Source organism: Gopherus evgoodei, chromosome 14 (genome assembly GCF_007399415.2).
Source record: "Gopherus evgoodei ecotype Sinaloan lineage chromosome 14, rGopEvg1_v1.p, whole genome shotgun sequence".
NCBI classification, from domain to species: Eukaryota; Metazoa; Chordata; order Testudines; family Testudinidae; genus Gopherus; species Gopherus evgoodei.
The window spans coordinates 11736233-11797180 of NC_044335.1; the positions used below are offsets into that span (position 1 = coordinate 11736233).

The 60948-nt window shown below is 43.3% G+C and overlaps 1 protein-coding gene across 2 annotated transcripts; it reads left to right on the plus strand.

Moving 5' to 3' along the window:
• The first annotated feature begins 32310 nt into the window (after window positions 1-32310).
• Window positions 32311-59830, plus strand: APCDD1L (APC down-regulated 1 like). Of its 2 annotated transcripts, XM_030533716.1 has the most exons (5): window positions 32311-32458; window positions 32963-33161; window positions 51540-51714; window positions 53985-54543; window positions 57931-59830. In XM_030533716.1, exons 2-5 carry the CDS (start codon window positions 33122-33124, stop codon window positions 58693-58695), a joined length of 1539 nt encoding a protein of 512 aa, XP_030389576.1. In that variant the 5' UTR covers window positions 32311-32458; window positions 32963-33121; the 3' UTR covers window positions 58696-59830. The 2 variants fall into 2 exon arrangements, with proteins under 2 accessions (XP_030389576.1, XP_030389575.1); XM_030533715.1 differs by lacking the exon at window positions 32311-32458 and having other exon boundaries at window positions 32785-33161.
• Window positions 59831-60948: the final 1118 nt, after the last annotated feature.

Below are 60948 nucleotides of genomic sequence, written 5' to 3' on the forward strand. Positions count from 1 at the left end.
TTCATGGTGAAGTGACTTTAAAGATCACGAGGACAAAGAAGATCCACAGAGCCACAGTGGAGTTCATGTCAAATCGTTTGCCTCACAGAGCTTGTCAGCTGCAAACCTTTTTTTAGCTTTCAAGCAGAATGGGTTAATATGACTCAGTGTGGAGCTGCTGCCCCACCCTAAATACTGTATTAAAATATTGTTACCAGTGAGTCATCCCAGTTCCCTCTGGGTGATGCACTTACAGTAAAGCACAGCCTGCTCAGCTGACGGTAAATGAAGTCCCTATCCAGTGATAACGTGGCCAGGATTCTGTTATGGGAGAATGTGGTGCAGATACTTACATTTGGCCCTGGCCTTGCAGCATATAGGCAAGTCTCTATGCCTCAAGAGTGACGTTGTCGTATGTGTTGACTTTGTCAGATCACCATCAGCTGATGCATCTTCTAAACCAGTGGTTCCCAAACTTGTTCCGCCACTTGTGCAGGGAAAGCCCCTGGCGGGCTGGGCCGGTTTGTTTGCCTGCTGCGTCTGCAGGTTTGGCCGATTGCTGCTCCCAGTGGCCGCAATTCGCTGCTCCAGGCCAATGGGAGCTGCTGGAAGCGGCGCGGGCCAAGGGACGTACTGGCTACCGCTTCCAGCAGCTCCCATTGGCCAGGAGCAGCAAATTGTGGCCACTGGCAGCTGCGATCGGCTGAACATGAGGACGTGACAGGTAAACAAGCTGGCCTGGCCCACCAGGAGCTTTCCCTGCACAAGCAGCAGAACAAGTTTGGGAACCACTATTCTAAACAGTAGGAGCAAACAGGGCCGGCTCCAGGGTTTTTGCTGCCCCAAGCAGCAAAAATAAAAAAACAAACACCGCGATTGAGATCTGCAGCTCTACTGCTGCCGCTTCAGTCTTCGGCAGCAATTTGGCGGCTGGTCCTTTGCTCCGAGAGGGAGTGAGGGACCCGCCGCCAAAGACCTGGGCATGCTGCCCCTCACCGTTGGCCGCCCTAAGCAGCTGCTTGCTGGGCTGGTGCCTGGAGCCAGCCCTGGGAGCGAGGGACAAGCCAAGGTTTCCCTACCTTTTCCACACCATGACTCCATGTTACAACAGACAAAAAGTGAGGGTTGGACCCTCCACATTGTGGACTCTTAAGCCCTTCATTTCATATACAGCAGTTAGCAGGTACGGGATAGTTGCAACCTCCTCTGGGCCTATTTGTGACCCCATGGCCTTCAAACCCCCAGGCTGTGGACTCATACAATGAACAATTCACTTCACATACAGCAATAAGCAGGTACAGTCTCCAAAACCTCTACAGCTGCTCATAGTGAAATACAGAAGCTACTTACAGTGTGGGTTATCACAGCAGCTCCCAGTCCTCAGGTAAGTGTGAAAATTCCTGTTCTTTTTCCCCTTTAAATTATTTTGGCAGATATTACTTGGCTGAAAGTTTGTATTAACTGAGGGACATCTTCTGTCCCCTTATATCTTGAGACAACTTTGCTAATGGTGTGAACTTAGCACATATCTGGGTTCTGTTCATATCTATTGTTCGGTTTATCTGAAGCAAGCAATCATCTTTTATTTGGAATCAGGCTGTGCTGTGTTTCACCAAGGCCACCCAGGAGAATCTCTATTCACCTCTTTTTACTGGCAATGTCAACAAAACTCTTTTCCCAACCTCCTTTGCTATCATCAGTTTCCAGTCTCTTTCTGACAGTTAACGAAGCACATAAGTGCTGTGTCGACTCAGGTATCTTACTGGGGCATCAAAATTCATCCCTAAAACGAACAGAAATGACTTGACATAGTTCAGGCTCTTGCTGTTTGTGCACTTGGATGCCACTAACATGCATCATTTCTGGCTCTTTTCTTGATTTAGCTTTGTGCTGTCAGGCTGTTCATTAAGTGTGGGAAGAGAGATGAGCTGAGGAGACCAATGTCAGAGATAAAACCAGCTACACAGGCAATTTGTGAAGGCTCTCACCGACTGTTAAGATAAAATTAGGAGGAGGGTTCCTCAAAGAGAATTTAGAGCTTGTGAAAGAGGACTGACTGATAAACCGCCCATGTTTGCCACAGAATGATCTCCTCACCCTGTGCCTCAACTCTGACCTGTTGGATCACCTCTAGGTTGAGAGCAGTTCAGACTGCCTGGCTCATGAGGCCCATGACCTCTCTGCTGAGACTGCCAACAAAGCCAGAGTGCATTGCATACTGAGAAGAAAGTGCTCTCTTTGTGTATGTACAGTGTGACTAAGCTGACATTACTCAGAGAGAAGAAGCACCAACTAGCGGGAATGAGAGATTCTTTGGTCTGCTCGAAAAAACAAAACCAAATCCTTGTTATTCAATAGAAAATTGGGTGTGTGGGGGAGTTTATTACATTTATATATATATATATATATATATATATATATATATATATATATATATATATATATATATATATATATATATATATATATATATAAACATCTACTTTCATTGGAGAATTTCAACTTTTCAGCAAAAAATTGAAAACTGAAAAGTTTCCAGTTTTCTGCCTCCGCATTTTTGTGGTGTTTTTGACAAAACTGAAAATCTTCCACAGCAAATTTTCATGAGAACTATTTTTTTTTAATTTCATTGAAATTGTCCACAGGGAAAAAACCAACCAAAGAAAAATATTTCCTGACCAGTTCAAGAACCCCTATTTGCCAAGGCCTGAAGCCAAGCCCTGCAGTAGGATCAATGGGGAGCTCCACAACCCCAAGAGGAGTGATTGCAAATATTGTGTACTTGAGCAAAGTGGTTGCTGTGCCACCTTTGAAGAAGGTGCAGTGTACACTGTCTTCCATGCCTAGCCAGATCTGCTGGTAGATGAGGAGAGATGCCTTGGACTCACCATCTCTATTGCTTCTCCAGCCCCTTTGCAGAGGCTAGTTTCAACAATGGTATTAACTATAGTTGGCCAGGAACTTTCTGACAAAACATTTTTTCATTGGAAAATGCCAGTCTGTTAAAACAAACTGTTCATGGAAAAGGGTCAGTTTTCACGAATTGTTCAACTCAAAAAAATGTTTCAAAATGGTCAACATTTTTCACCTTTTTTTAAACAAAAAATCCTGGTTTTCTGGTTTGAAATGACTTTTGGGTTTCCAAATTTAAGATACTTATAGCACAAAAATTATCTTTTGAAATGAAAAATGGTTGGAAACAAAACAAAATATTTCAAAATTATTGAAACAAAACATTTCATTTGCGACAAACTGAATTTTATTTTGTTTTCTCATCTTCATTTTTCCAAAATTTTGACTTTTCATTTTGATTTAGGCTGGGAAGTTTTTTCAATATCTTAAAAATGTTTGTGGAACAGGAAACCCATGTCCCACGCAGCTCTGTTAACCCCGTGAAGTTCATGTCTCTCATTGTGCCTGGCCAAGCTATACTGTAATTACGCTAAGAAAAAAATAGCACAGTGAACTTTTCATCTGAGGATCTCAGTGAGAAGTACACATATGAAGGAATTAAATCCTGCATCTCCTCCTCCTGGCAAGTAGGTGGTATCTCCATTTTACAGCCAGGAAACAGATTATGTGATTGACCCAAGTCACACAGCACCTTCAGGGACAGAGCTGGAATAGAACTCGTGATTCCTGACTCTCACGTCACCTGCTCTAACCATGAAACTACACTTCCCCTTAGCAGCCAGAGACTACAGCCGGGAAAGGAAATTTGACATAAGAAGCTACTGCAGTGGGAAACGTACTGACTTTCCTGGCACAGCTTTCAGTGGCAATGCCATTCACTTGTCTTATACAACATGCTTTGCCCATGGAAGAGCTACTGCAACAATACCTTTTGCAAGGTTTGTCACCTTCTGTTTACAGACCAAATACTGTTCTTGATTTGCAGGTTCAAGGAGGCATTTTGTAGAATATCCTGATGCATTAGATGGCCATCCCACTGCACAAAAGAAAACAAATCCTGCGAACGACTATGATAAAGTAACTGCTTATTCTCTCAGGACACCACATAAATCTCAGCATTCCCTGCTGACCACTGAGAAAGCATGTGTCTGACTGTAATTTAGTCCTGGAACACTTTTGGGACTAAAGGGAGTGATGCCACTTTATGGTTTTCACAGACTAAAATCTATTAGAGCCTCTAACCTGTAAACCTTTCACATGTGGCACACCCATTGAAGTCAATAGGAGCTTGGAACACAAAGACATGCAAGTTCAAGGCTAAAATGGTTTTTGTTCCATCCCAGGCCAAGTTTTAACAGGGAAGTTATGCCGTCACAAAGAGAAATCAAGTTTATCATTTGATCTGTTAAACAAAGTGGTATGATGTGACCGACTGTCGAGGAATTTAGATGAGGTGCCCAGAGAGACAGCTCTTTTATGGGATATATATTCACAGTATTTTGGGAAATCATAGTTGATGCAGGAAGAATTTGATATATTTGGAGGACAAATAATTTTGTAAAAAGCAACAAAGAGTCCTGTGGCACCTTTTAGACTAACAGACTTATTGGAGCATAAGCTTTCGTTGGTGAATACCCACTTCATCGAATGCATTCACCCACGAAAGCTTATGCTCCAATAAGTCTGTTAGTCTATAAGGTGCCACAGGACTCTTTGTCGCTTTTTACAGATCGAGACTAACCTGGCTACCCTTTTGATACTCAAATAATTTTGTAGTGGCTGAAGGACAAGGCATTTACAGTGACAGGAAGACACAGACTTTAAAGAAAGACCTGTTGTTGCTAAGCTTTGGGGGAGGGGGTGGTGGAAATGAATGATTATATGGACTCTTTGAAATTGACAGTACTTATTGTACTGTTTGTTTTATTGCATTTAAACTGGGAAAAATCATCATAAACTGCACTTGCACGTCAGTTCCACAGCACTGTCAACACAGCACACCATGTGAACTTCATCATCAGGAAGCTTTTGAGGATCATTCATCCACTAGCCAGACTTTTCGTGGAACTCTTTGACTATAACGGGGTGTCTTTGGGACTTCTAACCCCAGGCATGTCAAGCTGAAAACATAGCTAACAAAGGCCAGATGGTTTGCGGCTGCTTCTCACTCCCCTAATATTGATCGGAATATTCTGGAGGGAGTGGATTTTGTCTAAGTCTTTGCCTTGCTCACAACATGACGCTAACCACATTTCAGCCTTTTGCAGTGTTTGGTGCTAAATGGATTCAAATGTTTCCTGGATCTCTAGCAAATGAATGAAGTGCAGGTTGAAAAAAAAATCAAGTCTTATTAGAGAAGGTTTTACTCTTCATGAAGTGTCTAAAGTGCCTTGTTTCTGACAGCTGGACAATCCTTCATTACTGAATTCCTCTGGAAAGTTTCTGAATCGTTCATTATAAAAGTGCATTCATCTCTGCCAAAACGCATGGAAACTAATCTTGGGCCAAATTCTGGTCCCATTGAAGTCCATGGGAGTTTGCCATTGATCTCAGTGGGATCAAGATTTGGCACAAAATGATCGGAACTGGTGGGCAAGATACTGTAATCTAGGGACAAATGATTTGCACATCCCAATGCTATTTTTACCATTTAAGCTGCACTACACAACATTACAGATGACTCATATATATTACCGTCTGGGCTCCCTACAGCTAGACCTAGTAAAAAAGGACTGGTTAAGTTACAAAAAGAATCCTGCAGCATGCTGTGAATACCAGAGATCTTTGTTTAGGAGCTGTCTTCTGTTGGTAAATGCCTGTGGTTAGTAATCTCACCTTCACTGTGTAGTTTTAAAGAGGAGCTGCCTTCATTTTGCAGCCAGCTCAGTTTAAAGCTGCAGAGAGAAGCAATTAAATTTGATAGAACTTGCAGTTTCTGATTGAAGATTTATGCTACATACTGCAGGCTGTCTTGTGACATTGGGACCTGCGCATATATTTTGTTAGAAGGAGCTGATTTATTTTCTCCAAGCATCTTTGCTAGAGTCATATTTTCCTGGACTCCACATGTCTTTGGCTGAAATCAGACACGTTGTCCTCTCATGTTATGTTCTGCAGTATTGTTGGCTCTGCAGACTATATATGTTGAAATGCAGTGGTTGGAACATATGACATTTATCTCTATGTACCTGCCAATCATTTTGTTACTTTGCAGCCATCTGGTCTATGAAGAGACCTTCAGAAATGATGTTGAGAAATGTAACAGTCATTCAGCCTAAGAAGCTAATTCTGTAAGACACTTGCAGCACATTTATCGCATTTCAGTGGAAGATTAACACACAAACACTGCACTTCACTGTCTTTTCCTCTCTAATTCATACAGATCAATGAGGGCTGTGTTTTCACAAAAGGCCTCTTTGAGTTTGATTCTGCATGGTGCTGCGTGCCAGCAACCTTCATTAACTTCAGTTGAGGATGCTCAGCACCCTGCAGGAGAACTCAGCACCTTATCAGTTTGAGCCCTATAGTTGCACATTCATGTTCTGCATGCACGGTCTGCTGGGAGTCTATTCTATCTGAGCACATAGACACTTAACTATCGAGTTTGGTAGTGCACATTGCTCTAGAGATGCCTGCTTTGTAAAGCCCAGATCCTGACTTCAACTTTTCCAAATTTTAGAGGTGCTGCTTGCAAGGTTTGAGATAGAACTTTTGCCTGTAGTTCTTGCATGAAAAAAATTACACATGCAGATTCAGAGTCCATGTTCAGAAGACTTAAAGAAATGTGACCCTGAATACTTAGCAACCCTTCCATAGCCAAAGAAGTGGAGATATTAAGAGTTCACCCCTGCTTCTAGCCCTCTGCTGGAGTTGCAAATGTCGGCTTTTTATTCACAGAGGTGATACACTGTGGTTAGATATTCTCTCTGCAAGAACTATGCTCTCTATCTTCAGCTGGATCACTCAGTAGATTAAGGTTAACTGCTGCTTGGAGGGATTTTTATAGGAAGTCTGCTCTGTCTTTTTGGAAATGAAGGAGGTTTAGAATTGCTACATTTCCTTGTTGGTTGCATATTTATAAAGGACAGCAGGTCCCTTGCAGTCGCAGGAACACGGGTGGTGGCAGTCACATGTTTGCTCTTTCCCTTGTACTCCCAGATTCACTAGATCCCTGGGATCTCCTGGCTCACTCTTGCTTTGTGTTCATGGAATACACAGATTCCTTTTCTTTGTAACTAAGGAAGCCGAAAAGTGCAGGGAGTGCTGGCCACTAAATTGTAAGAACTTTCAGTTGTGCATTATGTAATGTCACTTTTTTAAAAGAGAATCCTGCTGCCTGTAATTAGACCCCCATAACTTATCCTGTAACTGATACTATGTCAGCTTTTACCTCTTTAATTGGATAATTATCGAGTAGCGCTGCTGCTTTGGGTAACGTTTCATCATCAGAATCCATTTTTATTTACAAAATTACATACACACTTTCTTGGAGGATCAATTTTTAGATCATAAAATTCTAGAGCTTAGTGGTGGTTGTAATTTGAGAGCGCCTGGGTGAACATTCTCCCCTTTCCAAGTTTTTCCTACTGTACACCACCCTTTAGAATGTTATTCGAAGGCACACAGCTTAAAATGGTTTAAGATCACAAATAGCGTTCAAAGCAACGCCCATTGAAGTCAAAGGCAATTCTTTCAATTTACTTCAACGGGAGTTGGATCAGGTCCTTTCTGCAGCCTACGAGAGCAATAATAAACGCTCTAGTTGATTGAAAGCACTTTTCTTGATCACTTAAATTCCCTACAGTTCTTGTCCCTGCCCCTCCCTTTTCCTCTTAATAAATAGGCTTCTTTTCATGGGTACATTGGGATATAGAAAGTCTTTATGTCTGCAGCTTTCAAACCTCTCCATCTCACGATCTTTAGGGACATCTATGAGCCGCCATGAAAAATTCCCATCATCTCTGCCTCTGCTGGCTTTGTCCCCGAAGACATGGATATAACAGTAATGTCTGGGCTTCAAGCAACAATTGAGGCGCCTTTGAAAATGTTTTCTTTGGTCCAAACTGCTTAAGGGTTTTCTGAATCTTTGTTATTACTTTCTCTGTGTGTGTATCAAAGCGCATGCACATGTACATCAGGGTGAGAGCAAGGAGTCACCAGGGGAACTGTCCATAATCTTGGCTATTTGTTGCTTTTAGTACAAATTTATCACTGATATTTTGTTATGTCAGGAAGCTGGAAAGTACAGTTTCAAGCTGCTCAGTTGGACTTAAACTACAGGCATGTGGTACATTCAAAGCAATGATCAGAAAAGCCCTCATTCTGTACACTAGTTTCCTTGCATGCTGAGATATTGAACCAGCTGGATTCAATATTATTTTTGGGTTGGGTTCATCTATCCTATCAGATATAGTAGAACAAAATAACTGATTCCAATGATATAAATATAGCAAACCACAAGATGTGCTTAGAGCCTGAGCTGGTTTTTATCTGGTCCCTTTATGCCACTGGTCTGTAACCAGTAGGATAAAGTAATTCACCCCTGCTCGGTTTCTGTCTCAAGCGGATCTTAGATATGCAGTCACTGTTTACTTGAAATGTTTGTAACATTTAGCTAGTTATAGCCTGAAGAATAGAAGCACTTGGATCTCAGAGCCTTGGTATGGAAAAAAACACTCTAGTCACACATTTTATCTTGTGTCCCTAGGGACTGTGCAACCACTGGGCATCCAAGGGTGTGTAGGTCGGTGGGGGAGTGAAAGTGAAAGTTCCACCACCACCATTGCTGTAGCATTTGGGGACTGAAGATTTAAGGGGAGGGGGAAACGACTTTCCTTTTTTTTCCATTTAAAAGAGAAAAAACAGATTGTTTAACTCAACATGAAGTTTTTCTTCATGACCAGCATCTTTGAGGTGAAAACCGTTAACAACTGAAGGGCTAGATTGTGCAATCCTCACTCGTGTTGGTGAGCCCGGACTCCTAGGAGCAGTCCCCAATGGGTGTGTCTACTTCTGTGAGTAAATGCCCTGTGCAAAAGTTGCACAGTGTAGCTCAGAATGTTTAGGCATGCAACTGAGTGCCCATGTTGCTTGTATGCTTACTGTGATTTTGTGCTCAGACTGGGTAATTGTGCACGCAGGTGACCAGAAGCGGCTATTTCCACATGTATTAATTATTATTATTATAATCTATCATGTTTATTACTGTAGTGCTTAGGGGCCAGCTGAGGATGGGGCCCAGTTGTGCTAGGTACTACACAAACAGAATAAGAGAACAAAGGGATATAATATAATTTGCATGCTCATTAGAACTGCACACAGAGACTAGGAACAGAATTGTGCTTGCAGGATTGTTCATCTAGTCAAAAGTGACTAAAAATTTGGGGTGCCATTGTGAAGGAGGCTGATCCCCAGAAAGAAATGAAACCCTTCATTCTGAAAATCAAGCTTCCTTGAGGTGCCTCAAGTTGGGGTACCCAAAAATTGAATCACTTTTGAAAAGGTGGCTTTTAAATTCCTCTCCCCACAAACCAAACACCAACAAAAATATTTCCCTTTCTTTGTCTCCTGCACTCCTGCATCCTCTTCATAGCACTGAGGCTTTTTATTTTTTTCATGTGATTTATCAAAGTAATACCAGCAAAGCATCTTTTTATTGATGACCCTGATTCTGTAGGTGTGAAGTGCTGGGTTGTGTAAGTGCTCAGATATCCTTGGACAGATAAACGCTCACAAATCCAAGTCACTTAGGATGAGCTCTTCTGCTGTCATTGCCATGCTGCCACCCACAAGTCCTAGATAATTTTAGCTGATGTGATCAGATTTAGATAAAGAGATAAATGGTGTCAAATGTTTGAAGAAAGGGATTTTTCTTGCAACAAAACTATAGGAAAGAAGGGGAAAGTCGGTAGATCTAAGAGGCCTTCACGTTTCCCCTGTGATTTGCATTGTATTTTGGTTTCCAAATATACAATTGTCATTGTCTGTGAAGTCAAAATGTGACTGATTAGTTTTTTCTATTCGTTGCTGTACACTGTTTTCACAAAATTATTCCCACCCACCTTGCACTGAAATTGTGATAAAAATATTTCTTGTAGGTTTTAATGGTGATTTAGGTTTACCAGGACAATAGCAGACAATTATCCCTTCTTAGGGAGACCTGTGATTACTGTATTAATACTACAGGGGATATCTCAGCTCAGTCCCTGACACTGACTGTCAAAATAAGCATGTGCCCCTACACTTTGTTTTATATATAGTCTGAACAGCTAGGTAGTGAGAAGGAATTCCCTTATCTGATCTGCGGCTGTTGCACTTGGGGTAGTTTTGCGAAGGAAAATTCATGAAAAACACATACAGCGAGAGAACTAGGGACACATGGCTGAGCGTATGGTGAAAGACTGGGGTGCTAGCTGGTTGTGGATCAGGCCTCTTGCTGCTAAACAGGCCACTCCAAACAAAACACCACATTAGGACAAAAAGTAAAATGGACAATCAAAATTGCAAGCTCTCTAAGATCTGATTCCATTTAGAGAGTTTGGTTAGCAACTCTATAATACAGATTTATTAGAGCAATAGAAGTTTCACAGCTGGCTCTTCTCCTAAAACCTCTGTGCCTTGTAGTTACTCCACAGAACTGAGACACAAGACTCCTACGGTTCTGTTTTCTACTTTGCCACTGACTCACAGAGTGACCTTGGGTGAGTCCCTTAACCTTTCCATGGCACCAAAAAACTTCCCTATCACATAGGGATGTTGTGGGTTTTCATTATGACTGAGGGCTTGCTAAGTGCTTTGAGATCCACAGATGAAAGGCTTATTTATTATCTGAGGCACAGTACTTTCTTCCCAACCTCTCAGTTTACCAAAGACTCTATGAAATTTTTACTCCTTATAACATTAATCTCAAGAGGAGAAGCCATGTAGACTGAGAACCAACAAAATGTTTGCATGAACCCTTCTGCAAACCGAACAGCTGAGCCTCTCCAGCCCTAGTTAGATTGAGGCTTGAGTCTTGGGTAGTTCTTTTGGTAGTGTGATAGGTAAAAACAAGTGGGAGACAGTGGGACTATTTTATCCCACTGATTGCTGGCACTTGGTTATTAGCTACCAGGAAACGATAATGCTTAAAAAACATGCACATTTTATTAATTTTACCCCGAGAGTCATTATCGGGTTTGCCAATAGATCTGAGTCTAAGAAGCTGGGCATAAGCAATGGAATTATGGCAGGCTTTGAGCCCGAAGGCATCACACTGAAGACGTCTGCTTCTGAGTAGCTAATAGCGGTAGCAACTCTTGAAACTTATCAGGGGCTGTAATAATAATGTCTAGTAATGGCGTGCTGTGTTCTGGCATTCCAGATGAGAAAGAAAAGGATGTGACTGCATATTTCCTGCCCTAAAAAAGCCAGGGCACAGAGTTTTAATTCATTCTATATCCTCTCTAACTATGTCTACTGCCTAGTAACCCCAGGATGCTGGCAGATTCACTGATCTGACTGCAAATTGCTAATGCATTTTCCATCAAAGGCTGGCAGCTCCTGACTGGCAGTGCTGAATGGTTGACAGTTATGCTAGTGCAAGTGGAGACCGTTACTGGATTTCTTGCTGTTTGTCACTGAGACATTAGCCTACTAGGCGCCTCCTGGTACCTTTTCAAATATGTTAGGGTTTATTAAAAAAGGCATTGCCTAGATTTTAAAATCCATTGTAAATACAGCACAAATTGACTTTAGTTGCATTTTCCTGGTGGTGTCTGAGTATCTGATCTATTTCATACTTTGAGGTGGTTGGCCACAGCAGCAATTCTGATCATGAGGAGTAAAAGATTTTGCAGTCCCAACTGTGTCGTATTATGACATGATCTGCATGTTGTTTAGTGAATCTAATTTATACACAGATGATATTTACTAAGGGAAATGGTCAATTCCTACTTGTGCATGCCCTGCGAGAAGTCATTTAGCATGCCAATGTGTGTGTGTTTTGGGTGGGCTGGTGAGAGATCTTCCCTTATCCAGGATAATCTGACGTCCTGATTATATTGTCTAGGTATTTTTTATTATGAAATTGTTGACAACAATTACTAAAACAATGTTTCCAAAATGGAAACTGTCTATTAATTGGGGCAGGTCCTTGAATGTCTTGCAGCCACTTTGCACTGCAACACTGGTGTACTTTGGCTGTGAAATCTGAGCATATGGCCAAGGACAGATTACCCCAGTGTAAGGATATGTCTAAGATAAGGTCTTCTAAATCAAACACCTTCCTTGTTGTTCGCACAGCAGAGAAGTGAGAGTGTGGTTCAGTTGGGACACAACTCTGCTAAGCTGATCTTGGGAAGGTGCTCAACCTTTTGTGAGCCAAGGTAATTTAAAGCAGCCTTCAGGCTGCTCTACTATCACACGTGATCAGGTGTGTGTGCACAGAGCTGCACTGGGATGATGGCACTGCATGAAGCAGTTATATACCAGCTTTGCCCCTAGCTTCCCCTCTGTGCATTTTGGGAGTACGTGAGAATCTGGCCCCATATATCTCAATAAAAAACATGAGTGCCCGTTCAGGTGGTGGTTTCTTTGTGATGACACAGCAATTCAATGGAACAGGCAACCAACCCACAATCAGCTTGAATATCAGCTGGTAATGACTAACCTGGATTGAACTTGAACGGCTGACCCAGGGAGAAAAATGTGACCTCTTATTACCAATCCCCTTAGCTATCCAGTTATCCCAGCCCAATTCTTCATCTGAGGTTATTAATAAAATTCCTCATTATGTTTGGCACTGAATGGACTTTATGTATTAGTCAATCATGACTATTTTTGTTTTAGTTTCATGTATACTTATGCTTCGTGTGTTCTCTAATAGTCAATTCAGTTTTATCATTTTTAATATCTGGTTGTAAATTGGAGTCCACCATTCAGCAAAGTGCTGCTATTGCACTGAGTTAGTTGGTCCACTATAATGTAGATGTAGCAAGTATTTGATTTTTATTTATATCTAACTTCTCGGATAATTACATTTATATTTTCTCTTCCTACATTTTTATTTGTGTTACTAAATTTTCCTGGGTAATACACTAATGGTAAAAAGACCATATACTCAATTGTTAGTGCCCTAATTAAAATATTTATCAATGCTAACTAGAGATAAGTACAAATATCTTTTAAGGTCATTACAAAAATAAAGCCCCTGTATAGCTTTTAGATAATTGTTTTTTAAACCAGCACAAAAGTAATTCCCAGGCGATGGTTTAATAAGATATTTCAGTCAAGCTCAGAACAATCTGGGAAAGTTTTCAAAGTAGAAAATGCATGAAAGTTCCCAATTAACAGGCAGGAACAGGAATTTTCAGATTAATTTCAGTTTCTTACTTATCTTGGCACTCCATTAAAATAACTACATTTGCTTTGGTAGAGGAGAGATTGATTAGACAGGAATAATCTGGTTGTTAAATGTTGAACATTGTATCACCCTACTTAACAGATTTTTGGTCCATGGTGGGGCAGAGAGTTGATAGCCTATCCTGAAGGATAAAGCTGAAAAGTCGTTTATATGTAGAGGCTTCAAGTTTTAGTGGAGCATGTCAAAAACAGGGGAGTGGGGGGAGCTTCTGGCTGGCTTTAGTTTTCCTGGGGTGGAACATCTTTTCCCTGCCATGCTGACCCAAGCATATTCACCTTCCACGTGATAACACTTTACAGATAGAATGTTCAAAAGAGCATAAGGAGTCCAGGAATCTAAGTCCCATTAAAGTTCAATGGCAGTTGGGCTCCTAGCTCTCAATAGCCTTCTTAGAGGATCTCAAGCTTAAAAGTTGCATCGGAAGTTAAAAATGAAGAGATAAGAACATAAGACTGGCCACACTGGGTCAGACCAATAGTCTGTCTAGCCCAATATCCTGTCTTCTGACAGTAGCCAATGTCAGATGCTTCTGGGGAAATGAACAGAACAGAGCAATTATCTAGTGATCCATCCCCTGTCATCCAGGCTCAGTCATTCTGGCAATCAAAGGCTTAGCTAGGGGCACACAGGGCATGGGGTTATGTCCCTGAGCATCTTGGCTAATAGCCATTGATGGACCCATCCTCCCTGAACTTACCTAATTCTTGTTTTAACGCAGTTATAATTTTTGCCTTCACAACATTCTCTGGCTACGAGTCCCACAGGCTGTGTGTTGTGTAAAGAAATACTTCCTAAGGTTTGTTTAAAACCTGCTGCCTATTAATTTCATTGGGTGACCTGTTGGTTCTTGTGTTATGTGAAGGGGTAAATAACACTTTATTCACTTTCCCCACACCATTCATGATATATTAACTTCTACAACTTCTGAACCTTGAGTGGGTTTGTTAATCAACTCCAAGCCTAAACCCTGATCCTGCGAACTCTTACATACACATTTAATTTCTGCATCTCAGTAGTCCCATGGGACCTTTTGTGTGTCTAAAGTTCAACACTCTCATACGTGTCAGCAGTAGTGACAACCCCAGAGTTCAAGGCTAAAATGATTACATGATGTGTAAATGTGCCGAGTCATTAGACTGTTCACTCAATCAAGGATTCTTGCATATTTGGGCTAGTTGGCTGAGATTTTCTAAGCCATATACAAAGCCCATCTGTGCAAGAATCCCTGACTGAATGAACCATCTGTAATGACCCAATCAGAATGTTTACTGATCACAAAACTGTAAGGAAAAGATGTATAAATCATCTGTCATTCTCAAGCTGGTGATGAGACACAAAATAGAGCAGGTCTCTCAAAAGCAAATGTAGGAGGATTCTCCCTGCACTCCTTTCTCAGGCAAACTTCCCATTGCTATTCATATGATGGCATTGCTCCCTAAATCCATACATTTTTAACCCTTGTTCAGTTTTGAATGGGATATTCTTCCCCCAATTTTCCACTGGATTCCCATTACAGACTAGTCTGAAATGTTTCCAGTGCTCAAACACCACAAATGAATTTGCTTGGCTGTGAGGAAGACGTTTCTGTCAAAAGCTAATTTATGCTACCATTTTTCCAACTGTTAATGGGCAGATTATATAATAGAGACATTTTCCTTTTATTTTTTTTGCAGCTTATTAAAAAAAAACTTTTATGATCTTTTATGATTGTACTGATGAAAACATCACTCCAGAATAGTGTAGTCTTCACAGCCATGTCTTTTGCCTTGCAGATTAAAGCCATTTTTAAGTGAAGGGATTGAAAAGTAATGTTGAAACCCATAAATATTTTGCCTGTAATTTACAGAGTTTAAGGCTTGTTTAAAAAATTATTTTGCATAAACACAATTTACTCTCAAACTGGAACATTGTATAAATGTTTCAGAACAGCGCAGGTCCTGAAATGTATTAGTATAAACTCTTAGTGTCTGTCTACACTGCAGTTAGAAACCTATGGCTGGCCAGTGACAGCTGACTTGGGCTAAGGGGCTTAGGCTAAGGGATTGTTTAATTGAGGTATAGATATTTGGGCTTGGGCTGCAGCCTGAGCTCTTGGACCCTCCCCCTTCACAGAGTCCTAAATCCCAGGCCCCAGCCTAAGCTCGAACATCTGTACTGCAATTAAACAGCTCCTTAGCTCTAGCCCCATGAGCCCAAGTCAGCAGGTATGGGTCAGCCAGGGGTTTTTAACAGCAGTGTAGATGTACCCCAGAAGCACAAGTGCACAATCCTGTATTTCTTACTCAGATGACTAGCCCTATTGCAAAATTAGGAGCCAAGGCCAAAATTTTCAATGCTAGCCACTGATTTGAGGTTTCTCAACTTCCAGGTGCCTAACTTGCAACTACAGCTAGCAGTGAGTTTCTCAGCCCAGGGGGACAGATTTTTGCTAGCATGCTAAAAACAGCAGCATAGACATTGTGTCACCGGTGGCAGCATGGGCTAGCCACCTGGGTACAAGCCACACTGTGCCATGCTGCCATTTTTAGTGGGTTAGCTCAAGCAGAGCTAGTGCATATCTGTCCACCCGGGCTGGGAGGCACAGCCCCCAGCTGCAGTGTGGACATATTCTTAAAGCCCCAGCTGTCAAAAGGGAATGCTTAGCATTTTGGAACATGAGAAGGGGCATGTCAAAATGGAGACACCCAAAATCAATGGTCCCTTTTGAAAACTTGCCTGTAGATTTATAATGGAATTTCTGATACAAGCTGTAGCGCAAATCCTGCTCCAATTTTTATAACTGACCTCAAAGGTGCCAGACTGGTCCATTTACTATCTCAGGGTGACTGTCACAAGTATGATAATACAAATCAACTGCTGATGGACTTTATACCTGCAGAAGGCTGTGATGGCCCATTGTACCCATGGCAATTTCTTGTTACTTTTCAATCTCTTTTTAAACAAAGGCATAGTTCTCAAAAAGCCATCTCAGAGAGGGAGAGTAATATTTTCCCAACAATTATTGCAATCAGCTTGGCTATACGTGTGAAGGCAAGAGCCCTTCACATGTACAGCAACAATATATACCAAACTTACTGACCCTCCAAGCTGCATACAACAATCTTCAGAAGTTCAAAAGCCGGCGCGTATCTGCTAGGGCTTTGGGCTTCAGCCCCACTCCTGCCGAAGCCCCAGGCTTGAACAAGTGCACCCTGCAGGGCTGAAGCCCCAAGATTCCTCCTCCCCACTGGACAGAAGTCTCTAACCTACTACCCCACTGCAAGGCAGAGGTCCCAACATCCCCCCAAGTCTGGTGGGTGAAGAATGGGCTCTGTGAGCCGTACTTTAACTGTAAAAGAACTGCATGTGGCTCGTGCCACCTCTGATATATACAATATTAATAATCTTGACAAACATTTTATTTAAAAAAATGGTGTTTGAAAAAACCCTTGCTTTGAAAATTCAGTAGGAAATGCCACACAATTATTTTCATTTTCTTATTGCTTGTGAGATGAGTTGAAATTAATTGTTTTAGACTAATTCACATAGTAGCAATTACGTTTACTCTCCTGTGACAATACACAGCAAATTAAAATGCTCAGCTATTAGGTAATTTCTCCTTGATTAAAGTGTAGGAGTGACCAGAAAGTCATGGTCAACAGACTAATCAAGCAATGTGAGACTGAAAACCTGTGTTTGATGTTCCAGAAATGCATGTGGCTCTACTGCTGTTTCAACTTAATTTTTGCCATTAACAAAATAAAATGGTGTGTTAGTGCAGTAGCAAAGTAGGGCCTGTTCCAAAGCCCACTGAAGCTGATGAGGTGTCTTTCCAATGATTTCAGTGGGCTTCGGATCAGGCCTATATACAGGAGCACCAGAGAGCAGAACAATTGTTCAGGCACATCACATTTTGTGTTTCTTATATGTAATTGGATTTGACTATCCGAGATCGAGGAAAGAAAGGATTTAAATGGACATCCCCTGCAAGGTCCAGATTCTGCAGCTAGTATTAATTTGATGGCCTCCCTTCATTGCATCATCATCATCTGTTGTTATTACTATCACCAGATAATCACTTATGTGTCACTTTGGACGTCTCTGGATGGATGTTGCTTAGAAAAGCTAAATGTTTCCATATTTTCCCATTACATTGCGAAACCCTTTTTTTTCCTGCATTGAACAGGGAGATGTCTGAATTTCATTATTCTTTATTTAAAGGATTTGCACACAGGGATAATAAGAAATCACCCTGCAAGAATTCATGCAAGAAACACACTACTGTTGGCCATGATCATGCATTAGTTAAGGGGCCACTGTCATTGTTTCCTTGTATTCACCCATCCCCTGTTTTAGTTTGTCTGTATCCAACTATTGTCTCTTGTCTTGTATTTAGATTATAAGGTCTTTGGGGCAGTATCGTAGTGCAGACTGTCCCAGCACATCCGTTGTGGTCAGGTCTGGCAGCACAGATGAGGCCTACCTTGATTTCCCTTTACCCCAGGGAATAAACAAGTGCAAGTGGGTATCAAAGAGCATGGAGGGTCTTCAGCCTTCAGCATACGTGCGAGGATCCTTACCCCAGGGAGCTCTCTTGCAAGCAGCTTGTCCTTAGGAGCACGCCTTCTCTGCAGAAGCACCTTCTCCCTGAGAATACCCACCCTAACTAAACTCAGGTAACCTTTTAACTAGGTCCATTGGTTTGTTTACCAATTAACCATTGATTAGCCACCTGGGTAGTCAATGACCCCCAGGTGGAGCTTCAGAAGGCAGTTGTGGACAGACTAGGCCCTGATTTTCCTTAAATGGGCCAGTCACCTGGTCATAGGCAAGGACTATCTTTCTGTTGCTTACTTAGCTCAGTGGGGTTCTGGTCTGGACTGGGGATTCTAGGCACTAAGACAATACAAATAATAAATATTACAAATCATTTAAAAAAATGCCAGCATTCCTGTTTTCCTAATAATGTGAACTTCTGTTAAAAATGAGGGGAAAAAAATAAAATCTAAGCGTAAAATTCACCTCTCTGCATTAAGGTCTGTGACCCATGTAAATTCTACCCCAATCCTCAAAGTTTAAATAGCACTCCCATGGTGCATAGATGTTTGTGCTGGCTTTCTGCACAGCTGTAAATTATACACTGCATGTATATTTGTGAGAGTAAATATATGTAACTGAACATTAGCAGAAAGCAAATGCTAAGAGACGTGGCCTGACTGAAGTCAATTAATTTTAACATTCAAATGAATATTGGCAAAGGCTTTTTAGAATATATCACCAGCCTCGTTTAATATATCACCAAGAGATTGCCTAGGTGAATAGCTACTTACTACAAATTAGTATTTGGCTGGAGATGAGCATCTTTCCATACAAAAGAGAAGTTGGGTCCAATCCTATAAGTGATCCAAACTGACGTCAGCGGGATGCTTGTAGAATGGAGTCCTTCTGTTTTTAAAAACTGAAGCCATCATCCTCAACGTGAATGGATCATTCGAGTGACAGGGACCAAAGTCAGAAATGCTTTGGGAAAGGTGCCACACAAATTCAGTACCAACTATACCCATGGGTTCTGGCCTCCAGAAGCTGGGATCAGCTGACAGAAAACATTTGCAGTAGCATCTGCAGTTGGATGTATTTTTGATCAAATGAGGCCCTATCTGAGGCCGGGAGCAACCAACTTTCAATAGCAGGGCATGCACTTAGATCAAATACAGTAAGAGAAGGACAATTTTACCACCTATTCAAGATAAAGAACTTCTTCCACCATCTGTACTATCCCTCTTTCTTAAGGAGGACCTACATTTTAGATCCAGCCACCACCACTACACAAATCTAGAGCTGTGCCTCTTACTTACGCTGTTTCTATACCAGTGATGGGCATGGCACATGGAACTGGGAGTTCCAAACACAGAATGATTACTGGTTTTGAAACAGCCATAATCATCAAAGTAAAACCGCAGGGCCTGATCCTGAGGTTTTCATTCAGTTTTTACTCAATGGACATTGTTTGAATGAGGACTGAGTAGAAGCTAAGTATAGACCATGGGGATCTGGCCCATAGAAACAATGTTTTCAAATGATTTTCAAATAGCTTGGACATACCATTTCTTCCCCAAAAGGCACATGCAATTGATTACCTAGTTTGTATATGCAATTATCTCATTTTTAAGTGCCTTTGCCATAATTATGTTTGCAAACTCGCTGTACGTTTGCCACAGATTTGAGGCATGCAGTTGTACTCCTCACCTGCTTGAAAGTATGGCCCAGTGTTTTGAGCCTATCATAATATTGTAGAACAATAACATTTTCTTATGCTCTTCATTCTGTGTCTTTCCTACACCATGTTCCGCATATAGGTGCTGGTCAACAAGGAGTCACACCAACATCTCAGATCTAGGAATAGGGATGACAATCCATCTCTTCCAAATGGTGTATCTATATTTACAGCAAGTTCCAGGAAGCTCTTGTGTACTGTTCTTCCTGCTTGCTGGTAAGACAGTCAGTTCAAGACTGACCTTGTGTGTTCGTGTGAATTAGCCACAGCCCAAGAAAGCCTAAAATGCTATAAAAGCCACACCAGCAAGTATAATACCAATTACCACCCTTGCTGGAGCCACCACTAGACAGAAAAAAAATGCCATCAAAGACATACTCCTCTCTTGTACTGAGGCCTATGTTTGTATTTTGTATTTGTATTTTGAATCCAATTTTGATCACTCTGTGTTCACCCAGCATGTTGTACCCACAGATTGAGGAAGAATATCAGACAGAGAAAGAATTAGCAAGCTTCTTCATCATCTACATCAAAAGATTATAATAGACATTCACCGTCTAATTACAGCTACAAGTAACAGTCCTTCCAGTTATTTCTCTGTGTTTTTCTGTTTTGAACAATTTACTTATTATTTTATTTGGTAGCTTTTAGAGCTACCACTGCAAAAGAGTGAGCAGGAGTCTCCAAACTGATGTGGCTCAACGCAGCTGCATATCTGAAAAAGAAAGAGATTGTTGAAATATACACATTGGACCAAATCTGGAAATCTGTACTTCATTTTTTATTTTGGGCAAAAAGTTTTCAAAGGTGCCTAAAGTCCCATTTTCCAAAGTGCCTAACTCCAACGGACTTTCAGTGAAAGTAGGTGTCTAACTCACTTGGCAATCTTGAAAATCCCATTCCCTAAGTGCCTAAACCACTTTTGGAAATCGAAGTTAGAATTCTAAGTCACTTACCCGGACAACATTTCCACTTAAATTAAAAGCTGAGTGAGACTTTAAGATTGGGCCCAATATTAATTTCATCAGATTTTCATGTAAACAAAAAGGAATTGTTTTGTTTAAATCTTGCCCTCTGCCCACCTTTTTGAAACAGCAAAACCTTCATATTTTTATTGGTCAAGAGTAGAATATAAATGGATTGTTTTTTTAGCTGTCCAATCTGTAGCAATTATGTTTACTTTCCTGTAGCAAAATAAACTGTAATCCCTAGCTGTCTGTTAATTTCTGCTTGGCTGAAGCATGCCGCTGAATAGAAAGTGGAGCTCCAATAGACTAATGAAGAATAAAGTTTGATGTTACTTATGCAAATACATTTTTTCTAGGCAGTGATTCAAATAGCAGCAACTGTTTGTGGAAAGTCTTTCTACAAGAGGGAAAAACTGAACAGCAAGGAAAAAAATGTAAAGTGGCCATGCAAAAAACCATCATGGACATCTGGACCACCCTTATCCAGCTTAGGAAATGTAACACTAGTCATGCCTCCAAGTGAAAAGAATCAATTCCGTATTCTGGCTTCAGCAGCTCAAAGGTACCCCTCTAAATTTCAGGCTGCCATTTACTCACGGAACTGGTATCTTGGTGCAGTACCTCACGAACCTCTGTGCTGCACCATGTCTGTGGTCCAGTCCTTCAAACTCATGCTGTTTGCTTGTCTATAGAAACAAGGCGGGTCTTGTCTCTCTAATATCCTGGGACCGTAATGGCTAAAACTACACTATCTGCTTGTCTAGGCATACACCACTGTGGTATCTGAACACTCATTAATGATAATACAACCACTTCTCTGAGCAAAATGACCCTACAGTTTCCAATACAGTAGCTAGGAGGAGTCCTCACTGACCGTCTTCATGGAAAATGAATATGAAGAAGGAAAGGGAGGTTGTTTGAGGATATGGAAGAAGGTGCACAAATGAGTAGAAGGAGACACAAAGGATAGCATCTATCTACTCATACAGCACACATTACCGTGGTCTCCGAGCACCTCAGAAATTATGAAGTTCCCCACAGACAGGCCCCAATCCTGCAACTTCACCCTGGGCAGGTGATTGCGGCTCTACGGGGCCCACCTACACAGATCCAGTTGTAGGTTTGGAAGCCTAATCTCTCTCTCTTCAGAGTGCAGGGACTAGACTCTGTTTTTATGGTTATTGATGGTGGTGCTGGTGTTATAGAGAGCAAAGAAATAGGTTTGGTGTTTAGGTCTGAAGGAGCTGTGGCTTGTGGTCACTCAAGATCTCCTGGGAACAAATTCCAGATTTGAAGGCCATTCACAGAGAAAGACCTCTCTCTCCTCTATGCACAGCCCTGATTCCTGAACTGGATAGTTCCATTGGTTCCAGCATAAAATTAAACTGTCTGAGATACAAAGCTTGACATACTGGCTTCGGTGTATGCAGAGCATCTCTGTTTTTTCCCAAGGATTTTGAGTATGCAAACTTTCTACACATGCACAGTAGGGTGGATAGATTTATAGCACAGTCTTATTTTGAAATACCTAAACTGCCAGTGATATGATGTACTGTATAAGCTCCAAAGTACCAATGTTATTAATGGGAAATTCAGCTTGATTTAAGGCTGAAATTTAAGTTTTTGTAAAAACAAGGTTTTACAAAATCTAAGATCAGTGGAAGTGTGTCCATATATATATTTTAAATTCCAATGAAAATAGGTTTTCCCCCTTTCGACATTCCCTTTAAGTGCTGTCAGTCCAAACTCCGAGGTATTGGGTTAGTTCAGAAGAGGGCTATAGGATGTGAAACTGACTAGTCTATTTTCATCATCCAGGCTGGGTGAAATGCAAAAAGTAAATTTCAGAATTAATGGTGAGTAGTAACATTGACAAATTATTTTAGCCACATTTAAGCATTTAGGGCAAAGTCCTGGCTCCATTGAAGTCAATGACAGAACTTACTGTATGTAGGATTTTCATCCATTGATTATTAAACCTTTCACAATAGAGGTTAAGTATCATTATCCCTATTTTACAGATGGTCAAATGGAAACATAGAGGTTACATCTACACTGCAATAAAAGATCTTTGGCATGGCTGCAGCTGGCCCGGATCAGCTGACTTGGCTCATAGGGCTCGAGATGCTGGGCTAAAAATTGCAGCATAGACATTTGAGCTTGGTTTAGGACTAGAGCCAGGGCTCTCAAACCCCATGTGGAAGGTGAGTCTCAGAGCCCAAACATCTCCACTGCAATTTTTAGCCCCACAGCCAGAGCCCTACAAGCCCGAGTCAATTGACCTGGGCTCAGCCTTGGTCTGCAAACTTTTTATTGCAATGTAAACATACCCAGAGGGGTAAAATGAGGTATCCAATGGAAGTTGCACACCATGCCAGGAATAGGATACCTGGCTCCTGACTCTCCTTGCTGTTCCTTCTCTATTGGGCCATGTTGCCTCCTGATTTAAGACCTTTTAGATTTGGTAATCTAAGGATTAAATATAACACAGGTAATGATTCTTTTTTAAATGCATAAGGCCGGATTCACTGTTTATCCTGGATAATGTTCCTTTACGTCCAAAGAATCTATTGTACCAATAATCCAGATGGTAACAATCCCTAATAGACACCATTCAGGGCAGGAAGGACATACTTTGAGCAATTACAGAAATAGTGGACCACTTACAGATGGCAGTATTTAGCTGAGTTTGTTTGGGTAATCAGTCAGCTGTTTGGGGCAGTTGCTAGTTGTTACAGGGCAGCAAAGAAAGACACACTGTACAGATGTGCAGTGTGATCAGAGGTCCCAATGACTAATCCGTACCCAGGAGTCAATGGATCAAAATAATCTGTCTATCCCTGCCCTCAAAGTACATATTTTCAAAGAAATATGCTTTGAAAATGCAATGATTGGTTTGAAGAGTAGCACTCACACGCACCAGAAAGGAAGCAGCAGAAATGCACAGTGTAAGTCAGTCACCCCAGCTCAGTCTCCTTTGAAAAGCTGATGAGAGACCACTCTGCTAATATTATCATCAATGAATCGCACAGTGGAACAAAACTCTGGATATATAAAGCCTGCGAGTATAAGATTCCCATTAAAGTTAAGCGTATGCTTACATGCTTTGTTGAACAGAAATGGAAGTAGACATGTGATGAAGTGCTTTGCTGAATTGGGACATGAGTGCATAATGGTTAATGCGCATAGGCCTCTGTAAGGACTGTTCTTATTCCTAGCAGAATATTACATGGACTGGGTCAGTCTGAAGCAATGAACAGGTGCATATTAACACAGCTTTCAGAATGGACATGACTGCTGGGGCAATTTATGATGCTATCCCCACAGTAGCTTGAATTTGGCTGGTGGCCTTTGTAATTTATCTTCACCAATATCGTTATGTGCCCTGAGAACATTTTTCTTTCCGAATCTAAAAAAAAATTACCACCAGTTCAAGGAGCAGAAAACAACCCTTATTATAATGGCCCTGGACCCAGGACCACAGTAAGGTTTGGATTTTTAGCATGCTTAGAGGTGTTTTCACAGCTGGTTTATGGTTACTACAGCCGCTGAGCAAACATGAAGTTATTTTACCTTTCTTTATTGATGGCCCAGGCTCCATCTTATTTCCTCTCTCTGGGCAGACTGGCAGCGGCTGTGCTTGGAGCCACCATGCCGCTCAGTCACTCTAACAAAATGGTGCAACTGGTTCTTCTTAATCTTGTACTAAAGGCTGGAAAGGGACAAGAGCTGCGTGATGATATGGAATGAATGCACTTTTGTAACCTACCTATCTAGCCAAGCTATTTATAATGCACGCATTACCTAGGTTTCTAAGCTTGGAAGAGGACACTCATTAATAATGAGAATGTTCTAGCCCAGGGAATAGACTGGATGCGCAATCTGTGCCTTTGTACTCAGCAGCAAGCCACATATTGGCATAATGTTACTGCGGTTGTGCTGGCTACATTTATACCACTTCTGATGAACATGTTTAATCTCTCCTCCCCCCACTCAGAGCTAGCAGTGCTGTGGATCTAGCCTTGGAATAAGGGTACGTCTACACTACGGGATTATTCCGATTTTACACAAAACCGGTTTTGTAAAACAGATTGTATAAAGTCGAGTGCACGCGGCCACACTAAGCACATTAATTCGGCGGTGTGTGTCCGTGGTCCGAGGCTAGCGTCGATTTCTGGAGCATTGCACTGTGGGTAGCTATTCCATAGCTATCCCATAGTTCCCACAGTCTCCCCCGCCCCTTGGAATTCTGGGTGGAGATCCCAGTGGCTGATGGGGCAAAAATCATTGTCGTGGGTGGTTCTAGGTAAATGTTGTCAGTCATTCCTTTCTCCGGGAAAGCAACGGCAGACAATCATTTCGTGCCCTTTTTCCCTGGATTGCCATGGCAGATGCCATAGCACAGCAACCATGGAGCCCGTTCAGCTTGTTTTTTACTGGCACCGTACATCTACTGGATGTTGCTAACAGACGCGGTACTGCAGTGCTACACAGCAGCATTCATTTGCCTTTGCATGATAGCAGAGATGGTTATCAGTCTTTCTGTACCGTCTGCTGTGCCACTGTAAATTGGCAATGAGATGATGGTTATCTGTCATTCTGTACCGTCTGCTGCTGTCATGGGTGCCCCTGGCTGAGGTCGGCCGGGGGTGCAAAGACAAAAATGAGAATGGCTCCCTGAGTCAATCCCTCCTTTATGGTATCTAAAAATACTCAGTCCTGCCTAGAATATGGGGCAAGTGTACTAGAGAACCAGTGTACCAGAGAACCGGAGAGCACAGCTGCTCCGTGTCAGATCCTGCAAAAATGATGAGCTGCTTGCCATTCACGGGGAGTGCCCCTGCAACAACCCCACCCGTTGCTTCCCTCCTCCCCCAACCTTCCTGGGCTACCATGGCAGTGCCCCCCTATTTGTGTGATGAAGTAATAAAGAATGCAGGAATAAGAAACACTGACTTGTTAGTGAGATAAAATGAGGGGGAGGCAGCCTCCCGCTGCTATGATAGTCCAGGCAGGACAGTAAGCGGTGTAGGGGAGAGGAGCTCAGCATCCCGCTTCTATGATAATCCAGGCAGTACAGAATCTTTTCTTTACACATGAAAGGAGGGGGCTGATGGAGCTCAGCCCCCAGTTGCTATGATGAGGACAGTTACCAGCCGTTCTGTACCATCTACTGGGAATGACCGGGAATCATTCCTATTTTTATCCAGGGGCCCCCGGCCGGCCTCACCTGACGCCAGCCAGGAGCACTCATGGGCTTGTGACGAAGACGGCTATCAGTCCTTCTGCACTGTACCGTCTGCCACCGGGGAGCGGTGGAGAGAGGATGCTACTGTTTACTGCTGCAGCATCGTGTCTACCAGCAGCATGCAGTATACATAGGGTGACATATAAAAAAGTCAAGAAATGATTTTTTCCCCTTTTCTATCATGGGGGGGGAGGGAGGGTAAAATGACGCGATAGACCCTGAACCACCCCAGACAATGTGTTTGACCCTACAGGCACTGGGAGCTCAGCCAAGAATGCAAATAATTTTTGGAGACTGCGGGGACTGTGGGATAGCTGGAGTCTTCGGTACCCCCTCCCTCCCTCCATGAGCATCCATTTGACTTTCCGTTACGCTTGTCACGCAGCGCTGTGCTGTGGACTCTGTATCATAGCCTGGAGATTTTTTTTTAAATGCTTTGGCATTTCGTCTTCTATAATGGAGCTCTGATAGAACAGATTCGTCTCCCCATACAGCGGTCAGATCCAGTATCTCCCATACAGTCCATGCTGGAGCTCTTTTTGGACTTGGGACTGCATCGCCACCCGTGCTGATCAGAGCTCCACGCTGGGCAAACAGGAAATGAAATTCAAAAGTTCGCGGGGCTTTTCCTGGTTACCTGGCCACTGCATCTGAGTTCAGATTGCTGTCCAGAGTGGTCACAGTGGAGCACTGTGGGATACCATCCGGAGGCCAATACCGTCTATTTGCGGCCACACTAACCCTAATCCGATATGGTAATACTGATTTTAGCGCTACTCCTCTTGTTGGGGAGGAGTATAGAAACCGATTTAAAGAGCCCTTTATATCGATATAAAGGGCCTTGTTGTGTGGACGGGTACAGCGTTAAATCGGTTTAACGCTGCTAAAATCGGTTTGAACGCGTAGTGTAGATCAGGCCTAAAACAGCCACTTTCCAGATTGTCATTCCCCTCCCTGTGCTGGGTGTGAGCAAAAACTGAAGACAACTGGAGTTGCCACTGACTGCAAGAATCCAAGCCCCAGACTGCAGTAAAATGAGAACTACTCTCTAAATTCTAATGAGGAATCAGAGGCTTTTTGGAGGTGTCAAGTGCGACAGAGTATGACTGAGCATCTCAGCTCCTCTATCGTCAGCAGGGGTTATTGTGACAATGAAAATAAACTTGGGATTCCAGAGATCATGGAGGAAGGAGATTTGACCAGTGTAGTGTAACCTCTGTGATGCTGCCAGCCATCTCTAGCTGAGAATCAGCATCTTTCTTTTACCCAGGTTTGCTGAGGAACAAGAAACTGGACCCCCCTGAGATTACATAAAGGCATGGGATTGCAAAGTCAATGGGATTCTTGGGGGCTCAGCCCCTAGCTGGACAGAGCCCACAGCAAATGAAAAACTTGGCCCAGATTTGAACCAACAGCCCTCCTACCTCCCATCCCTTTGCTGTAACCACCAGACCACAAATGTCTTTCCAACCCTTTGCTGTTAAGACGGAAGCTTCAGTTTTCAAGTTTGGAGAAATGTGGTGAGCTGAGGGCAGGAAGGATCTGTCATTCATGCAAAAACGTAGGCTAGAGTTTCCAGATATATTTTAATTTCAAATTTCTTTCTTTAATACCTATAGGGTCCAAGGGGCAGGAGAAGGCTCCTATGCCTGTGACTCTCACAGCAGTGAGATAGCTCCTCTCCTTGCTTTCCAAAGTGTCTGTTAAAACAAATGATATGCTAGTAAATTCCCTTGCCTTTTGGAAATCAGAGGCACCTTGCACAAAATGGGAAGCTGGTTTATTTTCTACCCTTTCTTGCTTTCCCCAAAAAGGAACCTTGAATTAATGCTCATTCCTGATAAAGGCAGTGATATAAATCACACCGGCCTGCTTTCACATTGAGATACGAAGCCAGTTCTCTGCAGTGTCCTGGAGGGCACGTATTCTCAACAAGTTAAAATGAAATGAAACTTAAGAAAGTCACTCCTGGTGTGTGCGCTATGCAAACTGCTGTGATGATCTGTGAGGATGTGAGAGAGCACATGAGCTTGATCTGCTTCAAATCTTTACTCTAAACCTCTAGAGAGTCAATTATAAAATGTGCCAAGGGGAAAAACGTGTTAACCTTTTCATTGTGTGTTTTTTTCCTCCTCATTGCATTTACATTGGCCTTGAAGAACTGGGACATATTGCAGATGGCTTAGGGTCTATAAATTCTTATTTAAACCATCACGAGCCAAGTATAACAGGTAGCAGTCCAGACTTGTCTAAAAAGGATAAACCCCAGCTAAGTATGTAAATAATACTCTGGTGCTTTTTATCATATAAACACATACACTGAGCCAGCCAGGTACCCTAAAAGGCCTAATCACATTTCTCTATTGTTATCTTATAAAGTACATTAAGTATGTACACTGGGACTTTAGCGGGTATTAGTTTTTAAAAGCTACCTCCCACTGAAAAGCTCAAACCAAACTAACTGACTGAAGTATTATGACACTTATTTTAGGGAGCTCTGCAGTTGACCATTAGCTGACTAGACAGTTATTCTCACTCTGCAGGTCAAAATACTCTCGTTCCTCCCAGGAGGAAGCCATGAGAAATTCACCTGCTGGATGTGGGGCCATCAAAGGGAATCTTATGTCACCGCTAGTCCGCTGGATAGTGTCATTTACTTTTACAGCATTATGCAGGGGAAGGGGCAGGAGGAATGGGTTCTCTCTTGTGGTGTGAATCAAGAAAAATAAGAAACTTGTAACCTTGTGTTCCAGTTGAGAGAAATCCTGAGTCATCTCTACCCCAGCATCCCAGTGGAGAAAACACCACTAGCTGCCATAAGGGTGTTATGCAAACTAATGAGTAAATGCTTTGCTTTGAAGATAAAAGGGATTGGTATGTGCTAAGCATTTTTATTAGAGAATGAAAGAAACAGAATTTGCATCTTCTGTTTGTTTTCTGCCCTGGGGAATCTCTGATACCCAAGAATCTCCCCACAGTTCCTATTTGTTTTTTATCTCCCTTTTGGTCCCCACTCCCCAGGCCCTGCATCATGGCAAACCTGATGACAAGCCAAGGAGTGTTGAATGTATACAACTCCCTCCAGAGTTTCTCATTGAGATTCCCTGCAGTTGCAGTCATAAGGGACTCCTAGTATTTTTACTACAGATCCCGAGCTAGAAGGAGTTTATCATTCAGTTATAAACACTCATTATTGATTGAAACTTGACAAAGGAAGTCTCAGATTGGGGGAAGGTGTTTTACAGACATTGAGAAAGATCACTGTGTTTGTAGATAAGTTCTGTCCAGCCACAAGGAGGACATTTCACAAGTGACCCATCCACAATAGTCAACATTACTGCCATGAAAAGGAAGAGGCGAGGAAGATATTTTTGATTGTGCGCATTCAATAATTTTTTTGCTATGATTTGTAGTGAATGCCCAAATATATTCACTGTTATTTCTTTGGGGCCCAAACTTCAAGGGTAAAGTTGCTACTGCTCATTGCCAGGGCTGGCTGGAGATGCAAAGCAGGTGGTGGAGGAGTCCCTCCATTCAGCTGAGCAGAATTATCAAGGCTAGAGGCCTGGATATCTCTAGATCCTTGGCTTTCCTCTTCTTTTGCATGCTGACCCTTCCAACCACCCACTCTACATCCGTGCTGGTCTGGAGGGAGAGGGGAGAATACTTAGACTTCACACACCAGATTCTCCTTTGCCTTGCATCTTAGGTTGTCATTTACACCAGAGTAAAATGCTACTAAATCAAAATGGTAGTGTTCTGCACCCACTTTGCACTTATGTAGATGACATAGGGTGCAAGGCAGTAGGGGCATGCAAGGCAATGTCTATATCACAGGGATAATATTGACATAGCTATGGTGTCAGCATAACCCTGTAATGTAGATGCAGCCTACACCAATGAAAGGGGGTTTTCTATCAGTGTAGGAACACCACCTCCACAAGCCCCGTCACTAGGTCAACAGAAGCATTATTCCATTGACCTAGCTGCATCTACACTGGGGGTTAGGCCAGCATAGCTTATCTATATATCATTCAGTGGTGTGGATTGTTCACACCTTTGGGCGACATGGCTATTTTAAGTGTAGGCCAGGCCAAACTAAGACTGAAGGTCTGATTTTCCATTGCCCTGCACCTTGTATTGGCATTGACACTAGTACAGACAGTGTGTAAAATGCTACTAAATCAGAATGGTGATGGTTTGCACCCACTTTGCACTGGAGTAAGGGACTTTGGAGAATCTGGTTCCAGAGTCCCATTGGAACTACAGATTCATTGCAATAATATACTTCCCTTGGCATGCTTTGCTAGTTCAAATAGGAATTTGTTCAGGGAAGTCCTATGGCCTGTTATACACCAGGTCAGACAAGATGATCACAATGGTCTCTTCTGGTTTTATAAATCTAGGACAACAGCTTACATGGTCGAGACATATATAATCATCAAAAAATAGCCATGTTTATGTCATTTAGATAAGAAGTGAAACTGAAGTCCTGGCCAGCTGCAGTAATAAAAGATTCCCCACCAACTTTAGGGAAGTGCAGCTTGATGTCCTGGCAGACTTCCATCTTGGAGAACTATATTCTTCCTACCTAAAGCCTCCCTGCAGTTTTAATTGGGTATAATATTCTTCTCATCCTAATGTTATTGTGTGCTGTGGAACAGCTGCCATGCTCTGTCCAGGTTGCAGAAGTGATCCTTTTAAATAAAACATGTATATCATTTTGTTATATTTGCAAAGTCCTTCAGGATCTTTGGGGATGAAAGGAGCCATATGTATGAAACATTATTATTATTACTCTGTTTTACAGTGAAGTCTTAGAGAATCTATTGCCCCTGATGGTGAGAGTTTTCAAACACCTGTGTAAGAAGCGGTTTGAAAATTGGTTTGATTTTTTAAAAGAATTGCTGTCAAAATATCCCAAAAGAACTCTGACTGCAGTAAGACCATATTAGAGTCAACTTAGAGAGTACATTGGAAGCACTGTAAAAGCAGCAAAGAATCCTGTGGCACCTTATAGACTAACAGACGTTTTGGAGCATGAGCTTTCGTGGGTGAATACATCTGAGGAAGTGGGTATTCACCCACGAAAGCTCATGCTCCAAAACATCTGTTAGTCTATAAGGTGCCACAGGATTCTTTGCTGCTTTTACAGATCCAGACTAACACGGCTACCCTCTGATATTGGAAGCACTGTATGTGAGAGATCAGATGCACAACTTAAAAGTGAGATGGTTGTTCTTATAAAGTTATTTGCACCATAATTTTTCCAGAGCGATGTGTTTGGTTTTAGTTGAATGGATCCCAACAGTGGCCTGTCCTGCTTTTCAAAGCTGCTCCTTGCAAAACTTCTTTGATATCATGGTTAGCTGGTTTGGATTTGGGTTTTTTCTGCTAATGCATTAGATAAAAGATACAGTTGTGAGTGCAGTGATTTGGATTAATGACTGCGAGAGCCATTGTGATTTATTGGATTTTGTGAATTTGTGAAACAAATACAATAAAATAAACAAAAAGTGCTTGCACCACAAAATGGACTTTGATAATTTATTTTGACACGTGTAATGTAGGTTTAATGATTTATGGTTGTACTTCAGATTAGGACTTCATAGTAAAGGAACTGTGTGATATTTTGTCAAATAATGAAACCTTTAGTAATATCAAAGCTCAGGACAGTAGCCTGAAGTCAGCGAAACCACACCTGGGAGCCAGGGGCGGCTCGATTGGGCTCTAGTTTTGCTCCCCTTATTCAGGCAAATAATCTGGGGTTACTATTGTGAGTCTGGGCAATCTAGGATCTAGTCCTAAACTTTCCCCAGCGGGGGGAGGAGATCTGCTCAGCACTGATCAATATTTTGGTTTGAGTGTGATGAGCATGTGAGTCTATTTCCTAACCTCAGCCTTCGGTGCAGACACTGGAACGACAATTACACTACCGGAGTCGTTATATCTTGGCCTCTCCTCGCTCACCTCTTCCCTCGATAGGTCCCCCAGTGTTTGACTGTAGAAAATGCTTCCAGTTTCACCTTTCCTCAACCCTTTGTGTCCGACCCAGGGCTCGTCCCGGACAGAAAGGAGGGGATTTGTCCGGGACGAGCTGAAATCCAGGTGTTTTATTTCCTGCCAAGAGCGGGTCCCAACCCACCGATCCATCCTGCGCTGTGCGGCGAGGGAGGGGCCGGGGCTCTGCTTCAGACACTTCCCCTAATGAAAGCACCTGGCGGAGGCACGTCTGGACTGACCGTCAGTCAGTGGGAGCCTGCCCGCAGTCCCGGGCCGGGCTCCAGGGCTCTGCCAGGGCTCGGCCCGCTCAGGGGCTCCCGAGCACACCCAGGGACTGGCGAGTGGCGCGGCCCACGGGGGTGGATTTCATCCCGCCTCCGGGGCAGGGCAGCGGGCTCGTTTGACAGCCCGGGGCGCCTTCCACCCCCCGGGCGGCCGCTCTGGTCTCCCCTGCGCCTCGCTCCTCCCCTCCCGAGTCCCTGCTGGCCACACCTGCCCCGCAGAGCCATCTCCCTGCCCGCCCGGAGCCCTGGCGCCTCTGCCCTCCGTCCCGGACCGGCCAGGGCAGGAGAGACGTCCCGGGCCGCGGGCAGTGGCCTGGCGGCTGGAGCTGAGCTCTCGGCCGGAGCGGGAAGGCAGCAGAGCCCTGCAGGGCTGCTAGGCAGCCCCCGGGGGATGGCGAAGCAGAAGAGGTGGGGCGGGCTGTTGGCAGGGGGAGGAGGTGGCCCGTTCCCGGTAACCCACGGGGCTTTCCGCGGGTGGGGGGGGGAGGCAGCCCCCTTCCCTGCCTCCTGGCACAGGGAAGCGGCGCGGCCCGGCGCCCAGGGGTGCTGCGGGGCGGCCGGGCCAAGCCGGGGCAGATCTCGGTGCGTGGCTGGGGGGTGCATTGCGCTGTGCAGCTGCAGACGGGGTTAAGACGAGGAAGTCTCCACCTCCTCTGGCAGCTTGAACCTGTAGCTGCCAAGCTCCATTAAAACTAGCAGCAGCGCGGGGCGGGGGGCGCAGGCATTCCTGCAAAGCGGGGGCTGAGCGGGGGCCTCTCGGATCGGAGTCCTGCCGAGAGAGACACGGGGGGGGGGGTGGTTAATGAGCCCCCTCGCCCCGCTGTCCCTCCCGGAGGGCTGCACGAAGGCAGAATAGCCGCGGAGCTCCGGAGCAGCCTGTGCTGGAGCTGACATCCTCCCTCCTCCGGGCAGATGAACTTCTAAGGGCTCCTCCTAGCCCCACATGGCTCCGCGGCTTGCCCGCAGGGTCCGGCTCCACTGAGAACCCGAGCCAGCGATCTGCCCCGGCCAGCCAGCGGGCTCCGCTCCTGCTCGGCGGGCAGCTGGGAAGGAAGCCGGCTGGATACCACCATGGGCCTCTCCTGGTGCTTCTTCATTGGGCTGCTCCTAGGTAGGTGACACTTCGGGGCCGTGCATTGGAGGGGAGGAAGGGACCCGGGGGCGGGTGGGTTCTGGAGAGCAGTGACAGGTATGTGTCCCCCCCCCATAGATAAGGGTCAGCCAGCACCCAGGCTGGGTCCTTTTGGCCTTCAAGTTCCTCCCTGGCTCTCTCCCGGGGGTACCTCGGGGTGGCACTGGAGGTGGGGGGCCCTTTCCGCAAGCCCAGCGGGGAGCGCTCCCTGGGGCCCGATCCGCCAGAGGGCTCAGGGCGCGGAGACTTTTACTGCGCAAGCAAAAGTGACGCTCCGCGGCTCACCGGGCTGGATGTGCACCCAGGCAGGGATGTGCTTGTCCCCTTCCAGCTCCGATCTGTAACCGCTCGCCAGACATTCAGTAAAAGAGCCGAGTTAATAACAACGAAGAGCCAGGAGACCGTCCAGCCCCCCGAAGTGGCTGGTGATGGGGGGAACGCTTGGCTTTATTGGGGTCCCCTCGATCTCCCCAGGCTTGTCTCGCTCTAAGAATGACCCGGGGATGGAGGGTTTCCATCCTTTGATTTGAACGGACTTTGCGATACTTTCTAGAGCTATTTCCTGTAGTGGGGGGGGGGGGCAGGAAATGCCTAAGTGGACCGGGAGCTGGTATTGATCTGCTCAGGGATAGCTCGTGGAGAGGGATCTGTCACCGAAGCCCACATGTTGGGCTAACACCGAGAAGAGAGACAGCCGCTGGCTCCCACCCAAAGTTCCTTAGCTGCTGCTGATCATTACCCCGCAGACCGCCTCTAATGAGCTTTCACTCCAGTCTCAGACAGTGGCGCAAGATAGGAGCCCCAGTGTGTAACTCTAGCAAGGGCCGGGGGACTCTTCCTGATGCTATTTTCAACCGCCAGGGCTGGATTCCTGGGACCATTTTCCAGGAAGAATCCCAGAGGCACCTGGCTTGGAGGTGAAATACATCAGAAGTGTCTCACTTCTCCAAGAGGAGACACATCGATTTCCCCACTGACCTCCAGAACAGCTCCTAGACACTCCGAACCTGGCTGCCGGTATATTTGTGCCCCAGTTTTAGAACTGGCAAGGTTCACATCTCAGCCAGCACAGCTTTAGCGAGAGATGTCCCTGGACGCTCAGAGTTAGAGAACATAGTCACAGGGCTACATGGTTCCCCATTAAAAAGATGGGAGCCTGGGGGATGGAAGGAAACTCTCTTTATCGCCCCTGCTTGGATAGCATGTTTCCCTAGAAAACACAAGGGAGACAGCCGAAGCTGTTTGTCCACGCCGAATTTGAACTGCTCAACAGAAAAAGGCAGAGTAAGATATAGCATTGAAGGGAGAACGGGTGATCTTGAGGCTAGGCTGGGGGGCTAGAGACCTGCAGAGACTTCCGCTCTCTGTGACTTAAGTTTCCCCCTCTGAAAAATGTGGAGAAAATTACGACCTACCTCCAAGGGCGTTGGGAGACTCAGTTCATTCATGCTTGTCGAGTACTTTGAGATCAATGGGGGAAAGGCAGTCTATATATTCAAAGCATTTAAAGCACTAAATATGGTCAGCAAGAACTCAACTCAGCCTTTTAAAATACTTAGTTGTGAGATGATCTGGTTTTGTGTGGCATCTGTCACAACGCCCGATGGTGATGTTTAAAGGAACGTACCATCAGACCTTAACGTGTAAACGAGATTAAAGCTAACAGTGGATTGACCAGTTGCCCGGCCAGCTGTACCGTCTCAGCTGAACTGAGTTTCGATTTGTGCTTTAGATTCAGATCAAACACATTTCATAAGATAACAGAAATGGGCAAGAGGTGGATGTAGAAAGATTTCATTTTTACTCCACCTTGCCTGTGCCAAAACTTGACTTTTGTCCCCTTCCTTACCAATTTATAATCTGTAGCTCAAACTGATGGCAGCATTTTGCCACTAGTGCCTAGGAACTGAAATTCATTAATGGTGCATCCTTAAAAGATGATGTTCAAAAAAGCATGGATTGTACATAACTAACCCTTCCCATCTCACAGAACATACACTGGTAAACAGGGACCGGCTGTATGCATTGTATTTTCAATGTCTGGCAGCCCTGTTTGTTTGGATAAGGAAGGTTATACAGTAAATTAGCACTTTCTAGCTGTTGATTTCTCAGCGTTGTTACATTTGCAATATATCATCTCAGAATTAGGAAGGTAGGGATTTTTAAAAATTATTATGAATATTTTTGGGGTGTGCCATAGCAAAAGGATAAGGAAACCAAAGGGCCTGTATAACAGCCTCACTTAGCTGCTTTCTAATTTCGAGGTTGACTTTCACAGCAGTTGTATATCATCCATGAAAACATTGTTTTTATAAATGACATGTGCTATGTTGTGGGCAAATATGGGAACCCACTGAAAGTAAAACCTCTTTCCAGACTTGGTTCTGCCAGATGCAGCCTCTTCTAGGACTGGATTCCAGCTTTGGTTTTCTCCATAGCAATTACTGGCTTTTGAAAATTTCCTTACTCAACAATTTGTGCTTGTGGAGAAAATATAGAAACCACAATATATTTTTTCACGTATGCTTTTTTCTTTTTTCTTTTTACATCTCAGCCCTATCTTTATCTATATCCATATACTTTGCAACATGGCTAAACTATCATTAAGGAAAGAGCAAACAGAATCAAATAGCAGGATCATAGCACATTAGTTGTTGATTTTTTTGGGTCGCTTTGAAATAAAGAGTAAACCCCCCCCCAAAACAGACAAATTAGCAAGCAAACTTGGGCTATATTAAACATGAACAGAAGGCAGTATTATTACATTGTCAGTAAAATATGTATAAACTTGGTATTATCTTTTGATGGGATTCGCTTTCTAATCATATAATTGAACTCAACTCTTGATCTTATCTTACCCCTGACCCCATAATTTTCAATCTTAAAAATAAACAGTGAAAGGCAAGAAGTCCTTTTATTTTAAAACTGGCTAGGTTCTAAACCATTTCAGAGAAGCTACCCATGGAAAATATCGGCATGGTGTATTGGAATGTAAAAACTTTAATGAAAGTTTAGATAGAAATTGAGCAAGCCTCTTATGCTCCTATGTTTCCAAGAAAGAGTGGTTCTTTGGTGAAGGAGAATCAGAAATCAGAGTTGTTATCTAACTCAAAGAAAGGAGATTGATTTCTATTATTAGTTATTATTCCCTGGGCCCCCTCCTTACCTTCAGTATTATACAAAAGAGAGATCCAGCTCTGGGCCCCATTGAAGTCAATAGGAGACCTTCCATTGACTTTAACAAGTTTAGGATCTGGCCTGAGTTGTCTCTCTATATATTTTAAGGGTCCATTTCTGCTCTTATAGAAGTCAATAGACGTTTTGTCACTGATATCAGTGGGAGAAAGATTGGGGCCTAATTTAGAGTAAACTATGAGAAATTGCAAAAGGATTCAAGCAAACAGTGTTCAAAATAGAATGACTGAAGTGGGGTAACTCTTGTAATGGGCACTATGGATCTGAGCGGGGGAACTGAACAAAGGAAATATATGGGAAAGGAAGAATGCATATCTCAACCTGCCAAGCCCCAAATGTGGGATGCAACATGTCACAAAAACCCTACATGAGGGACACTAAAAGTGTTCTTGCAAGAATCTTAAAATGCTGCTGGATTCATTCTTTTAAAGTAAATAACTTTTTTCATAGGCCCAACTTCATGATCCTTTATTTCTAATGTAACCAATGTTCAAGAGTAAAAGTGAGTAGGTATCTTTTGACTCAACGATGACTCAGTTAAGTGACATCAGGAAAATAAGGGACACTGCAGAGCTCTGGAAGACTTACGTTCTGCAGAACAGGTCCAGTTGATTCCTGGATTAACTCCTCCCTCTAACTCCTTCTTTCATATGTATTTTTAACCAATCTCGGCCAATCTTTTGATTTTATCAGCACAAAGATTTTTTACACTAACAGATATGCCAGGTCATACAGTGTTTGATAGAAAACATTTGCAGGCACTTAGTGCTAGTGCTTTTGCTCACTTTGGGTATTGATAATAATAAAGCTATATCCTGCCATTAAAACATGCAAAACATCCACTGCCAATAGAAGTCATATTCTGTCCTTAGTCAATTCCCCAAACAACCACTCAAGATTCACTCACAACTCCCACTGAAATAATTTTCAGTACTGAACTTTTGGCCCCACTGAAGTGAAAGGCAAAACGTACACTGAGCCAGGACTTCACCCTGTATCTTGGGATCAGTTCACACCAAAAACTCCCACTGGCCTCAGCGGAATTCACCTCAGCTCTCACACTGAAGTCCATGAGGTATGAATGAGGTTATGTGGGGGATGGATTTTTTATATCCCCTCTTGAAATAAAACAGGATACTTTGTTTTCCATGTTTTTCATATAATTTTTCAGTTAGGCCACTTTGAAAAGGCCAGTGAAAATATAGATGACAGCAGAAATTTGTGTCAAGAAAGTCCTAAACTTTGTTAATTTAATAGTGCAAGTGCAAGTCCTAGATTATGCAGCATATAGGTTGAACGTCAGCTTTAATTTCAGCATCTGTCGGTAGCATTTAAGAGAACTGGAATGCATCAAAAGTTGGCTAATATTGACAGGCAAAATGGTAGACTGAAATTTCAGACTATCTAGAAACCACACCCAGACCCCAAAATACACATGTTAAAACAACTCTAATTCTGTGCTTTAACTGAACGAGCAATCATTTTCTTTGGTCACTGGTGACTGAGTTAAATATGTTCCCTTGTGTCTTTATTTTGGTACATGTTACTGGTTTGGTGACATGTGTCAGTTTAATACCTTACTGTGGAATCTCGTTGAGACAACTTCCATCATCAAGCCAGATAAAGTTCCGCAACTGAGTGGCTCACATTTTTCTTTAGGGACAGTCTCCGGCTTTTCATCATTCTACACCCTGCAGACCTCACTCAAGGAGCTGAGGAGAGACCTGTGTCCTTTTGAAATAATTCTGTTTGTTCCTATTATTCATCTCTCTATTATTGTAATGCCTGGGAGCCCCATTCATGGACCAGGGCCCCATTGTGCTAGGTGCTGTACATACACAGAACAAAAAATGGTTCTTGCCCCACAGAGCTTACAATCTATGTTCCTGTAGTCTGATTTTCAAAGGTATTTAGGTGCCTAACGGGATTTACAAGAGCACTTAAATAGATTTGTCATCTGATCCCCATTAGGTGCCAATGTGAATCTTTAGGCACCTAAATACCTTTCAGAAACTCATTCCCTATGATTCTGGTTTTATAGAACCAGGCTGTGAACCCCTTGCTCCCACTGATGAGCCATTACTTACACAGGCAGTTCCCTTGAACACAATAGGATTACTCAGGTGATTGTGAACCTCTGGGAGCTAGGCCCATAGCAGTCTGAGATGCAAAGGCCTGTTAGATATCCAGGCCTGCTCCCTGCCAAGGCTGGCTTATTCCCTACTGTAGACTCACTAATACTATGTGCAGTCTACTCTAAAATATGCCAAGGGAATGGGTTACTACAGTTTAATAGATTTCAGTGTCATGAAGTGTATCCCAATGTTCAGGCTACATTTTTCCTTTCTTAATTCCCTCCCAACAGAACCTCTTTATTCACTGTAAGGAATTCCTCCCCTTCCTAGGTGTTTTTAGCCTCTGAATATTTATAGACTCATCATATCCATCCCCCACAGCCACTTGTGTTGAGCTCTCTAAATCTTTCATTGCAACTCAATCCTTCCCACCCCCTAATCATTTTTGTTGCTCTGCCCTCTACATTGAGCAAATGCTATATTTATGTTAATATTATACAGTAGGTGGTCCCTTGTGCTCAGGAGCCACAGAAATGATTTAGACATTTGAAATGAGGTTGGCATTTCATAGCCAAGCTGTCGTCCGATTACCAGTTCCACTCTTGAAAGCTCGCTGGGAAAAAAATATGCTTAGGAATCACTATTAAACAGGGCCAGGATGGCCACTAATAAAGCATCTCCGTGGAGAGGTTACACGGGATCTGCCAATGCATAGGCATTTTATAAGCTTGAAATGGCTGAGTGCCAGTCATTTCAAAAGGTGTGTCTTGTTTTCTGCTGAGTTTCCATCTCTTCTAAATGAAGGGAAATAGGTGCGGTTCGGTACAAAAATATGGTTTCTAATGAAAGTTTTTCTTTTATCTAGTCACAATGACAGTACCAGAATAGTGCCCCATCTTGTGTGTGTGTGTATGAAGCAGAATGTTGGCACCCAAATCCCACCAGCTAGGCATGCAGGAGAGTGGAAATGGCTCTCAGTAACTCAACCCATGTAACTAAAAGCAAACCTGCACCCTCACTCTAGGGTACTCTAGCGAAAAAACCTTGAGTTTCCTAGTTATTTCTTTGTGTTTGGAGTTTCTCATAGATTTATCAGTGCCAAACTTTTACAATAAGCTAGGTCAGAGTTTGACAGCTCACAAAGCAGCACTGCTGCCTCAGTCTGTTGGCTTACTGCAGTGCTTGCTGAGACTAAACTCAAAGCAAATCAGTTCTCTCGTCTATTCTTATGTCTCCTAATTAACCCTCCTCTCTCCATATTGTTAGGCAGGTCCATGTAATTATCAGGCATTTCCCAAGGGGAGCTCTGTGTATATGTTCTAAGCCCACAGCAGGACACATTAAATATATGGAGATGTACCTATCTCACAGAACTGGAAGGGAACCTGAAAGGTCATTGAGTCCAGCCCCCGGCCTTCACTAGCAGGACCAAGTACTGATTTTGCCCCAGATCCCTAAGTGGCCCCTTCAAAGATTGACCTTATAATCCTGGGTTTAGCAGGCCAATGCTCAAACCACTGAGCTATCCCTTCCCCCCAGCTTGTCCATTGTACTTAGGGCCCCAACAAATTCACAGTCATGACAAATATCTTTTGTGTACTTTTATCCTATACTATACAGATTTCATGGGGGAAACTAGTGTTCTCAATTTGGAGGTCTTGACTCAAAAGGGAGTTGCAGGGGGGCCACAAGGTTATTTTAGGGAGGTCATGGTATTGCCACCCTTACTTCTGTGCTGCCTTCAGAGCTGGGCAGCCGGAGAGCGGCGGCTGTTGGCCAGGTGCCCAGTTCTGAAGGCAGTGCCCTGCCAGCAGCAGTGCAGAAGTAAGCGTGCCAATACCATGCCATGTCACCCTTACTTCTGCGCTGCTGCCTTCAGAGCTGGGTGGTCAGAGAGTAGTGGCTGCTGACTTAGGGCCCAGCGCTGCATGCAGCAACGCAGAAGCAAGGATGGCAATACTCTGCCTTCAGAGCTGGGCTCCTGGCCAGCAGCCACCGCTCTTCAGCTGCCTTGCTCTGAAGGCAGTGCCGCCGCCAGCAGCAGCACACAAATAAGGGTAGCAGTACTGAAGCTCCCCCCTGCAGTAACCTTGCAACACCCCCTCACAACTTGTTTTTGGGTCAGGACCCCTACAATTACAACACTATGAAATTTCAGATTTAAATAGCTGAACTCAGGGCTGTCCCTAGCTATTCTGGTGCCCTACTCAGCCCCCTCATGGGGGGCTATGTGGGGCCCCAGTCCTCTGCAGGAGGGAGTGGGGGGGGCTGGCCCCAGGCCTCTGAAAGGGCAGGGGCTGTTTGGGGTCCGGCTCCAGGCTTCCATGGAGTGGAGGTGGGGGGCTGGCCCCAGGCCTCCATGGGAGTCAGGGGGCTGGCCACTTCCTGTGGGAAGTGGAGTGACCCAGCCCCAGCCCGCTGTGCTCCCCTGGCTCTCAGACTTGGGGGAGGGAGGAACTGCCCCCCAGCACTCGCTGGCAGCGTGGCTGGGAGCCAGGGGAGTGGAGCAGGCTGGGTCTGGGGCGCTCTATTTACTGGTGAGTGCCCGACCGCTTCTGGAGTCCTCAGGAGACTAGGGGTAGGGTGGGAAGAGGCCGGGCAGAGCAGGGGCGGGGGCCCTGGGGAAGAGCCGGAGCAGGGGCTGGAGCAGCATGCAGCTGCGTACTTTGCATGTGGGTAAGGATGGCCCTGGCTAAACTCATGACATTTACGATTTAAAAAATCCTATGACCATGAAATTGACCAAAATGGACCGTAAGTTTGATGGGGCCCTAAGTATACTGAAAGCACCCCAGCTACACTGGCCTGTGTCAACTGGGCAAGGGCATAGCTAAATACATGTTGGCATTGACCTAACCACAATGGCTAAACCTACGAAGGACCATATTCCCAGATGGTATTGCACAGAGGTTCCGTTGTTTGACTTTTTGCCATTGACCAATTGGCTATGGGAGATTGTCTCTAGTTTCTGGGTCCACATAATATTTTGGTTAAAAAAAGTTTAGTAGAGCAGCTCCGCCTGGACCTCAGCCAATCAGGAAAATAAGTTATTTGCCAGGTGTTTCAAATATATTTACATATAAAAATGAATAATACTTGTGCAATTAAAATACGGTGGACGATGAGAAGTATAAAATTCTTTGATTAAAGCACGCTGGGGTCTCAGTGAAATGTGCTCTCTGCCACTAGAACAGAATTTTATTAGTATATCTCTATGGCCCTCTGAAGTGGAGTCTGCATGTGCCCCTTGCTTTGTATTCTGTATTTTGGTACAGAATCCTCTATATCTGTTTCCTTATGTGAATCCCTTTATTCTCAAAACTGACTTCATTGTGGACTGGGTTTTTTCCATGAGTTTCATGTTAAAATATTCAAAGTGAGTGTTTCCTGAGTAAATCCCGGATCCTGCACCACTAAATGCAATGGGAGCTTTACTATTGAGCTCAATGGGCGCAGGAGAAAGAGTAACCCCATTTGTACATTGTGTTAGGCCCTGTTTTTTTCTCTCTCGGTAAACTACCAGAGAAGGCATTTTAAACATAGATAATCAGATTTAACATGGTCAACACTAAAGAAGACCCTGAAGCTACAGAAGAGAGTGTCTCCTTCACTCCCACCCTCTGTAGCCCAAATACCATCTGTCTTGTCTGACATGCTCTTCTCTGTTTTCTGTTTCAGATGTGCAGGTCAAATCCTGCCAGCCTAGCTCAGGCAGAATTCCCACTGAAGACTTGTGGGATTGATCAGTAAGCTCAGCAGGAATAGAGACTGAGGATGTCTGTGACTGTTCTAACTTTTATCTTATTTATCTTGACTCTATAGAGTCTGGCATATTTTAGAAGGAAAAGCTGTACTGTAACACCAGTGTCTCTGTAGAAATGAGTCAGTTCACCAGGGTATTATTCCAAATGAAACACTAAGTTACAAAAGAATAGGGCCAAATTCTGTCTTCACTTATACCCAGGTTGAAGTCAATATGGTGTCTAGGTAGATAAGGAGAGTAGAATCAGGCCCATAGTTGTATTCATACTGTTTTATAATTGCACCTTTTGACTGAAGTAAAATAATTTGAGGTTGGTATTTAAAACAGAAGCAAATATTGATTGAAACATTACAAATACAACAGGCCCTATATCCTATCTGGGGATATTGGGTTTGTTTGATCACTTAGAAAACAGCTCTGAAAGAAATATATTAAACTTCTTTTTTTCAATCTTTACATTGCTTTTTACTGCTGGAATGACATCACTCTGCCAGCCAGCCAGCCAGCCAGCCAGTCACAGTTATCTGAAAATGTGTGATGGATTTCCTAGAGCTCCTGCTTTCATAGGATGGTATCTCTGGCAATAACAAATCCTTTTCTGTGATTAACATAAGAATGGCCATGCTGGGTCAGGCCAAAGGTCCATCTAACCCAGTATCCTGTCTTCTGACAGTGGCTGGTGCCAGATGCCTCAGAGGCAATGAACAGAACAGGGCAAATGAGTGAGCCATCCTTTGTCATCCAGTCCCAGTTTCAGGCAGCCAGAGGTTTAGGGACACCCAGAGCATGGGGTTGCATCGCTGACCATCTTAGTTAAAAGTCATTGATGGACTTATTCTTTTTTGAATCCAGTTATACTTTTGGCCTTCACATCCCTTGGCAATGAGTTACACAGAGTGATTGTGTGTTGTATGAATAAATACTTCCTTATGTTTATTTAAATCTGCTGGCTATTGATTTCATCGGGTGACCCCTGGTTCTTGTGTTATATGAAGGGGTAAATAACACGTTCTTTTTCACTTTCTCCGTACCATTCATGATTTTATAGACCTCTATCATATCTCCTCTTAATCATCTCTTTTCTAAACTAAACTTCCAGACTTTTTAATCTCTCCTCATATGGAAGCTGTTCCATACCTCTAATCATTTTTGTTAACCTTCTCTGTACTTTTTCCAATTCTAATTTTTTGAGACGGGCAAAGAGAACTGCACACAGTATTCAAGGTGTGGGTGTACTCTGGATTTATATAGTGGCATTATGATATTTTCTATCCCTTTTAAAATTCTTCCTAATATTGTTAGATTGTTTTGACTGCTGTTGTACACCGAGAAGATGTTTTCAGAGAACTATCCATGATGATGCTAAGATCTCTTTCTTGAATGGAAATAGCTAGTTTAGACCCCTTTATTTTGTATGTATTGTTGGGATTATGTTTTCCAATGCGCATTATTTTGCATTTATCAACATTGAATTTCATCTGCCATTTTCTTGCCCAGTCATCCAGTTTTTTGTGATTCCCTGGTAACTCTTTGCAGGCAGTTTTGGACTTCAATATTGTGAATAATAATAATAATAATTTTATATTATCTGCAAAGTTATATAGAACTGGCATCCTGGCAAACAATTTCCTCCTCCAACTTACTAGACTACACTCTGATCTCAAGTCAAGAAAGCATCACTAATCAAGAAGGGTGCTTAAGCACATGCTTAACTTCAAGGGCATGCTTATGTCACATTGAAGCCAGTAGGACTTAAGCGTGTCTTCAAGTGCTTTCCTGAGCTGGAACCTCTGTTTGCAGAAAATGCAAAGTAGTGCTGAGATTCATTGTATTATAGTTAATTTTGTAACTCATTTTAATACATAATATAGGCCTTCCCCACAAAATTGTGCTCTTGGGAAATTCTTTATTTTGAGCATATTAAAAAGACCGCTAACTTATTCTCAACACAAATTCAAGAGAAATTAATTTGGTAAACTACAAACATTTTCCTCACATTTAGAAGAATGGTCATTCTTTTAGCAGCTAACCCCAAATCCATTCTGCATGCTTTCTCAGGGAAGAAGAAAGGCAGAGGAATGCTTTGTTAATAACGTCTGTGCGGATAAGTGTAATTCACTTATGCAGAATACATTTGTATGTTTCTTATCCATAGTTTTGCTCCAGTCTGAACATTCCCTGCCAAATATCAAAAGTTTTGTGTCATTCTTAAATAAAGAGCTACGTAATTCCTCATGACTGTAGGCATTGATCTTATCCGTGCGACTGGGTGACAGTGAAACTTTAGAATTATAAATGGAAATAACAACATTGGCCATAGGAAGCAACAGCATGTAGCAATCTAGCCCTGGAGAAGAGTTGATCTACAGTGTCTAATTTTGTTGCAAGCTGTAATATGGGCAATTTCTTCTCATTTATTGATAAGAAACAAAGATGTATGACTAAACTCAACTTTTCTTCCAAAGTCAATTTGCTTGGTAGAACACAAACAGAATTTGCCTCCAGCAAGGCGTATTAGGCTATTTCTCGCCTGGGTTTTTTAATTATTTATTTAAAAGTTGAGAAGTGGATCTGAATCAGTGTAGGAGGCCAACCAGACCAAGTGGAAGAGAGATGTATGCAGCATAACTTCTCATGAAATGGGTTCTAGTTTAGAGGTCCAAACGTGCAGCTCTCAAAATCTTCTCTTAATTTTAACAGGAATTTAGCTTGACTAAGGATGGCAAGATCTGCCCCTTCATGAGTTGATATTATGCTCCTGATTTTTAAAAAGCTGCATGTGCAAATGAGTGTGCAAAATACCTACCTAATTTGTGCATGTGTGTTTGGCTACTGCAAGGGCAAATGACTACGGGCCTGATCAAACTCCCATCTACAACGATAGGCATTAGATCAGGCCTCACTTCCAGTAACTGGCATTTACAATTGCTTGATCTAGATGTGCGATCATTATAATTGTGCACATAATTGGCTCCATTATTTGGGGGCTGGGGGCAGGTACTTTGGATGTGGCACAGGTAGCTGTTACTTAGTAGAGAGCTGGAAAAACATATTGTGGTGCTTAGCTAACACAGTGATGGGTCCTTTGGAAATTCCTGTGGTTAACAGATATGGATGGATGGTGCAATGAATATATAGCAGGGGTCACAGTGAGGGATTCTCTTTTTAGTGATTGCTTTTGCTCTGTAGCTCAAGTGTGATACCTTTCCTTCTCCCCTGTTTGAATCTTCTCTCCTGCCGCCCCTTAAACCAAAGTATATGCAGATTCACTGAAATGTCTGTTTTGAGGTGGAAAAAGGAACTACTCTGACTACTCTTGGCAGTCACCTGAATGAAAGGAGGACAGGTGAGTGATAGGACTTTATGCTGTTCTTAGTTAGAGCAGAAATGACCTCAGGTAGAAATGAGGAAGTAGAAGGTGTAATAAATAAGTAGAGTAGAAATGAGCTCAAGCTACAAAATTCAGACCTGGATCCGAACTCTTCCAACTTTGGGGGTGTTTGGTTCAGAGCATTCAAGACATAGAATCATAGAAATGTAGGGCTGGAAGGGACCTCAAGAGGTCATCATGTCCAGGCCCCTGCACAGAGACAACCTAGCCCATTCCTGACAGGTTTTGTCTAAAATATTCTTAAAAACCTTTAGTGATGTGGATTTCACAATGTCCTTTGGTAGCCTCTCTAAGTACTTATAGTTAGAAAGTTTTCTCTAATATCTAACCTAAATCTCCCTTACTGCTCATTAAGCTGATTACTTCTTGTCCTACCTTCAATGGTCCTGGAGAACAATTGATCACAGTCTTCTCTATTACAGCCCTTAACACATTTGAAGACTCTTATTGGGTATCCCCTTAGTCTTCTTTTCTCAATACTAAACATGCCCAGTTTTTTTAACCTTTCCTCATAGATCAGGTTTTCTAAACCCTTTATCATTTTTGTTGCTCTTTTCTGGACTCTCTTCAATTTGTCCCCATCTTTCTTAAAGTGTGGTGTCCAAAACTGGACACACTACTCCATCTGAGGCCTCACCTGTGCCAAGCAGAGCAGGACAGTTACCTCCTGTGTCTTACATACCACCCTTGTGTTAATACGTGCCAGAATTATATCAGTCTTTTTCACAACTGAATCACATTATTGGCTCCACATTTACAAGACCATAATTTGGCCCTTTAACTCTAGTACCTCTGGTCAAATCAACATATTTCACTGTATGCTGTAGAATAATTAATTCATATATTTTGAAATGTAGCTAAAGTCAGATTCTTGTTTCACTGAAGGATGTCAGAGCTACAAAGGTATCTCTCAAAACTGGGTGACTGGGCAACAAAATGGAGGATGAAATTCAATGTTGATAAATGCAAAGTAACGCACATTGGAAAACATTATCCCAACTATACATATTAAATGATGGGGTCTAAATTAGCTGTTACCACTCAAGAAAGAGATCTTGGAGTCATTGTGGATAGTTCTCTGAAAACATCCACTTAATGTGCAGCGGCAGTCAAAAAAGCAAACAGAATGATGGGAATCATTAAGAAAGGGGTAAATAATAAGACAGAAAATATCATACTGCCTCTATATAAATCCATGGTACGTCCACATCTTGAATACTGCGTGGAGATGTGATCACCCCATCTCAAAAAAATATATTGGAATTGGAAAAGATTCAGAAAAGGGCAACAAAAATGATTTGGGGTATGGAACAGCTTCCATATGAGGGTTCAAAAAAGAACTAGATAAATTCATGGAGGAGAGATCTATCAATGGCTATTAGCCAGGATGGGCAGGGATGGTGTCCCTAGTCTTTGTTTGCCAGAAGCTGGGAATGGGTGACAGGGGATGGATCACTTGATGATTACCTGTTCTGTTCATCCCCTCTGGGTCATCTGGCATTGGCCACGGTCGGAAGACAGGATACTGAGCTAGACGGACCTTTGGTCTGACCAGGTATTTCCGTTCTTATGTTCACTTTGCCAACATCTGTTAATTAGGCCTCATGACACCTCTGTGCATGGAATCTTGCCTGTTTTGCATATAATGAGACACAGGAGTAAGTAAGTTGCCTAGGAATACAAAGAAACTCCATGGCAGAGTTAGGATTAGAACTTGCAGGCATGCCTCCCAGTCTCCTTTGACCATAAAATAGCCATCATGCCGCTTTAATATGGAGTCAATGTCAGCTAATCCTGTAGTGGATGCTAATATTTCAAAATTAAAAGACTAACCAATTCGACTAGATTTTGTGTACCAGATCAGAGACGGGAAAGGCTGGTGCAAGCCATAGAGTGGGGATGTGGCAGCTCCCTTGCTGAACATAAAGGGCTTTAAAAATTAGAAAAACAGCATATCAATGAGCCTGCTGCAAGAAAGACCCCAGAGCGCTCATAAGATAGTTTTCCAACTAGTCCCAGTACTTTGGTACTTAGAGCAGTAACAGAAAACCCAAGGCCCTGTTCCACTTGTCTTTCGGCAGGCTGGCTTCCGAATCTGATGACTTTCCTGTTTCGTTGGAGTCTATTCCCATTGGACCCCTCATAGTGCTTTCAGCACCCACAGTCTCAAAGTCATTCAAGCACATCCCCAAGGGCTCTGTCGCAGTGATGTTTAAGATCCAATGAGCTTTTCCTAGAGAAAACGGCAGTTTTACAGCAAGGTGTCTGAACTTGTAGACAGAATAACAGATGCTGGGTGGGGAGGCCTCGCTTCCCTGGGTGTTCAGAAGACTTTGCATCGCACAACAGAAGCTTAATTGCTCCTGTTGCCACTTGACTTGATCTAGGGTTCATCTGCTGAGCAGTGGCAAAGCCTGGTCCTGAAGAACGAGCATTGAAGCTGCTCATTTCATTAGGGATTTGTACCTTAGGTCAGACTAAGGGTTTTTTGGGGCGGGAGAGATCTATTAATGCCCTGCCAGTGGCCGGATCCTCAGCTGGTGTAAATCGGCATTATTCTATTGAAATCAATGGCGCTATGGCTCTGGCCCATGGTGTCTACATTTGTTTTATACACTGAGTGACTGCGCTGTGGAATTTTCACTTATAATCTTGCAGAACATCCCATGTCTTTATGTGCTGGCTTTGTTTGAAGACACCTTCCTAATGAGAAGATTTAAGGCCTTATTCGATTCCACAAGCCAGGCTCAGATCCCGGGTCATTTGAGCTGGCCCTTCAGTGATACACTGTTGGATGATTTGGTTTCTTTTCCCACATTAAGGGCCCTGTTGTAACAATTCCCGCACCCCCCCAAAATAATTTAAGCAGAACTCCCCAGTGAAGTCAATGGAGAGTTCTGCTTGTTTTAAAATATATATAGTATGTATATATGTATATGTATGTATATGTCAGTGACACTTTGCAGGCAAAAAGAGGAACAATTGCTTTTTTGTGTGTGACATACATGTAACGGGTCAGATTTTTGACCCCTTAGGTCTACTTATGGGTTGGGGTGTTCTCCAGGCATAATTCCCCTCCTCCAGACAGCAGGAATGTTCCAGTCTCACCATTTCCTCCTTTCAGAGTCTTATCCCAGACGTCTAGAGTCCTCACAAGGTCACAGCCATAAAGATGGCCCTGGCTTCTACTAGGTGTGGGGTCTGCTTGTTTTCCACAGGAGATTGGGGTGGGGCAAACCCTGCCCCTCTGAGGTGATGATGAGGTAATCTCCAGAAGGGAAACCTCACAGAAAAAAGGCCCCTCCTACAGCTTTTAGGAAGAGACAACTTGGTGCTTAAATTGCAGTAAAACCAGTTCAAATGTTTGGCGTTGGCCAATATCCAGCAAGTCTTGCTCTGTAGATGCTTGCTCAAAAGATATAAACTGTCTCCTCAGCTTTCTCTGATAGACAGGTGAGCGAGCAACCTCTGTCATCTGCACCAGTCTTTGAATGAAATCTTCCAGCATACTGCTAGGTAAATTATAGAACAGAGTTAGAGTAAGCCAGCCCCCAGTGGAACAATAAAACGAATGCAGTCCAGTGAAAGTCTACAGGGACACCTAACCCAGGGACATTATTTTGCTAGATGGATCGATATAAGCCAGGGTTTCAGCTGTTTTAATTAGAAGGCATATCATTTATTTATAGTGGGCCGAATCCTGCAGGTTCTCATTTAGGTTTTACCCAGGCAAACTGCCAATGGCTCCAGCAGGAGTTTTGCCTGAGCAAAGAGTGAATAAACATCCAAAAAAAGGTCTTCGAGATTTAGCTGAGTGTTCACACATTCCCTAAGCCAGTAACATCCGTTGTTACGGGAAATGAGGTAAGTGACAGAGTTACTGTCCTTATGGTGGGCGACAGGAGAGGCTAACGTTCCCATGTTGTAATTCCCTGGTTCAGTGGCTGTCTCAACAATAGATTAAAAACTGAGTGAAGACAAAGAGCTCTCGGTCATATTTGAAGATTTCAGCTGTGAGCTGAGTGGGTTCAGAGGAATCTCCAACTGAGCAACAAATAAAATAAAATAAAATTATTCACAAGTACTAATGAACTAATGGCCTTAGTTACAATCATTTGGTTTCTGTGTTTGAACTAGTTCTTCTTGAGGTCTGTGAACAGAGCTTAGCCAGTGAATATTCAGGCTGTGTGAATTAAAACATGAAGCGAATGGGAACTGTGGGTACTGAGCACCTTGCAGGATCAGACCTCAGATGCCAGGGGTTGGCAACCTTTCAGAAGTGGTGTGCTGAGTCTTCATTTATTCACTCTGAGTTAAGGTTTTATGTGCCAGTCATACATTTTAACGTTTTTAGAAGATCTCTCTCTATAAGTCTATAATATATAACTAAACTATTGTTGTATGTAAAGCAAATAAGGTTTTTAAAATGTTTAAGAAGCTTCATTTAAAATTAAATTAAAATGCAGAGTCATCCGGACAGGTGGCCAGGACCCAGGCAGTGTGAGTGCCAGTGAAAATCAGCTCGCGTGCCGCCTTTGGCACGTGTGCCATAGGTTGCCTACCCCTGGGCTAGCAGATCTCTCTCAGCCTTTCTAATGTGGGTCTGTTGCTCTTCTGCACATACAGAGTTTGAGCTGTGAGGTTTGCCATTTTATGGGCCTGCAGTGATCTCCATGGATCAGAATATGGGCACCATCCAGACTGGTTGCAACAACAGGATTTCACACTCTTATAAGCCAGCATCCAGACTGAGTGCTAGAGCAACCGTGTTGTGCAAAAAGACAAGCTAATCCGCAGCAATACAATATGTGATTAAGAGGACCAGGCTTTTGTGAATGAGCTCTTCTCTGTGCTGCTGGTGCATTCAGCAGGCTTGCTGTCCAAGCTAATCAGGATGCAGCGAATGAGTGGTGGGCACAGAGAACACTTATGTAGCAACATCTGTCAGGCAAAATGACCAAATCTGCTGCGCAATGGACGTAATGGCAGTAATGGCTTCTGATTTAAAACTAAAATTCTCAGCTTTGTCCCTGCATTCAGTTCTGATAAGTGTCTTGGCATTTGTCTCTAGCCGATGCAGATAATTACTGGTGAAAGATGTAAGGATTTAGCTTCCTGAGAAGAGTGGGTTAAAATTAGTCCCAAACTGAGAAAAAAAAGTAGCTAGGTACAACAAAAACATGCAGTAAAATGTCCCTTAAAACACTACACAGTTTAAACACAGCTGTATAAGGTTCTTTTTCAATGTGCTATGTACCTTAGAGAGAAAATATACCATCATTATTAAAGGCATAGGTAAGTACATTTTAATGAACACTGAAGTCACTCATGTAATGGACAGAATATAAGCCAACTTGTGGGCACTTTTAAGGGACTTGTGTTGCCCCCTTCCCAAAATAATTCTGTTGTTTGTTGGGCTTTTGAGACTGCAGAGCCCAGAGATTGCTTTGTTCTCTGAATTTATCTTATTTATCTGATCAAGAGCCATAAAGAAATTGACTTTTTTGACTTAAGGGGCTTTCTCACGGTTTCATCTGAACTCAAGGGGGAATAATAAATGCATGAACTGATAATATTGGGGATCATGAAATAGCTGTGAAAGGCTGGATACTACCAGGGCTTTTCAAGCTGTCTCTGTGACGATAATCACTACCCTTGAAACAAGCGGCTCCATCTGTAGCTCTAGGACAGGAGAAACAATCCCTTCCTGGCAGAGTTACAGGACTGGAGCTAAAGCACCTGTCCAGAAACTTAGCAAAAGGACCAGAGTGCACCAGAAAGGCCTGGTGTGACCCATTGAAGAGCAATTCCTGGAACAGGCAGGTCCCATTTGGTCTTTAAAAAAAATAAATCTTTAGTCAAACTAACCCATTTAATTGTAAAGTGCAGAAGCGACTGCATCTGTGTTCTGAAAACATCTGTCTCATTTTAAGCCTGTGCATCTGGCAAGAAGCTATGGGACGTGCCTGTGTCTCTGGCTCATCAGCACAGCACTGGAAAACTGCTCTGGGAGCCACAGTGCCAGTACCAACTGCGCCACCTACAGGACAGCGCTAGAATTTCAGCTCTTCTGCCTCCCCGGCTGGAAGGTCATTGGATTTCTACAGGGTAAGGATCCCAGTAGCCCAGAGGAGTTTGCAGATTGTACGTCTTGCCTCTTTGCTAGACTCTGCCAACAGGGTGCGGTCACCTTACTAAATAGCATCATCATGGTGTACTGATGGGCACACACTGTTAAGCTGTAGAGTGTGCCTGCTGTTGGTGATTTTCCTTTGTGGGGAAAGGGTCATGTATTGTTTGTGGCTGGAAGAAGGCCCCAAATTAAAGAGCTGAATACCCTTTAATTTTGGGGTGGTTCGAAATGCACTCCCAGAGCTACCATTCGCAGATAGCCCATTACCAAATTAAGAGGCCAAATCAAAATCCTTGATATTATCAGTTTGGGATGTGCTCTAAATCCAGATCCAAATGCTCCCTCTAGGACTTCCTCCATCTCTCTCTTAATTTGCCATGTGTGCCATACCAAAGCTGCAGACATTGCCCCATCAATGCCCTCTGGGCTGAGGGCACGCACAATACAAAGGCTGAGGTTTGAAAACACAGCAGCACATCTTTAAAACACGCCACTGCCTACACATTATTTACAATGTCCTTATGTGAACGGACTTCGACAAAGGCACAGTTCTGACTACCAGCTTCTATTGTACACAATGGAACAGGCTCCAGTGCACCTCTCACTACGACCAGGAGATGAACAGTGGGTCATAAACTCATAGGTGCAGCAAAAGGGTAAGAAAATAAGGGATTTTCAGTTTAAGATCCCACAGGAAGCATGCTAGTTTACCTCACAAACATTTTCATTAGCAGCTTCATGAAAAACAGACTCCCATTTAATGGCAAAGGGGCATCTTGCTGAAATTATCGCCCCTAAATCCTAGCCCAGGCCAAACTCCTAAACTAAACTTCTGAGATTGGTCTGAGTTCTGGGGATTGGCATAAACTCCTGAATTATTAATCTCCCAGGCCAGAGCAAGCATCTGAACCACAGCAAACTTCCACTGGCAAGTGAGCTTCTGAGTAGTGCTACACATACAGCCTGAAGTAAGCACCTGGACTAGATAGTAAACACCTGCCCCCCCCCCCCCCAGCTAGAACAGGCTTGTAAATAGTATGAGCTCCCAACTGGAGTGATAGCACAGGCAGAGAGACCAACTTTATAGTCTCTTAGCCCCACCCCTGATTGGTTTTGGCTAATCAGCCCCTTTCACCTGCCCCAAAATGGAGTCTTGCAGGCAGCATTAGCTCTGCATTCTCTTCCAGCCATGGTCTCTGTGTTTATCCTAACAAGGGCAATGAAAAGGAGATGCACCCATCCCTGCAATGTGGATTCTGCTGTAGGGGTCTCACTACTACTAACCCCAAGTGTTGAAAAATCAGGAGTCCGTCTCCAAACGAGCATGAGATTCTCATTAATAACAAAGGCTTTCTTTTTATTTGCCTTCTGGTATTTAAGCCTTGAAGGTTCACGTTTTCAAGCTTTTCTCAGCAGCCATGAGTGTAGACACTTACTTATTTTTTTTAAATGAAAGGTGGGATTCTCATGCAATCACATGATGCCAGGAGCTGGGGGCTGTAAGGATAACATCAAATATCCTGACAAAATCATGGGCATTGGCAGACATGGGTCTGACTTTCCTGTCTCTAGATGGGACTCAGTGAGGAACTTTAATACAAGCTGCTTAGGCTACCCATTGAATCTCATTCACAAACCTCCCCACTGGACCGCCACCCTCGCTGTGGTGGACAACTCCATCACTACCTTGTGATGATGGACTTGGGGTGATACTCTTTCTTATGTGGTCCCTTATTGGCAAGTCTCTGGCATTCACATGGTACTGAGTTGCCCCATTGCTCTGTGCCACCTAACAGAGGAAACACTACTGGATCATTTGTGAAACCACTTCTATTTAATACCACTTGGGTGAGGGTAAGGAGCAATGGATTGACATTCTCCCCTCCCCTTAGTCTTATGGCAATATGGCCTGGGGATAGGATGGGGTGATGCTCCACAGAGTTCTTCTGTGCAAAGAAACTCTGATTTGTTAGTGGCTGTATTTTTTTAATACCTCTTTGCTCAGGGTGCAGTGAAATAAAAATCCCCATTGCAGGAATAATTGTGTCACTGGGGTAAGATGTGGGGCCTTGGAGTTAATGGGGAAGGGAGCAGTACAAAGGTGAGACCCTCTCATCCTAGGGTCAACAGAAATTAATGAGCCATTAATTTTTCTGTGCAAAGAGTCAGGCAGGAATTCAAACCCCAGCTCTTCCACTCGATACGTGACTAAAGATTCTACCACCAATCTCTTCTCTGCTCTTAGCTGTGAGGTACGTCCGGGACCAGAGTTTCTCACCAGATCCTACCTGTTTTACTCCAACCGCTTGTTCAAGGCTTATCAGTTCTACTACTGGGACCCCTCCTGCCACAATCCGTCCTACTCCTTGGTCATCAAAGGCAAGCTCAGGCTGCGCCAGGCCTCCTGGATCACCCGAGGGGCAACTGAGGCAGACTACCACCTGCACAAAGTGGGTATTGTTTTCCACAGCCAGAAGGCCATGCAGGAGATTTCTGCCCGGATCAATCAGACGTCAGGAGGGGACTGCAGTGGATTCTTTCCACCTGGACGGTCCTGGGCTCCCGGAGTCCTCTACGAGGTGCTGAGTGCCAAGGAGGGGCGAGATTGCACCACAGCCCTGGGCTTTGCCATGCATGAACTCAGCCTGGTGCGGGTGGAGAAGCATTACGAGCCCCTACTGCAAACTCAGCCGAACGGTAGCAGGACGGTGGAGGAGCTGTATCTAGGGGACATTCACACCAAGTGGTCTGAGAGGCTCCATTATCGACCAACGGGGTATCAACGCCCTTTGCAGAGTGCTGTGGTAAGAACATCGCTTACTCCTGGGCCACATTAAAAAATGGAAGCCCAGCTTCCCCGGTGTCCCTTGTTTTTTGATGCATGTCTGTCTGCAGCCTGTATAAAGCGAGGTTCTTAAATTATTTACCCCACCTACAATAGGTCACCTCAGTATTATAATGATACAGACAGAGGTGATAGGCAGAGAGCCTGGCTTAGAAAAGACAAAATTGTGTCTTGTGCAAGGTGCACAGTTGTACGTGAATCTGACTCTTCCCCTTACTAAGCATGTGGCCTTGTAGCTAGCCTGGACTAAGCAGCAAAGAAAACATAATAGAGGGAACAGTCCTCCACAGCTGGCGCATGGAGCTAATAGATTTCCTTTACCTGCTATGTTTTCACTAGAAATGCAGACTCAGATCCTGTCCTGAGATGAAAAGTCCCAGATCATTATAAGCTCTGTGTGCTGTTATTTGTCTTGCATCCCTCATCTTATTTCTTTGTCCTGTCCTTCAGGTTGAAAGAGGAATGAGGAAACAAGCATCTTCCATTAAATTATTATTCCACAATATAATGCCATTAGCAGGGGAAATTGCCCTGAATACAATTATGTTATTCTACAGAAATCACTTTACTTCAACGTAAATAATATTATACAGCAGCCGTGACTTATTTTTATTTTTCGCCAGTAGCTTGGTTTATTTCCAGGGGAAAAAACAGTATTATTTGTCTAAATCATAACTAAATGTGATTGAGCAGCGAGATAGGGCAAAAAAGCCACTTGTGAACATTACCAGCTGGAACAGGACTAACTCTCATGAAATGCTTCATTTGGGAGACGGTTTCTACCCTTGTGATACTGCAACAACTGGAATTTAAGAGAGAGAAAGAAAAACACAAAATGACAAACCGCCAAGTAACATGCTTGGATTGGTATAAAGCTGGGTGTTATCTTGGGCCAAGACCATGTACATGAGCTAAACCAGACGGTAAACATACACAATTTTAAACGTTAACTTAAAACAAACCTAAGATACTGAAATTCACTCTCTAAACATAGTGCTAGGTTTCAGAGTGGTAGCCGTGTTAGTCTGTATCAGCAAAAAGAACGAGGAGTCCTTGTGGCACTTTAGAGACTAACATTTATTTGGGCATAAGCTTTCATGGACTAAAACCCACTTCATCAGATGCATGCAGTGGAAAATACAGTAGGAAGATACACACACAGAGAACATGAAAATATGGGGGTTGCCATATCAACTCTAACAAGACTAATCAATTAAGGTGGGATATTATCAGCTGGAGAAAAAAACATTTGTAGTGATAATCAGGATGGCCCATTTCAAACAGTTGACAAGAAGGTGTGAGTAACAGTAGGGGAAAAATTAGCATTGGGAAATAGTTTTTAGTTTGTGTAATGACTCATCCACTCCCAGTCTTTATTCAAGCCTAATTTAATGGTGTCCAGTTTGCAAATTAATTGAATTTAAATATACCACAAGTACTCATTTTTTTTAAAGATAGTGCTGTAATTAATCAGCAAACAGCTCTGTAAAGCTCCCTAGCACATGATGTCACCACTTGGGGATAATTAGAAGCTACCATACATTAGAAATAACTTCATGTGACTGGTTTAAACAAGTAAGATTGTTGGCTTCACAATATTTTGTTGGACACAGCCTCTCTTTTAATTAACTAACATGCAACGTTAGCCTGCACTAGCAAGCAATTCATTCAACTTTGCTGATGTCATAACCTGCAGGTCTCAAACCCAGGTCTAGGAGATGCCTGAGGTAGGTGTTAATCATGTGCCAACCCTTCAACTGACACTTTACTATTACCAGCTAGAACCAGGATTCCTTGAAGTCTAACTCAGCTGAAAGACTCTACCGTAAGCCCTGATTGGTGGAACAACAGCGCACCTGATTGGCTTGCTCCTCCTACATAAGACAGAAGGAGGAGCAGGAAGTCTGTACAAGTGAGGTGTACCGTTCTTTGGTCTGCTCACCCAGTGCTATCTATTCCTGTTTTCTGACCTCTGGCTTGTCTACTGACCCTGCACTCCTGGTTCCTAGTCTGACTCTTGGTTCCTGACCTGACCTCCTGGTTCTGAACCATGGCTAGTGTGGGAACCTGCCCCCCTGCCTTATGCAGACCAATAGGCATGGCTACCTACATCCTGGTCCTGACAGCTAGGAGCTATTTTTTAACCTGCTATAGGGAAATACTACTCTTACTTCCTTAAATCTATAACTGTTTTTAAGAAACCCACTCTCCCCCAAATTACCTCCATTATCAAAGAATTTCCTGTCTTCAGAGAATATATATATATTTGCCAACTTCTGGGATTATTTAGCAATAATGTACTGTGTATTGTCATCACTCGTTAGTGTGACAGTAGCAGTAATGCAAGCTGAAAATGACTAAATTACAGTAGACTCCAATCAACATGCATGTAAATTACCCACTCTGTTAACTGAGTTATTTAATCTTGTTCCATGCAAACAGTTAGATTATCTAGAATTTCAGAAAATGATCAAATGTTATACATATTTAAAAAAAAAAGTCACCATGAACTGACACTTTCCCATATGAAATATAGGAAAAGGTTTCAACTTTGCACAAAGCTCTTATAGAATTAGAATGGACACAGGATTGGTTTGATGTAGAGCTTTGGGCAATGCTCAGGCATCCTGCGGGGCCTTCAAAATTAAACGCATGTTGGTTGGATCCATGCTTTTCACAGAGTTTAAGTTTTGATGCTGCGTTTCATGGACTCTTCTAGGAGATGCAGCACCATTTCTTAGCCCTCCTTCTGAGGGTCTCAGCAGTGCATTGGCTTTTCTGGCACCATCTGAATGGATATAAAAATGTTCTAGCCTATTTGACAACTCCCAGCAGCACCAGAGACTGCCTAAATAACCTTAACTGGTGGCATTTTCTTTAGGTCCAGGCCTTTTCACTAAGCACATGGTATTGTGGGAGCAAAACATCAGCATTTGTGCCCTGATCCTAACCTCTCAAATAGTCACACAAATCTTGCAGTGAAAGAAAACCAGGGCATTCCAAAAGTGCATCCCTTGTCCTGCTTGCAGCACTCCTCTTGGACCAACTGCTGCCCTGAGGTGTATGCACGCGGCTCCCCCTGGCCTTCGAGAAGAGCCAGGTGCTCATCTCCAAAGGCAGAATTTGGCCCATCTTGTTTTTCCCTAGAAGGGCAGGGGATCGAGGCAGCCCTTTACCTTACTAAACTGTTGGACCCATTGGGCCAAATTCATCTCTGATGCAGCCTCCAGGACCTCAGTGAAGTTGCACCAGGGATGGAGATTGGCCTGTTATTGTTTAGATATTTTGAATGGGGGTTTGCAATGTAATATTTTTCACTTACTTTTTGTTTGTTTGCCTCCAACAGCATCACGTGCATCCTTGCCCTGCTTGTGGGATTATATACAGATCTGATGAGCACCATCCACCTATACTACCAGCTAAAGCTGAGCTGCCGATGCAGTTAAGTGGCAGGTGGGTGAGTGCTCACTGTGAAATCCGGCCAGCTGTGCTTTTTCTTACCAGGTACTTCATATTTCATGGCACCAATCGCACCTGGGAAGGGTACTATTATCACTACTCTGACCCACTCTGCAAGCAGCCTACTTTTACCATCTATGCATCTGGGCACTACACCAAGGGTGTCCCATCCTTCATAGTGAGAGGAGGCACAGAGCTGGCATTTAAAGTGACCCATGCTCGGGTTACAGCAATAGACCAGGTAACAGTGACCATGCTAAACTCCTCAGAGCCAGGGACCTGCGGGGAGACAGGCTTCTGGAGTGCCGGGCTGGAGCAGGATATAACGCTGACCAATGGGTGTCTGGCTTTGGGCATCAAGCTGCCCCACACAGAATATGAACTCTTTAAAATGGAGCAAGACATGAAAGATCGCAGCTTGCTGTTCATTGGCGAAAGGCCCACAGACGGATCCAGCCCTGACAGACCGGAGAAGCGGCCCACCTCATACCAGGCACCACTTATTCAGTGTGTCGGGGCTACCGGCGTCTTTTCTAAACACATCAGTCCACGCTACCTGGGAAAAGAGGATAATGGGAATGAAGCACTAAAACCTTTGCCTATGGCCTTTTTATTATCACTTATGGCAATGCAGTTTTTAAGATGGGACTAGATGACTCCAGCTGTGCAGCACAGAATTCAGACACTGGGTGCTAAGACAATTTTATATCCTCTTTAGATAAGCACATCTGGAATCAGCTTTGCTTAGGTTCTGTACACATTAAAAAAAATGGACAAAGCAAGAGGTTTTCCCTGCATAACATGCCTGATTATGCATGATGTGTACTATGTGTATACTTCCTAACTGACCTTCATTAGGCGTAAATCTAATGTAGTGACATGGATCCATTGCACATTGTCAGATAATTTAGCAATACTAAAAAGACGTGTTAAATTAGAACTGCTGATTCTAGCTTTCAGCATTGCTAGGATATAACTGAGGGCTCTATTCACACAAAAGTCAAATTACCAAAGCATTGAGGGCTCAGTCTCTCTGAAACTGATTTCCCCCCTGCTTCAGTAAGTTCAGGTAGCTGGCTTTGGCTCAGTCACAGAAACTCATACCACACACATCCTCTGTCAATCTCTCTTCCTTGAATTCAGGAAGGGCTCTTAGTGGCAGGCTTGATGCCATCCTTGCAACCTACAATTTGCAAACTCTACTTTCTTCTTGTGTGTGTGTGTGTGTTAGCTTTCCCAGGCTCTGGGCTGTGATGGTCCCAGTCCACTTCTGTTCATAAGCTAACAAAGGGTGAGATACAAGTGACCCTGCCCCCCTCCACTTTTTTGTTACTGCCTTGCCCGTCATATTACACTGACTTCATAAGGGTTGGATTCACTCTGTTCCACCTCTCTGTGTTATCACTTCGCCCAAATGTTCTGAGACATGACCAGATGATTTATGACTGTAGCACTCACCAGGTCGGACACACACATAGGTGCAAAAAAACACTATACCAACCCTGTTACCTCTGCCTCCACTTTGGCACAATCCTGCGTGTTTGTTGGCACATTCCCTGAACAAGGGTCATCAATCCAACTCTGGATTAGATCTCAAACATAAAAATACCACACAAGTGCAAGGATAACATCTGATAAACTTGACTCAGGTAAATTAATATGAGCGGTGCAGAAGAGAGACTATAATCAGACACCACAGTCATGTCCTGGCACCAAAAATGATTAGGGGGCTGGAGCACATGAGTTATGAGAAGCTTAGAGACTGGGATTATTTAGTCTGCAGAAGAGATGAGTGAGGGGGGTTTGATAGCTGCTTTCAACTACCTGAAAGGGGGTTCCAAAGAGGATGGATCTAGACTGTTCTCAGTGTTACCAGATGACAGAACAAGGAGTAATGGTCTCAAATTGCAGTGTGGGAGATTTTTTCCTAATATCTAAACACTTTTTCACTAAGAGGGTGGTGAAGCACTGGAATGGGTTATCTAGAGATGTATCGCCTTCCTTAGAGGTTTTTAAGGTCAGGCTTGACAAAGCCCTGGCTGGAATGATTTAGTTGGGGATTGGTTCTGCTTTGAGCAGGGGGTTGGACTAGATGAGCTCCTGAAGTCCCTTCCAACCCTGATATTCTATGAATTTCTGCCTACAAAGCGAGCAAGGTATGGAATTATACTCCCTAGCCTACTGCAGCTAAGAGGACACTTAAGTTGAAGACACCTTGTGATAGTTAAATCCTCTTCACCTAATCCTACATATTTGATCTGAAAAGGATATTTTTTAACCAAACTGTGCAATAGCTACACAATGCTGTATGTACAAAACTGAAGCTGTACTTATGGCTTGTTTACACAGGGCTATCCAGGAAAATGAATCCTAATTAACAAAGTATATCTGAAGTGGATTAGTTAAACCCCACTGTGAACATCCGCATTCAGAATTAAATTGGCTTTAATATGTTTAGTTTAATTCATTTCCAAAATGAATTAAGATAAATCACATTAAAACCACTTTAATTCTGAACAACAGCATCCACACAAGGATTTACTACTACTAAACTAATCCATTTAAAATTCACACCTTTAGATAATTTTTTTCTGGTTGACCTCTGGTAGACAACCCCATGGACAATTTCTGGGTTTTTAACACATACACATTTAATAAGATTCTCATCTAACAGTGATACAAATGATTTTCAGCATGTCATCACATACCTGCCACAGAAAATATCATGTACATAAATACCTTTGAAAATGCTTTCGCTGTTTGAAGATTACTGTGTTTTCATGCCTGCTATGTACAAGTATCCAAGGTCAAATGCATATGTTTAAAAAGGAACTGTGTGAGCTACAGTGCAATGACTGTTAATCAAATTTCCTATACTTTTCTCTTGGGTGCAATGGAGAGTTTG

Excerpts from the sequence above, each read along its gene's own strand:
- APCDD1L (XM_030533716.1), top strand. The coding sequence starts at position 33,122 with ATGGGCCTCTCCTGGTGCTTCTTCATTGGGCTGCTCCTAG. Across the intron at positions 33,162-51,539 it reads CTTCATTGGGCTGCTCCTAG|CCTGTGCATCTGGCAAGAAG; the intron begins GTAGGTGACACT and ends TCTCATTTTAAG. Across the intron at positions 51,715-53,984 it reads GGTCATTGGATTTCTACAGG|CTGTGAGGTACGTCCGGGAC; the intron begins GTAAGGATCCCA and ends CTCTGCTCTTAG.